We start from the raw sequence: 61,900 nt of genomic DNA on the forward strand, positions 1-61,900 counted from the left end.
TCACTTATATTAGATGGATCGCCATCCTCTTTAGTTCATCTCTCCGTATTTTACAATTATATGCGGAGATATCAGGACTTAAAATAACTTAGATAAAACAAATCTTTATTTGTTGTATTTTGTTCAATTCCGTAATTTCGTCCAATCAGAGTAAACATTTGTGACACCATGCATGCCGTTACCATAGTTAAGTGTCCTTAGGTCACAAACTGAGATTATTACTAACTGCGTAATTAAAAATGGTGAAAACAGTCGGTTACCCTATTTGGTAAAATAATTATTATAAAGTCTTTAATTATATCAAAATTGGATCATCTGTTCCTATCCATCCCAATCCAGATGACAATGTACAACGTCAACTCAATAGTAAAATATATGCATTCGTTTGGAATGGTAAACCTCACAAGGTATATCGGGAGCTTTTATGTCAAGAATACTGCAGAGGATTACTTTGAGATTTCATACAAGGGCTAAAATTGACATGGGTCAGAAGATTATTTAATTCAAATTAAAAATGGATGAAATTATTTACTTTTACTTAAAATATAAATTTTACAGAGTTGGCTTCTTTTGGAACAACTAAAACATTAGATAATCAATTTTGATTTTATTCGAATAATGCCAAAACCGGAAACACCAGTCTACCAGCAGCGCTATAGATCCAGGGGTAGTAAAAAGATGATATGAAATAAATCAATCGTGCTTATATAAAAACACTGGTTACTGAATGGATGATATCCTCGTGAGTAGATAGTCCATCAGCGTTAGAACCGACCTTACAGTTATATTAAACATTAGATATGATTTCTTTTGAATCATGTCAATACGATTGTACCTTATATGTGTTTTTTTACTTATACATATTGATTGCAATATAAAATAAGTTTTTTCCCCGTTTTTTTTTGTTCAGTGTTGGAGAGGAGTTTTATGGATTGAATGATTATAGAGCTTTAATTCTTAACGATGGTACTGTGAAATATGGTTTTCCTACAAGACTAGAAACATTTTGTCAGTTGGATGTGTCTCGATTTCCTTTCGATTCACAAACTTGCACGTTAACGTTTGGTTCATGGGTTCATAATGGATTCGAAATCGATGTCAATTCACTGGTTGGTAAGGTGGACCTGTCCCAAACTAAAGAAAACGCAGAGTGGAGTATCACCAAAGGTGAAATCGTGCGACATGAAGTTATTTATGGATGTTGCCCAGAACCGTATCCGGATGTGACTGTTTACGTTTATATGAAAAGGAAACCAACCGCTTATGTGATTAACATTATCATCCCGTCAATGCTGATTACTTCGATTGCCATTTTAGGATTTATACTACCTGTTGACTCGGGAGAGAAAATAGGATTATAACTGACTGTTATGTTGACGATTTCCGTTTTTCAGATGTTGGTTGCTGAAAAATTACCACCTTCTGCTGAAGTTGAACCTTTGATTTGTATGTAGTTATTTCTTTTCCTTTTTAATTAGATTAGTAAAACTTACTGATTTTAACGTCCTCGGTGGCACTGCGTTCTAAGTAGTTTGTTGACATGTATCACTGTTAACTCTGAGGTTCTGAATTCGCACCCCTCTCGTGCCGAGCTGTCTTCATGTTTGATAGTAAAGCCATATGAAACTTCAAATTTAAAAAAAAAGTTGAATATATTTATATACTCGAATGGATAAGTTTTATTCATGATAAAACAAGTGTAGGAGAACTAACTTTCTTGTAAAAGAAAATCCTTTATGTTATCAAAATCTTCATATTAAATGTACTGCTTTTGAATTATTGTTCCCCTTCTCTATATTTCGCCGATACGGGACGTTAAACTTCGGCAAAAAACTCGAAAGTTAATTAGCTTGAAATCAACAATCACTGAATTGAAATATTATATGTCGATACTACGTTATAGATTCGTAACAAATGTAAACAACGTGCTTACAGGGTCGTGCTCACATGTCTTTGTTTTGCTATAAATGCATGCATTCCTTTAAACAGACTTATTCAGAAGGGATATAGTTACGATACTGTTGTCAGGTCATTAAAGATGGCATTTTTGTCTCGCCTTGACTGAGCCAAAAAGCGAGACATAGGTATGCTGTTTCCGGCGGCGGCGGTGGCAACAATGTATTAGTTTGTGATTAGGTCTAGTTCATGGTGAACCACTAGTGGTAGGTCAATAATAATTGGTATGCAGTTGTATCAGCATTAGCACATCTCATTTCCATGGAGAATATTTGTTCCTTACACCTCAGTCATGGTCTATTGACTTTGAAACTTTTGCTTGGAGATTATATAACCCCACCCCCTAATTATGGTTCATTGACTTTGAAACTTTTACATAGTTTACAAGTTGATGTTTGTGTTTAGGTTTGTTTAAAGGGAACGACTTATGAAAAGTCAATGGTATCTGGTTTGCAGTTGTATTAGCATTGGCATTTCCATGGTGATTGTTTAACCCTGTACCTTCAGTCATGGTTCATTGACTTTGAATATTTGCATAACTTACATGTTAAAGTATTGCTATTTTAATTTCAACATTTGCATTATCAAAATAACAAATAGGCGAGACATATCTCTGTGTTAACAGTTTATTTGGAATTAATATTGATTCACTCATAGGGTCTTTGCGTCGGAAATAAACACATCCATTTTAAAACCAGTTGTTGGCATGGTACGGGTTATGTTCCTCTCACATATATTTCATGATGGTATGATACTAAACCCCTAACGGGAGGGATTATGTGCTTGATTTTCATATGATGAAGACATAATCTTTCAATCAGTTTAATTGAGGTCTGGAGCTGGCATGTCAGTAACTGCTAGTAGTCCTTTGTTAATTTATGTTGATCATTGTCATTTTGCCTAGTTTCTTCTGTTACTTATTCTAACTTTGGACTCGGACGTCTTTTAAACTGAGTTAAAATGTGCGTACTGCTGTGTGTTTGTTTATTCTACATTTGCTAGAGGTATTTTTGTGCCTGTCCCAAGTCAGGAACCTCTGGCCTTTGTTAGTCTTGTATGTTTTTTTTCAATTTTGGTTCATTATATGTTTCGGAGTTTAGTGTGACGTCCATTTTCTCTGAACCAGTATACATTTTTGTTTAGGGGTCAGCTAAAGCCCGCCTCCGGAAGAGGGATTTTCTCGCTGTGCTGAAGACCCATTGGTGGCCTTGAGCTGTTTTCTGCTCTTTGGTCGAGTTTTTGTCTCATTGACACGTTCTCCGTTTCCATTCTCAATTTTATTGGTTCAATAATTTCGATAGCATTATCATTACAAGGAACTCGTTACATATGACTTTATTTCACAAAAATTGTCACTTTTCCTGTCGAAGGTCGGTGGATCTTCCGGGTACTCCGGCTTCCTCTTTCATATAAAACCTGTCCGCCAAGTTCGCTGAAAGTCGCGACAAACATACAAACAAACAGATTTACTGACGTTCCTATCAACTATCTTAACTTTGTGTGTATAATTTAATTGTATGGGACACGACAATTAAATATACAATAACTGTTTAGTGTCTTTAAATATCAGCTGTATTTTTACGAGGCTACGAAATAGGTGTAATGCGAGCTTCAGCGAGCTATTACTCCTGTTTCGAGCCGAGTACAAATAAAGCTGATATTTAAAGACACTAAACAGTTATTGTCTTTATCCTGCAATTAAATTTGTACATTTTTTCCCATCCCAATCGTTGAATTTGTTTTTGAAAGAAATCGACATGACTTAAACGCGGACCGCAATGAGGACCCCAAATTGAACTGTGACGTAAACAGTAAATTGACATAACCGTTCGCTCGCAACAGAAGCAGGATACCAGGAGACTATATACGTCTAGTATACGTATATCGCTTCGTGTTATCTGTACACCTGTATTAGTATAGAAGAAAGGTCGATTGCAGGATAATAGCAGATAAAGAGATAATACTTTATTTAAATCTCATCTCCTGTTGAAAAAAAACCATACAAACAGTTTAGGTTAACATAGAAATAAAATATACTACAGCCGTTCTGAAAAAGTGACGATAGGCTGTATATATACTCTACAACATAAACAAAGATTGATCGATTTATGACCTTAAGTTTGCTCATTATGTTAAATCGTGATTAAAATGTGTAATACATGGTTTATGCATTAACTTTCGATTCAATGTTTTCTCTTTGTTTTTTCAGCAACGTTCCTGACGTTCACACTTGTATTAAGTGGTGGATCAACTCTAATGCAGGTCTTAGTTTTGAATGTTTATTATAAAGGACACAACAAAATGCCAACGATTATCAAGTATTATATCTTACAACCTCTGTCAGTTGTAACGCTGGTTACAATACCAGGAATGAAAAATTATATATGTAAATCTAAACCAGTAAGTTTTTATCTCTATCAATATTGTTAGTACAACTATACACATTCAATATAGAATTGAATGCTGTTCTTTTTTTTTGAGGATTTATCCGAAATGAAAGCATGACCTTCACATTTTGCATGAATCGCAACCTCCTTATATTTAAAAATTTTCGAAATAAAAAACCATTAAGTTATTTGCGGAAGCCCATATTATACCTCCGAAAAATTACATTTGAATTCGAGATCACTAATTTTTTAAAAAAACAAAACTGCGAGAAAAGTTGCCTAGTGAGATGAAAATCATTCCACGTGAAATCAATTACAAAGTATACGTCATATAGATGAAAATTGGTACAATGAAGAGTAGATAGCTTGATTAAATACAGTATTAACCAAATTTTAATTATTTCAATATGTATTATATATTTGTATCATAGGACAATATGTATTATATATTTGTATCATAGGACAATATGTATTATATATTTGTATCATAGGATAACTCCATTGCTGATTGACACAATTTGTAAATCATGGCAAGGGAGTTAACTCTTAGTTTGAATGATCTGTTTTGAAATTGTTCCAGAACATATTCAGTGAAGCACGCTAATATAACCACCGAAAAAATCACGTAGTTACGGTTTTGTAAATTATTCATACATTTCTTGTAGGATACACATTTGGTTAAACTGTTCCACGGAATGACTGGTTTAAAATCCACAGCAGACGACATATCGATGGAACCAAATGACCCTGACCTGTGGATGTACCTGTCTGTTATACTTGACAGATTAGGATTTGGCTTGTTTGTTCTTATTTTGATAAGTGGTACAACGCACATTTTCCTACGTATGAACACAGAATAAGCTCATTTGTAAGGTGAAAAAGACAAATTGCAAATTGTACATAATGTATGTCATGTATTGTGTATTGTATGTACATATCAAATAAATCGTTCTGAATTATCTCAAAATATTGTTTTCAAGATTTTTGTAGAAAATGTGTTATTCCATTTAATTACATCTCTTATGGTATAGAGAGCAAATATACAAGGTTTTTGGTTATATTTTTGTTTGTTATATCCCATATATTTAAAAAGATCAAGCTGTGTTATAACAGCATACATATTGCGTGATTGCGTAAAATGCTTTGACTAAGTGAAACTACAGCCAGTAGATAATTAAAAAAAAACTGCTTTTGTTAAAAAGATGAGTTTTACCGTTTTGAGTATTCAATCTTAGATAACATGGTATTATATGCGATATTGTCTTATTTTAAAAAACAAATCTTAAATATTATAAAATGTCAAGCAGGGTTATTAAAGCATATACTAGTATACATGTTTGCGTGTTTGCGTATAATGTTTAAACGAGGTCTGACAGTCAATAGAAATTTTAAAAAACCCCGATTTTTGTATCCAAAATACTGTCACTTTTGGTCTCGCTTGACGGAGTCAAAAAGCGAGACATAGGTATGCTGTTTCCGGCGTCTGCGACGACGACGGCGGTGGCGGCGGCGGCGTCAACAATGTATTAGTTTGTGATTAGGTCTAGTTTGTGGTAAACCACAAGTGGTAGGTCAATAATATTTGGTATACAGTTGTATTAGCATTGGCACATCGCATTTCCATGGGAATTATTTGGCCCTGCCCCCTCAGTCATGGTCTATTAACTTTGAAACTTTTGCTTATTTTACATGTATTAGTTTGTGATTAGGTCAGTTTATGGGGAACCATTAGTGGTAGGTCAATGATATTTGGTATGTAGTTGTATAAGCATTGGCATATCTCATTTCCATGGAGATTATTTGGCTCAGCCCCCTTAGTCATAGTCTATTGACTTTGCAAATTTTGCTTAGTTAACATGTATTAGTTTGTGATTAGGTCAGTTCAATGGGAACCATTAGCGGTAGACCAATGTTAATTAGTATTCAGTTGTATAAGCATTAGCACATCCCATTTCAATGGAGAATATTTGGCCCCATCCCCTCAATCATGGCCTATTGACTTTGAAACTTTTGCTTAGTTTACATGTATGAGTTTGTGATAAGATATGAACTGCTAATGTTAAGTCGTTAATATTTGGTATGCAAATTTATTGGCATTTGTAAGTATCGTTTCCATGGAGATTATATAGCTCCACCCCCTCTTCATGATTCATTGACTTTGAAACTTTTACATAATTTACAAGTTAATGTTTGTGTTAAGGTTTGTTTAAAGGGAACAACTTATAATAAGTCAATGATATTTGGTATGCAGTTGAATTAGCATTGGCGCATCTCATTTACATGGAGATGGTTTAGCCCTGTACCTCAGTCATGGTTCATTGACTTTAAATATTAGCCTAACTTGTTAAATATTGCCATTTTAATTTCAACATTTGCATAATCAAAATTACAAAAAAGCGAGACATATCTCTGTGATAACAGTTTATTTATAGAATAATGTAGTGTTAATCATTGACTATGCAAAACATAGTACGTAACACATGATCCATTCTATGAACAAAGGTGTAAATAAAAACCATGATATCGATTTCAGTATACAAGACCTCAGACGGGACCTTTTGGTTTTAATTCTCTAAAACGTTTATATTTTGGTCTTAATCGTTCATGTACCTAATGAAGGTTATTCCAAGACAGGAAGATCATACTAAACTTTTACGATCATCTTTCTTTAAACACAACTAGGGAAATAAGCAAAACATCATATGATACCAGACCAAATAAGTTTGAAAAATGATGGAAGAAACCAGGGAGGGCAACATAAAAGTCCACACATTCTTATATAATAAACACAACGGGTGTCTCATATATTCTATTAAATATGTTGATAAACTATAATTGAGTGGTAACGCATCACGCAATAGGTGATTAGTAATTGCCTCTAACCCCAATTCGTAAACAAATTGTCATTTAAAGTTTCTAACACTGAAACTTGACCGAATGAGAAATTTTGTAACTGAAACCTGTTTTTTTGGACAAAGGATGTAAACAAGACGTTTAACGTTAGAAACAACAGACATTTGAAATTTTAAAAGCACAAAGAATTTCACTGAAAACTAAAGCAAGCAAGAGCACCGCGAAATAGATATAGGAAGATGTGGTATGAGTGCCAATGAGACAACTCTCCATCCAAGTTACAATTTATAAAAGTAAACCATTATAGGTCAAGGTACGGCCTTCAAGACGGAGCATTGGCTCACACCGAACAGCAAGCTATAAAGGGCCCCAAAAAATTACTAGTGCAAAACCATTCAAATGGAAAAACCAACGGTCTAATCTATATAAAAACGAGAAACAAGAAACACGTATGAACTACATAAACAGACGACAACTACTGTAATCAGATTCCTGACTTAGGACAGGTGCAAATATTTGCAGCGGGATTAAACGTTTTAATGGTACCAAACCTTCTCCTTTTTCTGAAACAATAGTATAACATCACAACATAGAAAAACACACTATAAAATATCAATTGGAAGGCTTAACTCAATCAAAAAACGTAAATTAACACACAATGAACGAATAAATTTGACCTGTGACACCTGAATGCAAATACACAGTTAATAAAAAATTACAAGGGATAAATAATTAAAGTCAAAAGTAAATAAACAGGTTTAAACAAAGTTAAAGTATGATATCACTGTGAAATGTCAAACAATTTTTAGAAAACCATCACTTTTAACCAAATCTAGGAGTGATCGCAGGTGCCCTGAAAGGGAGCGCGGATCCTTATGCACATGTGGCTACCGTCAGATTGCTCATGGTAAGTACACATTATATGAAGAGTCTCATTCAAGGATGTAAATGTAACAATCAAGAAAAAGAGGATGTGTAGTTACGACAATTGGAACATATCCTTGGTCATCTATGACATAGATATTCCACAACGGCCAATCAACTCATAATGGCTTCCGTAAAACATTCGGAGGACTGCCTTCACTTTACCCTCTGGAAACCCTTTGTTCAATAGCGTCCTTGTAAGCAGAAATCATTTATCAAGAATACCCAAGCTCCGTAGATATAAACTGGATTCTTTGTCATTCGAAGGATACGTAGGTATAGGTGACCAATGCATTGCAATGTTTAACATAGTACAATTTTGCCATTTGATAAGGGACTTTCCGTTTTGAATTTTCCTTGGAGTTCGGTATTTTTGTTATTTTACTTTTTGCTAAAGGCTTTTATGCAGACTTTGGCAAATCCACGAAATCAAATATCAAAGATAATTAAGGAATCAAAAATACTCTATATGATGGAATGTTTCTACATAGAAATAGACAATTTACGCTGGGAAGATGAAATCATCCCTTTTGTCGTAAAGTTTTGTTCCCTACCAACCCTCATTGTCAATTTCTAGATGTAAGTCAAGATATGAAGCACACTTAGCTGTCTCTGTGGTATCCTTGATTTCAATTTCAGTTGGATAGATGCTGTTAACATAGTCACCAAACTCTGAATGATATAGTGATAAACATCCTCTATATATAGCGGAACGTTAAGTTGAAAGGATAATGCTAGCTTCTTTATATTTACCCTCAGGAACTCCTGTTCGATAGATGTAAGTCATTGTCACTAAATGTTTTCGTTGCAGTGTAATACTCTTGTCAGAAAAATTAATATGTATCCTATCCTTATTGTTATTCTTGAAAAGTTAGATATCTTACAATTCAACCTTCAAAATTATAAAGATACTTTTTAAGCATGTATAAACAATGCCAAAAATGCATTCAAAGGGACAATCAAAAACCAAAAAGCGATGAAAGAAAAACCATGTGCAACATGTAACTAGACTTTTACGCTGTATTCAAATTGCTAAGTGCAAAACAATGCCAAAGCCTCGAACTACAAAAGTTTGTAGTAGTTCGGAGTACGTTTTCTGTTTTCAAAGAATTTAGTTCGTTGTACTTGGTTATACAACAATGTTTAAGTTTTAATTATAATGTTTTGACCCGTCAGTCCGTCAGTCCCGTTCTTGTCATCTGAAACTTCACAACGGAATTTTATGAAACTTTGCAGATAATAAGGACATACTATGTAGATGTGCATATCCACAGGAAATTATGATTCATTTTTTTTCTAAGACTAATGCCCCTTTGAACTTAGAAGTTTTGGCTTAAATATACTACTGCAACACTTTGTTATTGCAACTCCTCTGAAACTCCACAACAGATATACAGATCTGTACAATTTTATGAAACTTTGTAGTTAACGAGGACATAATATGTAGATGTGCATATCCACAAGAAATCTTTATCAGTTGACTTTTTTGGGGAATTGTGAGTCTTTGAACTTAGGAATCTAGTGAGATTGTGTTTGCCTATTGACAATGTGGGAGCGTGGAGTATTCGAGCGTGCTCCCATAGGTTCTTTAATTGTTAATATTATGTTCAGTAACTTTGCTAGGTACCAATATTTTAATTGTAATTTTTAATTTTTAATTGCATATTATGTAATTATGTAATCATTGTGTTTTATATGGGTTTGTGACACTATAGTAAATGATTCTGATTCTGATATACTTACGGTCCTCTACGTTGAATGTATTCACAGCTTGTTTAATATGCTCTTAGCGATTTAAAGCTTGGTATATATAAGGCTCGGTACGTGCCCATTGTAACTTTGTTCAAGTCTTTCCTGAGTGAACTTGACATGTTAAATTGTTGTCTCGTTGATATTAATCAATATGTAAATGTATGAAGTGGGGAAACATAAAAATAAATGGATCATTCATATAAATAAAAGGTAATGTCTGGTAAATGTCAATGAAAAATGGTGTGTACGTCTATTAAATATGAGGAGACCTGGATTCGTGTTGCTCAGTCTTTAGTTTTCTATGTTGTGTTTTTCATAAAATGGTATTTTTCTTTTGATCGTTTTTCTTTTCTTGCCAGGTCATTGTCACTTAGTTTTCGACTTACCAGTTTGAATATCCCTTTGATATCTTTCACTTCTCTTTTTAATGACATGTGAGGTATTGATGTATTTGTCAGTGACAGCTTATATGATGTATCAATACAAATGAAATGGCATTCAAAAGCAAAAAATCTTTATTTTCGCCTTTGTGTTTTAATAGTTCGTTGCACTAACTTGAAGTATTTTATACATAGAAATTAATGTACTATACAAGCCGATAAAGACAATACAATTATATTTTTAGTACGTACATTGTACACTGTGTTAAACATTCCAAATAATCATTCAGATAAAGATATCCATCTATCTATATCTGGTCGTGCCACTAATTCTATAGACAGAATCTAGTTTAGTAAAGGCAACAGTAGTATACCGGTGTTCAAAAGTCATAAATCGATTGAGAGAAAACAATTCCGGGTTACAAACCAAAATCGAGGGAAAAACATCAACTATAAGAGGAAAACAAAGGAACAACAGGAACACCGAAGTGCAACAAAAACAAACGCCAACACACACAGAAACGAACTATTTGATAACAGCTCTCCTGACTTGGTACAGGACATTTTAAGAAAAAATGGTGGATTGAACCTGGTTTCATGGCATGCCAAACCTCCCGCTTTATGACAATATTAAAAAATATCGCTAAAACACTATATATAATTTAGGTTATGGCCTGCATGTATATACTAATTTCAATAAATCCTCATTCAGACGCAGCGTTTGTGATTTTTTCGAATATAACAATACAACCAATTATCAATGTCAAAGATAATGATGCTAGTCCAAGTCTATCTATAGCATTAGAAAAACATTTCCATATGGCAGCATTGTCAGAAGTTTCTGTTTCCAGTTTTTCTTTAGTAATTTCTTGGACATCATCCTGAAAAAATAACAAAACATGGTAAAGCTAGTATGAAGCATTTGCGGTCACTCTGCTTAGTATCAGTTTTCATTTGTTCGAATACCAGTCTGTCCATATCTTTACAATATACAGTTTTGATGAAATGCAGGATAAACATCTACTAAATTATGAGAAATAAAAAAAAAAAACACTTGCATAACCAACAAATACGCGCGAATAAAAAATTGTCTGAAGAAATGTCTGATATATTAAGCTAAAATTAAAGCTGCAGGTGCGGATTTTGATATTTTAAAAAGTGTTATATTCGGAATTCAACCTGAAAAAACGGAGGACGAAGTTTAATTGTGATAGTTTTTCTATGTAATAATATCATATCTTGAAAAGAAATAATAAAAAAAAAACAGTTAGTTTTACTGTGTGGATTGTAGCTTAATTTTAATACTTACACGGTTTGAAATAAGTAAGTCTCATTGGCACTCATACCACATCTTCTTATATCTATTTTGCTGAAATGTAAGGTCTCCATCAACAGCCAAGCAAAGCTCGAATGATAGGGTTTACATTTGTACATCTTTCTAATTAATAAAATTTCTCTCGCTTCATTGTGAAAATGGAACTAAAAAATTGTGAAAACATTATTCAGCCGGCGAAAGCCATGTAAAAGAGGGTCGTAATGGGAATACCTTCATTACGAATAACGGTAAAAAAATTGTTATCAAATGACATTAACTGTAGTTTTCGGTGCATGACCATTTTCTTAATGACGATAAAAAAAATTGACTGCTTTTGACAAATTTTTTTTCTCCAAAAATAACGGTAACAAATAATTATTTGAGATCTCTGAATCTCGAGAATACGGTGGCAATATGCGGCTATGAAATAACGAGATAACTATCTTGTGGGAACGACGTATTATCTTGAGAGAACGAGATAACTATCTTGTGGACACGGCACAGGCAGGGAACGAGATATAATCATGAGGAAACGAGATATCTATCTCATGGAACCGACAAAACATCTTTAGGGAACGAGATAACTATCTTATGGAAACGATATAATATCTTGAGAGAACGATAAAACTTTCTTGTAGGAACGGCATAACATCTTGAGGGAACGACATAACATCTTAAGGGAACGAGATAACTATCTTGTGGTAACGACATAATATCTTGAGAGAACGATATAACTTTCTTGTGGGAACCGCATAGCATATTGAGGGAACGACATAGCATCTTAAGGGAACGAGATAACTATCTTCTGGTAACGATATAATATCTTGAGAGAACGATAAAACTTTCTTGTGGGAACGGCATAGCATCTTGAGGGAACGACATAGCATCTTAAGGGAACGAGATAACTATCTTGTGGTAACGATATAATATCTTGAGAGAACGATAAAACTTTCTTGTGGGAACGGCATAGCATCTTGAGGGAACGACATAGCATCTTAAGGGAACGAGATAACTATCTTGTGGTAACGACATAATATCTTGAGAGAACGATAACACACTTTCTTGTGGGAACGGCATAGCATCTTGAGGGAACGACAAAGTATCTTGAGGGAACAGTATTTCTTTTCTTACATGGCAGCATTCTGCCACCGTACGATAAGGATATTTATCCTTAACTAGCCAAGGAATTTGTTTTTGTCCCGGCTGATAAAGCTGCTAATAATATCATTATAGTTTGACGTAAATTTTACATTGAGGTTCTGCAAAAGGAAATCACGAATTCACCAACATTCCAACTGACTTTATTTTCAGAAAACGATATCTGTAACAAACATAAACTATTAGCTACTTCTTTACAAGCAGAACCAAATACAATGAAAGTTCCAACTATGTACTGGCTTCCGAAGCTACACAAATCACCTTACAAATATAGATTTATTTCGTCTTCAAGTCATTGTTCCACTACTAAATTGTCTATTCTACTTACTAGTACACTTGGTACAATCAAAAACCTGATAATAAATTGTTCAAATATAGCCTTTGAAAATAGTGGAATTAACTACTTTTGGAGTGTCAAAAACTCAAAAAGTACTTGATAAATTGCATGCATATATTGGTGATTCTGAATCTGTTCAAAGTTTTGATTTTTCTACCCTATATACCACTTTGTCTCATATTCTTATTAAGAAAAAATTCACACACCTAATTAAATGAGCATTTAAAAAGTCGGAATGCGAATACATATGTTCAAACTCTTTTAGGTCATTTTTTAGTAGCAACAAACAAAAGAGCTATGTCAATTGGAAATGCTTTGATACTATATCTGCCCTTGAATTTTTACTTGATAACATTTTTGTTCGCTTTGGAGATTCCGTATATCGTCAAGTTATAGGAATTCCAATGGGGACTAACTGTGCACCACTTATTGCGGACCTGTTTTTGTATTGTTATGAGTTACAATTTATGACAAAAATCAGCAAAGACCCATCGAAACAACATCTGATACAAAAATTTAACAATACTTTTAGATATTTGGATGATATATTGGCTCTCAATAATGACAACTTCAGTATGTATTCTAAAGAAATTTATCCTGTTGAACTTACTTTAAATAAAGCTAATACTAGCAATGACCACTGTCCTTTCCTCGATCTTGATATCTATATCATTAACGGGAAGCTTAATACAAAAATTTATGATAATAGAGATGATTTTTCATTTCCTATCGTTAATTATCCATTTTTAAATGGTGACGTTCCCTTGTCACCATCTTATGGTGTTTATATATCTCAACTTGTACGATTCGCTCGTGTATGTAACAACGTATTAGATTTTAGCAAGAGAAATTTATATACTACTGAAAAATTATTACACCAGGGTTTTCGATATCATAAACTAGTAAAAACATTTACTAAATTTTATCATCGGTATAAGGACATCATTCGTAAATATAACTTAACATGCAGATATGGAACGCCTCAGCTGTCTTATGTGGAACTCTGATATTACTTTATGTTGTTTTATTATTACTTGATGATATTTTGTCTTTACTTAATATGGTTTTGACATTACGTAATGATGTTTTGATATAACTCAATATGGAATAGTCATTACTTAATGATATTTCGATATTACACGATATGGTTTCGTATTGACTTGATATAGTTTTGTCATTACTCAATATGGTTTTGTCATTACTCGATGTGGTTTCACCATTATTTAATGTGGTTGTGTCATTAGTCAATGTGGTTTTAACATTACTTGATGTGAATGTGACTTAACGTTATGTAGTTGTTTCATTACATGATGTGGTTTTGTTATTTTGTAATGATGATTTGCCTATTCTTTATATGGTTTTAACATTACGTAATGATATCTAAAAATTTGACGATTTTACACTACATGATGTGTTTGTTTCATTATTTGATGTGGTCCTGTCATTCTTTGATGTGGTTATCCCATTACTTGATGAGGTAAAACCACGTGACCAATTCGGAAAAAAATATGTTCTATTTTTAAACAGATTTCAATATATCATTTGTTTAATGTGCTTTGGATGGGTATCGCTATCCATTGAGTTAAAGTTCAAATTAAAGCTCGAGTGGTTGTTCAGAGTTATTTAGCATGAAAAAGGTAACCGGCAGACAATAATAAGAAAAAAAGTATTAAAAAGTTTACAGTATTTCTTACATAATTGGGATATCCCCAAACCACTTTGTCTTGTTGTTTTTATCCTTAGTTCTCAAACGGAAGCAGTATTTTTGTAATACATTTGTAAAATATTCCACGGAACCCTATGTCTCGCCTGATATTGCTGCTGTAAGTGTAAAAGCGTCATGTTGATCGGCTGTACATTTATCTATACATTTATCGGTAAAAACAAAATTAAAAAAAATGTTTTTCTGTAGATGCTTTTTCTTGAAATTGAAGAATAACTCCTATACTCCTATACAAGTTTTAAAACACTTCATGGAGGTTTACAAATATCATGTCAAAACAGTTTAATTCGGTTTTATTTAACTAAAACAAAACTGTATGGTTTTCAACAATAAGCAAAACCCATACCCTATAGTAAGCTATAAAAGGTCCCGAAATGAAAAATGTAAAAAACTAGAAACCTAACGATCTATAGATAGATAGATAGATAGATGGATAGATACTTTATTCTCTAAAAACTAATTACAAGTTTACAGAGAAACATACAATATAAATACAGATACAATAGTTGAGGTAAACAAATACAGTATGATATTCTAAAAGTACAAAATTATAATGGCATACGTGTTTAGTAACATGTATAATGAAAGGTTAAACTCAATAGAAATAAAAAAAGAATTGAGATGGAGACGCCGACGCCACTATCAACGACGAAATATAGGTTTGTTGGGTCTCACTGCCGCTTCATTGATGTCGCAGGCTCGACACAAATCAAACGACTTGAACTTTAATGTTAACAAATGAAGCGCTTCAAATCAACTCACACTAAAGTTACAGGGAAACAGGGGGAGGGGGCTCGGACTTAGCGACAAAGCATCAATACTATAAAATAAGAATTCTCCGAATTTTTTTTAGCGTAAATGATCATTTGAACTTATACAAGTATCAATCTTTTATTTGTAATCAATTGAATTCCCTGATCTACCTTGTTTTACCCCTGCCCGTCCGTCCGTCCGTCTGTCCGTCCCATTATGGGTATATAGTTATTCCGCATAACTCCTCCTACAGTTTGAATCCTAGGAAGTTTTCTCTTTACTGTCTGTTTGTACATATATTGAAGGTGTGCATGTGGTCAGGGTTTAATGTTTATTAATATTTGCTCTTTTGGGAGATAGTTAAACTTTGTAATTTTTTGGGAAATTTACTTGCATAAGAAGAGCGTTTCCAGATAACTCCTCCTACAGTTTGAATGCTAGGAAGTTTTCGCTCTGCTGGCTGTTTGTACATACATTGAAGGTGTTCATGTGGTCAGGGTTTTTATTTTTATTATCTTTTGCTCTTTTGGGAGATAATTGAACTTTTTTTTTGTCAGTTTTGGGGTATAAGCGGTTAAATAAGTTGAGTGCGGGGCATCACTTTGTCTAGTTTACATTTTTTTCTCGTGTTGTGCTGTTACACAAGTGTAACAGTCCGATGTAAGGTTAGGATTTAGCGCTCACATACATGTTAAACTCCGCCACGTGCACTTTCTTTATGTACCTGCCCCAAGTCAAGAGCACGAAGTTCAATTGTTGTCGTTGTATAAATGTGTGTCATTTTTTTTTTGTAGATTGTTTAAATATAAATAAGACCGTTTGTTTTTTCGTTTGAATTTTTTCACATGGTGCATGGTGGCCTTTTATAGCTGACTATATGGTGTGTTGAAGGCTGTACGGTTGCTTATATATGATTTCTTACATCCACTGCTTTTAAACTCTGGTGGAGAGTTGTCTCATTGTCAATCACACCACATCTAACTTTATTTCAACTTCTATGTTGCGTTTTGTATACTGTAACATTGTTTATCTTTTGTACGCATACCCCGGAGCCCTCTTTTCGGAATCCCGAGCAAAAGTCCTTGTTCCGCGATAGAAAATTTAATTACGAACTCATATAAGATAGCACGAATTTCAACTCAAAATCTTAATTAATCTAAATGAGACTTAAATTCGAATCTTACTCAAACTCAAAAAGTGACTCAAATTTAATGGTGTAACTATAGAACTCTACCTTTAAATGTGATTCAAACTTGAAGTCCAACTCGAAACTCAATGCTAACTAAAACTTTAATTCTAATAATGACTTAAATTCGGTATCGGAGACTAACTCAAAGTTCTACTCAAACAGTAACCCTAACTTTAATTTGAACTCTAATTCGATGGATGGCCGCACTCATCCAAGGCACATACAACATGGAAATCTATCTAAAAATAGAACAGGTTTTTTCCGAATTGGTCACGTGATTTCACCTCATCAAGTAATGGGATAACCACATCAAAGAATGACAGGACCACATCAAATAATGAAACAAACATATCATGTAGTGTTAAATCGTCAAATTTTGAAACATCATTACGTAATGTTAAAACCATATAAAGAATAGGCAAATCATCATTACAAACCACATCATGTAATGAAACAACTACACAACGTTAAGTCACATTCACATCAAGTAATGTTAAAACCACATTGACTAATGACACAACCACATTAAATAATGGTGAAACCACATCAAGTAATGACAAAACCATATTGAGTAATGACAAAACTATATCAAGTCAATACGAAACCATATCGTGTAATATCGAAATATCATTAAGTAATGACTATTCCATATTGAGTTATATCAAAACATCATTACGTAATGTCAAAACCATATTAAGTAAAGACAAAATATCATCAAGTAATAATAAAACAACATAAAGTAATATCAGAGTTCCACATAAGACAGCTGAGGCGTTCCATATGCAGACATCTTATACGTTCGGGTATTTCACATCCAATCTTTTATGGTTAATATTCTTTACAAAGCACAAAAATGTCAGTATTCACCTCAAAAGCTAACAAAACCTTTAAACAGACTTATTAAGAAGGGATATAGTTACGATACTGTTGTCAGGTCATTAAAGATAGCATATTTTGGCTTTAATATTGATTCACTTATAGGGTCTTTGCATCGGAATTAAACATATTTATTCTAAAACCAGTTGTTGGCATGACACGGGTTATGTTCTTCTCATATATTTTATGACGGTATAATACTAAACCCCTAACAGGAGGGATTGTGCCTGATATTCATTTGATGAAGACATAATCTTTCAATCAGTTTAATTGAGGTCTGGAGCTGGCATGTCAGTTACTGCTAGAAGTCTGTTGTTATTTATGTATTATTGTCATTTTCTTTATTTTCTTTTGTTTCCTATTCTGACATCGGACTCGGACTTCTCTTAAACTGAGCTTTACTGTGCGTACTGTTGTACGTTTGTTTTTTCTACATTGGCTAGAGGTATAGGGAGAGGGTTGAGATCTCAAAAAACATGTTTAATCCCGCCGCATTTTTGCGCCTGTCCCAAGTCAGGAGCCTCTGGCCTTTGTTAGTCTTGTATCATTTTTAATTTTAGTTTCTTGTGTATAACTTGGAGTTTAGTATGACGTCCATTATCACTGAACTAGTATACATATTTGTTTAGGGGCCAGCTGAAGGACGCCTCCGAGTGCGGGAGTTTCTCGCTGCATTGAAGACCCATTGGTGGCCTTCGGCTGTTGTCTGCTCTATGGTCGGGTTGTTGTTTCTTTGACACATTCCCCATTTCCATTCTCAATTTTATTTGACGAATCACGATAAAACTTTAACCATTTTGTCGCTAACGCGACGTAAGCCGAAAATGACCGTTTGGCGCCTGACGGTAAAGTGCATCGCTACCCTCATTAAAGCCATCGATGTGATTAAAAAGGTATTAAAAATTTTAAAAAAAAGCTATAAATTTTTATGTTCTCTATTTAATAAACACAATGTGGGAACGCAACTGTATGGTTTTTTTTTGATATTGTGGTCATTCGGGGGACTGTCAAGCGGGGCTCCGACATTCGAAATAATTTTCGGATACGTGTTTTTTTTTTCATTATTATCTCTGGGGCTTACTTGTAATGTATATGAGAAAACTTTTGTATCTGTCATTAATATTCAAACATTGAGGGGTGCCGAACCCATTCTTAAAGCAAGAAAACAGGGGGGAAATTGAAATAAAACTAAGAGCTCCGACCCAAATTATGGAAATAGTTGTGTTCGTTCAGCTGAAGTTTTGACTTTTAATAAAAGAATTGTTTTCAAAATTTAACTTCAATATGTTTACACTCACAAATAGTTCTAAATCTTTAAAAACACATGTCACTAAATATTTTTCACTGTACGGTCACTTGTCGGTAAACAACTTTCGACTGTATTATCACTTGGATATGTAATGTCGCTTAGGTGCAGAGTCACGAGTTTGGCTAGAGTATGCATGAAAAAAAGTTACAAAACAGTACAACATAAGAATGAATTATAAAGATATATTGAAAATGGTTCAACTCAACAAAGGCATAAAAAACCAACGATCAAAAGATAAAGTACCGATTGACAGTTACTGAAACTAGTCTTACACCAATTATAACTTATAAAACTGACGTGTCCCCAGACTTTAATATCACTCAGTAATTATCAAATTATTCTGAAAATTGATATGCCAAAAATAGTCTAGATCGAAAAGATATTTAGTACTTGTTTTTTTGCAGCTTTAACATTTCACATACAGTCTAAAATAGGGCCATGTTAGCCTATGTCATCACTTGACGTCCGTCGTCGTAAATTATTATAAAATTCTTCTCCTCTGAAATTACTGTTCCAAATACATCCAACTTTAACTGGATGTTCTTTATAGTTGTGTCTAGTTTATAAATTCTATCCGGGGATTTCATACATAAGAAAATTGCCACCATTGCCAAAAATTAAACATAAAAGGGGCGGGGGGCGGTTTTTTGCTTATATCTCGAAACCTAAGCACTGCCATGAAATAAATAAAATATTTACTCATATTTGAATCGCCGTGGATTCGATTCTCAGCAAGTTGAAACCAAAGAAGAAAGTTGGTATTTGCTGTTTCTCCTTTTAGTATGCAGCATGTGGGGTATTAGTAAAGATTGGTAGATCCATATATGTCGGCCTAGTAAATTTTGGGGTCAAGATTGATATCTCATAATTATAGGTTCTAACATGAACATGCACACCTCATATTTTATCAAACATGAATAAAACTGAATCCTATCAGTTCCTTTTGTGGTATTCAAAATTCTTTGCGTGTATTATATCTGGAACACACATTCTAGGAGTTGCGAGGTGGTAAATTGCATGTGGCTTAATTACAATCAATTATAGTTCGAGTTCAAGTTCGAGATGATCTTCAAGTTATATTTCGAGTTACTTTCCAAGTTAAACTTCGAGTTCGAGTCAAAATTCCAGTATCAGCAACATTCGAGTCACCTTAAATTATGTTTGAATTCTTTACAAATTGTTGTTGCAAATTAGCAAATACGTGATTGCAAGAATATATGGCCATATTAAATACATTTATGGCTCTACATAGTTCTATCATGCCCACGGGGTATAACCGCCGTACGATTGATTCCGGAAGTTAATCGCTGCATCGCGAGGTTGGCAGATAGACCATCCTAAAATTTTCACCGAAGACTAATTGACGTACTGTTCAGTTAAGTATTAATTTTTTATAAAAACATAGTTTACTGATCCTGACAGCATTCTATATTACTAGAAGATGCCCGCGAAATCGCAGTACAATTAGGCAGGAGTTGAAACAAAACAAAAATCAATTTTCGCGGGTAGTACGCCGACTGATCATACACGAAAGCCTATAAGACACGGATTGATAAAGGTCTTCGAATTTTGAGATTTACTAAATAAAATTGTCGTTTTCTGTAGAAAAAAGATTGTTTCAAAGAAAAATAAGTACTACAAAACACTACATGTATACGTCATATCACAAATATTTCCGACTTTGTATGGTTTCAGAGGAGTTGCTGCTCAATGAAATCAGTCTCTTCCTTGAGTAGTATAGATTTATATTACAGGAACACAATGTGACTTTTTTAAATATTACTTGTAATGATCGCGAAACAAATATAACAAATAATATTTCACTCGAGTTTTTTTTACATATATTTATTCATATTCTGTATAATTTTATTCTTTTAATGTGCATTTACATTTAATTTCGGTTTTTATAACTAATAATACAAATTAAAAAAATATTATTTGCCATTATCTTCACTGAATTCACAAAGTCAGGAAATATCCGATATTTTTCGTGTATCTTTCACGTTTCATTCCCGATCATATGACAGTTTATTATAAAATCGGTTGCGGGTACGCGTAGCCTACGAAGGCCAATTTGGCTACGCAAAAATAAATCGTGTGTCATGTGAAAATTTCCAACTAATCTAGGACTTGCATGAATTATTCTTTAATAAATAGGAAACAAATTTATTAAGTCTACCTCGTTGGAGGAAACATTTAAAATTGGGATTTCTTGTACTTGGAGTCTTTTTTTACTCTCAGTCGATTACTAGCATATTTTTCTCCAACAACAAAGAGTGCGATATCCGGGGATTCCCGTTCTAAAAATAAATAGCGATTGTCTAACGATCGAAAAATCTAACGATTCGTCTACATATGCTTTATGAAACGCACGTAAACGTAATCGTTATGTAGTCGTTAGTCGCACGCTAATATTAACGTTAGTCGTTATTAGCGATTGTTTTATGAAACGGCAGCCTGTTCTCTTTTAGAGTCAACGCCATTTATTTAATTTCTCACCAAAAACTATGTATGCAGTGGACGTTAGGAATCTTAGCTAAAAATCAATACACCATCCTGTTCCTGGTACAATTCGATCGAAAATTAAATGAATACCTTTTTTGTACAGCAGTTGTTTCTTTCAGCCCCGGGCAGAGTAACAAACGTTATCAGGCATGCCGTTGTAATCACACCCTTCATTAGCCAGTATGGTATTGCTTGCTCGCCACGGTAAAACACGTTGATTACAACTCCCTGAAGGATAGTTGACACGCCAGATAATCCAAGTATGAAGTTGAAGAAGATAACTGAATCCAAAGAAACAATGGATACATATTTAGAAGATGATGCTATTAAATTTACCCGCTTGAATACATTGTATGTTTGTTGACAGATGACCTATGCTTAAATATCGAGTAAGCACGTGAATACTCTTAATCCAGATAAATCTGTTGAATAGTTTTGAGATTCATTGTGTAAGTATTCAGGAGCCTGTAATTCAGTGGGTGTCGTTTGTTGCTGTATATCATATTTGTTTTTCGTTTATTATTTTGAACATACATTAGGCCGTTAGCATGGTTAGTTTTCTCGTTTGAATTGTTTTACATTTGTCTTTTCGGTGCCTTTTATAGCTGACTATGCGGTATTGGCATTGTTCAAGGCCGTACGGTGACCTATAGTTGTTAACTTTTATTTCATTTTGTCTCGGGTAGAGAGTTGTCTCGTTGGCTATCATACCACAACTTCTTATTTTTATATTAGACTGATATTTTTTTATTTCAATTGCATAACATTTCATAACTAGTGATTTTAAAAAGCAGGTAATGACACATAATTACGCATAAATTACAAAGAATTCTATAAGTGCAGTGTATTTGATGTGAATCGGCAACTATCTGTTGAAGATTTGAATTAGTATATACGGTAGTCGGTAATATTGTATCTGTCATCATCAGTGTAAAAGGAGTTAAATTCAGAATGTATATATTACATATACTTATTGTTACTCTTGTTCTCACCCGTCAAATTCATATTCCATCTCTACATATTTAAAATTAATTAATAAAGCAAAATAAAAGCCACACAGTCCTATCGAAATAACTATTCATTTTACTTTCTGAATGTATCAAGCTTATGGATATGGTATATAACCCGTAACCCATTATTTAAAATGACAAGGTAGTCATTTTGGCTTTAGTAAAAGGATACAACATAAATGCTATGCATTAAATTATTTGATACCTACCAATCCATGGTGTTGCTTCAGCTGACGGAGGAAGCTTGTCCGCTACAAGTAGCTGGAAAACAGACATTGCTAACATAACAGTTATCACTAGGGATACTTTTTCACCGGAACTAACAGGTAATATAAATCCAAGGGCCACTAATATTGTGATCATAATTGACGGTATTATTATATTCGTCACGTAGAACGCTGGTTTTCTTTTTAAATGAAAGTAGAACGTAACATCTGGATATGGTTCTGGGCAGCATCCATAATAAACAACATGTCGTTCTACGGTTAGATTTGGAACCTCCCATTCCACGTTTTGTTTCATTGACGATAAATCGACAGCACTTGATCTTGGAGAAAAGTCTAACGAAAATCCATGATAAGCCCATGAACCAAAAATCAACTCGCATTTTTGGGAATCGAAAGGAAAGTTTGCAACATCAATGGGACACAAAGCTTCAATAACTGTCGGAAAGTTGTAATACACTGATCCATCATAGTAAATAGTTGGTCTAAAATCTGCCAATCCAAAGAACTCTGATGAAATACTGAAACGGAAGTGAATAATGTTTTCCATTTAAAAAACTATTATGGTAAAAAACGTCGTTGTATTTATTTGCTGAAGCTGAAGCCCGCCTCCGGTGCGGGATTTTCTCGCTGTTTTGAAGACCCATTGGTGGTCTTGGGCTGTTTTCTGCTCTTTGGTCGGGTTGTTGTCTCTTTGACGCATTCCCCGTTTCCATTCTCAATTGTATGTATACATTGTTTAGGTACACGTATTCCGAATAGACATCCAAAAGATCAAAAGTATAGGGAAATGACCAATTAAGTAGTTAAAAGAATGGTGTTAACAGTTCAAATAAATTATTTTGCGTTTATATTTCAATATGTCGATCTGATCGTCCCATACTTTAAACTTATTATATAGTTTGGGGGTATTCTTTTCAAAGAAAGGATAAATTTATACTAATTTTTAATCCAGTCTATTTAATTTTGCTATACAACTGTATAATAGACAGTTGCTAACACAAGAATTATACTAAAACATGTAAAAGTGACTCAGAACTTGTATTCCCATAACATAAAACAACACCGGTCATGTCAGTTTGTTTAGTTATTGAATGGCAAGCTGCATGGTAAATTACGATAAGGTGTTTATTTCAATCATGAGGTTGTTTTAACGAATCTTTATTTATATGAGTTATATGTATCTTTAAAAAAGGGGGAAGTGGTTGATAGTGTATGTGATATCAGAGGAAAAGCACTAATTTGTATACTTGAGCCTTGATATTTACACTACATGACAATAATGCGGTACAAATGTATTATCAATAATATATTAGGTCATGAAGCAGGTATAGTTCAAAAAATACATGGTAGCAGAGTTCTAAGAAGGGAGCTGGCTCGCTCCCCTTACTGCACCCTTTCCCATTGTCCCATTTAAATTTTGTGATTAACATTTAATTACTCAGAAGCGGAATTGGATTTTCAACATATCCAAAAAGAGGGGGTACTGAGCATCCAAGGATTTAACTGGCAATTCTTTAAAAGGAGAGAGCGACTGTCAAAATACAATTTTCAGAAAGGTGCAAATTTAAAACCATCTGTGCAAATATTGCACAATTACTGTTCTCTTCTTGCATCGACTGCATGTGTAGAAACTATATAATTATATTGCATAGATTTGTAAAAATCATAAAGTGGAGAATAAATAATTTTTAAAAAGAAATAACCATATGTATAGAAAGTATATATTGGCTTGTTCCAAAGTTAAATAATATTAATAATATTTGCTCCTTTCATTGCGTTTCGTTCAGAAATCTATAAAACTGCAAAACGGGTTCAATTTAAGAGTTGAATGGTTATTTTTCAACCCACCTTTTTTTCTTAAAATGTCCTGTACCAAGTCAGGAAAATGGCCATTGTTATATTATAGTTCGTTTCTGTGTGTGTTGCATTTTAGTGTTGTGTTTCTGTTGTGTCGTTGTTCTCCTCTTATATTTGATGTGTTTCCCTCAGTTTTAGTTTGAAAGCCGGATTTGTTTTTTTTTCTCAATCGATTTATGAATTTCGAATAGCGGTATACTACTGTTGCCTTTATTTGCTTTTAAAATTAGAAAAAGCAACAGTAAATCGTGAAAAGTGTCAAGTTACATACATCCCTCCAGAACAGCATTACAATTTTATGGAATACAATCACATTTATAAAAATTGCATTGGATATTTTTGGGTGGTAAATACACCAAAGGTTTTTAGAATAGTAGTTGTAAAGTACTATAGCTATATGTTGGAATTTCTGGACTAGCAACGAAAGTAACATCGCAACTTGCGCTTGAACAAAAAGTGTGAACTTTTAACTGCATTAAAATATTCAGAGTATAAAGCCACTGTAAGACATTTATGAAATTTCAAATAAGGCTGTATATACCTGTCATAAAGGGTTAAGTCAGGCACCCATATCTTTTTGTAGGGTACGATAATGTTAGTGATTCCATCAAAATCATTTGGATCCCACTGAAGTAAGCAATCATTCCATTTCTGAAATAGTTAAATTAGGATAATTTAAAATTTTTGCTTTAAAGACTTAAATTTTCTGTACATTAATTTCTTTTACAATTGTATTTTATCTTCATGAAGTTCCAATCTCAACATATATTTCTACTAAGTTTTGCATTTGGTCAGAAAAAAGATAATATAACTAAGACGTGATATTTACTCGTTGAATATACATGATATATTTTTTTCTTATTTTCAGTTTTTTTATGCATTTATCATTCTTGTCTTCAAATTTGTATAGCTTACTTTCTGTGAGATTTTTATTTTCCAACATTTAAGATGTGCTTTTGGCGACAATTATTTCAAAGTAAAGTAGATAAAAATACTAAAGAAACTTAACTTAAAGTAAAACATAATGTATACTCATGGAAGTATAATACTTCCATGGTATACTTGACCTGTATCAAACGCATAATGCATTTGTAATGACCACCACAATAGCCAATTCTGCTGAAAGATGCATTAAAGCACCAACAGTCAATCAATCATTATAATGCATGTGTAATGGGCGATGGAACATTGTTCCAAATGGATTATTTCTCCTTTATCAGAATAAATCTAAATTAAAAAGTAAAAAAAAAACATCAACGATACCAGGCGTACAGTTTTGTATGCCAGACGCGCGGTTTGTCTACAAACAACTCATAAGTGTCGCTCAATTAAAACAAATTAAAAGACCAAATCAAGAACATAGTTGAAGAGCACTAATGACTCACAATTCCGAAAGGTTTACCAAATACAGCCCAGGAAATTTATTTCTGGGGAAAAATCCTTAGTGTTTCGAACAATTCAAAGTTTTGTAAACATTTAATTTATAAATATGACCATATACATCATGATAGAATATAGTGTGGACTAATAAATGATCAAATATTTATCTCATCTGCCTTCAAACAGTTGAATATGATACAAAAGATGACTTTAGGATGATAAATACCACTATTGGACCTCTTTGTCTTCTTTATAAGGTCTGTTTGGTCCATTTATACCTCTCATTTCCTCAAAATTTCAACTTTTTAGGCCAATAAATAAAAATTTTGGTGTAACTTTCACTCATTTATGATAGAAATGTTACAATAAATGAGTAATTAAAGTATACAAGCTGAATGAACTATCAATATAAAAGTTTACAGTCTCCAAGGAGGTTTCAATAAGTCCTTACGTAAAACTTAAATTTACGCCGCGTTCCAGAGAGGGACATAAAAAGCTTCTCTTCTAGTGAATAATTTGTTGTTACTGCTTTAAAAATAATTTCATTTACTTATAACTATATATTTATTGTAGTATTTCTGAGGAAACATTTTCTATTATAGCAGAATATAAGAAATAAGGAGAAAAAGGTCCCCAAAACACTAAGTATGGCTTGTTCTGTCAACTAATATTCATGGTAGAGTCCTATTTCAAGGAAATTTTCTCATAAAATGTGTTTTGGAGACTCAATCCACTCAGAATATCTCATTTTTTGTAATATTTCACTTAAATAGCAAGAAATTTTAACACACGAGAGTTCTCACAAGGTCAAAGGTGCATGTACAGCTTCCATATTAGGTATAATACCACCAATGATTTTCCCCTATTAGTCTTTGTAAAATTTGCAATTTTCAAAAAAATGTGCAGAATTTATCTTTGTTTCAAATAAAGAAATACTTGGCAAGAGTAAAGTTTTATTCTGTCCAGTACTATAGACAAAATTTTACATAACATTTCATTGCATATAAGAAAATAACCATCACTGGAAGTTAACCAATCAAATGTTTCCCTTTTATTAACCTGTGTACAAGCTTTAGTAACCATGTAACCTCAAGTTTCCAAAATATTCTATAGAAACCCCAAATAAAAAAAATAATGGTGCTTCTAAATACCCAAGATATATGTTTATGACCCAGAAATGTTTTATTGCAATGAAATGTAGGATTAATTACCTACAACTGTCAAATTCAAGGGAATATTTTTTTTCGACCTATTTTCGTTTGCAACCGGATGTGACGTACTATGATTTGGTGGTATTACACCTGTAAAACAATCCTCATCAATATGGTACCAATAAATTACCAGACGAGTACAAATGCATTATTTTTTTTTGCGATACGTTAGATAGTTAAGTTATATATACACTATGTTTGTTTTTTGTTTTTGTTTTTGTTTTTTTGTTTTTGTTTTTTTTTTTTCAATAAAGACAGAATACATCAAGCTTGATTACACATGTACAGTTTCAAGTATGGTCTTTAAGATATTTCCTTTAAATAGCAAACAATAAAAAAAGTATAACTATAATGTTTGTACCAGTTATGAAATATTTAATTCACCTAGGACAGATTGTAATGGCAACCATTTTTTATATACATGTATATATTCGTTTTGGGTAGGGGATAAGTAATTAACAGAAAGTTGTTCTATTCTTATACAATATTATAAATATTCAGTACTACTTTTCACAGAAGGTTTTTCACCTGAATTTTTACAGCTATAAATATAATATTTTAAAATCAACATTATATGTTGAACTGTATTATATGGATCTTGAAGGATTTTCTTTAATATTGGCCAGAAAAAAATCGATAAAAATATTAACATAGTTTTTTTTTTTTTTATTATTTTTTAGTTTTTCTACAATATCATTTTCAATAACATCTTATCTACCATGCTCTGCAATTGTTTTTTTTCCAGATACTTGAGATTGCACTAACAAGATCATAATATTCAACAAAATTGGTATAAACTGTATACTTAGATTAAACTGTTCAAATGTCAGTATGTTTTTTCCATCTGAGATTATATTATTTATAAAAATATACCCTCATTACAATAATTATCATAAACAAATGGCTTTCCCCATCTTTTAATGTTAATATTCAGCCAAATGGGTTGACTCTGGATGTTTATGGCATTGTTTTCATGTTTCATCTTTTCTGGCTTCAATTTTAATTTTGGACAGATTAAGAAGAATGTCTCTCCAAAAAGGATTTAACTTTTTTGCAACAGTTTCCAATCCGTCTTTTGTCAGATGCTAGATTTTATCTCCCCTATATTTTTCTATATAACTGTAACTTAGAAATAAAATCTTCCAAAGGAAAAGATTAAAGGATCTAGCAGTTTCTAAAGCCATGACATTTTAAGGGACATACAAAAACTTTCTATATGGGGGAATTTTAAACCTCCTTCAGCATAATTACTTATAATAACCTTCCTTTTTATTTTGTCTGGCTTTCCATCCCATAAATTTCAGATGAAAATTCCATGTATTTCTTGCATAACCTGAACTTGCGGATTTGGTAGTACTGCCAGGATCTGTACCAAAAGCGGGAAAGCCAAAGTTTTTATAATAATGGTTTTGCCAATATATGTCAAGTTCCTGTATGCCCCTAAATTGAGAAGGCTTTTCATGCTTTTAATTTTTTCTGTAAAGTTTTCTTAAGTTTTATCATCATTTAAGAGATTGAAACGAATTCCCAACAGTTTAAACTTTCCTGATGTATTCCATAATAATTTCTTATTTGGTAACAGTTTTTCATTACTTCCTAATCTTGAGCCAACCCATATGGCTTCAGTTTTATCTACATTTACTCTCAAACAAGCACAAGCAGAGAAACAATCAAATATATGCAAAGCTTGTTTAAGAGATTCCTCACTTTCATCCAGAATCAGAGAGGAGTCGTCTGCATATTGACCTAGTAAAAACTGTGAGTCGTTTACTGTGACACCAGATACACTTGGGTTATATTTTAAAGCTGCACCAAGTAGTTCCAACACAAGGAAACCCCACTACCTAATTTAAAAAATTCTGATAAATTGCCATTATTTGTAACTGCACTAGTAATGTCTGTATAAAACCCATAAAAATCCAAAGTTTTTTTTCAATAAAAGACCATTCGACCGTGTCGAAGGCTTTTTCAAAGTCAACCAGTAATAATAATCCTGGAATATCTTTTTCTAATTAATCTATCAAATCTGCAATAATTCTAACACATTCACCAATGTATCTTCCTCTTAAGTAACCTTTTTGTGTCTGACTTACAGGGATGGGGTCGATTAATTTAAAATGTAATCGATTAATAACAATTACATTGCTAATTTAATGTAATCGATTACATTACAATTACATCTAAATTCAAATGTAATCAATTACATTAGATTACTTTCTTTAAAGTAAACATGATTAATTTGGGTTACTTATGATTACATTGTATATTGTAATATTAAAGAATTTCTTATAAACTTTTATCCTCACAAAAAAGCTGATTTTTGTGAAAATTTTTGTTTTTTTTTTATATCTTTTATTTATTCATCTTATTAATAATTAAGACTAGGAACTGTGTAAAACATGTGTAAGTTTTGATTACATAGACATTTCACTAATGTATTTTACTAAATATTTAAAGCACATGCATTTGATAACTTCAATTTGTTTTTTTTTTAAATATAATTTGTACTATTATAACATAAAGACTTAAGCAAAAAGTGTTTGCAATTTTTATAAGGTATTATTCCACAAGAAAATAAATAAAACAGAATCCTTATTATATTATTAAAACATTTCACAAATGTATTTTACTAAATAATTTAAGCACATGTGTCACTTAATCACTACTTCAATATTTTTGACAAACAATTGTTATAGGTGAGCTTGGGTATTAAAAATTAATTGTCTTAATTGCAATATCAATAAAGTTGTAAGTAGTTTATTTTCATAATGTATATAGTTGTTTGAAATAACTATTGTTAAAAAGTACATATCAAATTATCTATGGAAAACAAAATTTATTCAAATTGTAAAAAAAATAAAATGTTCATAAATAATTAAGTGGGCTCATTTATGTTGATCATCAAAGTAAAAACTGGAACTAAATTCCCTTTTTGTTATATGCTATTGAATTTTCCTGTAGTAAGTTATAACAAAATAATGTATTATCTTAAATTGGAGTTACTATCAGAAGTATTCCATGAGTGAAATACTTTCAAAGCATATTCGTTTATCATAAGCACTCAATCTCACAATAAAACATTTGGAAAGGTAAATTCCTTTAGGGAACTGCTACAAAATAAATCACACATTTCCACTCTACATGCCCAACTTGGTTACACTAAACTTGTTATATGGAAGGTATGATCAATCATAGTGAATACCAGTTTGATAAATTTTTTTCATTCATACTTAACATTTTCTTATTTCTATATTGTATATCAAAAACTAATTTCATATACAAAATGTGTAATCCGAAAGTAATCATATGCATGTAATCTTAAAGTAATCTAAAAGTTATCATGATTACACCTGATTTTTACATTGTAATCGATTAAATTACGATTACTTGTAATCAGAAATAGCATAATTACTGATTATATGTGATTACATTGCAAAATGTAACTGATTACAGCTGATTACGATTACTGATGATTACCCCATGCCTGCTGACTTATAATATTTTGAAGTAAAGGTCTCAATCTGTTTGCTATGCAAGCAGATGCAAGTATAAAGTCCACACAAAGTAGAGTAATTGGACGCCAATTTTTCATGAAATGTTTTTCTTTTTCTTCCTTTGGTAGACATACTATTAGCCCTTGTCGCTGACTTACTGAAATTTTTCCTTTTTCAAGGCTCTCATTCAGACAATTGACAGGAGTACAATGTAAATTTTATGTCATTCCAAAAGAATTTATAGAATTCTGCAGTAAAGGATCTATGTCTGGTGACTTAAAAATTTTCATATTTTTCAGGGCAATAATGCATTCCTGAAAGGTAATTTGACCCTCACAGGAAGTGATCTCTTCTTTGTCAGGTTTAGTTATAAAGGGATTATTTTCATTCATGAATTTGGCATTCTCCTCATCTCTTTGGTTAGAACTTTTGTATAAAGTTTCATAAAATAGTTTTTGTTCTCTAAGAACGGCGTTCGGATATTGAATAGCTTGATTACTCTCCAAAACTAATTTTAATATATTTTTTTCTGTATAATTTTTTTTTCAAGATTACAAAAGAAACGTGTATTTTTCTCCCCTTCGACTTGCCATTTTGCATTTGCTCTTATTATAAAATTTCAATATTTTTTTCTTCCCTTAAAATTTTAAGTTCTGTTTCAGTCTTTCAATATCATGTCTAAATTCATCTGAATTATTTAAGACGAATAAGTTGTTTAATTTTTCTAATTTTTCAAAAAGCATATTCTCCATCTTGTCTTTCTCTTTTTTCTTAAATGAAGAGCAGGAAATGGCTGTGCCCCTTATTTTAATTTTAATAGTTTCCCAAAGTAGTTGACTATCTATTTTATGTCAATAAAATAATATCCACATATATTACAAATTTATATTTGTTGCTATCTGTCCCAAGTGATTTATATAACCTGCATGTTTTGCATACTGTACACCAATATTCATATCTTTTTAATAATTTTGGTTTTGTGTAGGGACCCCCCTGATGAAACTTTGTAATCTAAATGCATTTTGCCAATATGAATTATCTGCCTTTTATATTAAGATCTAAATTAAAGTACATGAAAAAAGTAAAAAGTCTCAAATGACGGTTTGTTTAAAAAAAATTTAGTCACAATTTTCCCCCTTTTTGTGGTATTGATTAAAAAAGACAAAACATTCACAGTGCCATTAGTTTGTAGCCAAAAGTATTGCTAGGATGTACATAAAATGCAGTTTTCGCATTTGTTTTATCAATGTATTGACTAATGATTAAAACAAATAAAGACCAGAAGGTGGTTTTTGGATATACGATTCAAATGAGACAGCCGACCAACTGTCTATTACACAAACAGAATTTTTTAACAATCTGATAGTATTGTTCTAACAGCTATAAATTTATACTAGTAAATACTTGGACTTAAAATGTACATGTATACACCTTTACCAGGATATAAATATTCTGGTCAACATAATCAAGATCGAGTTACTTTAACCATAACCAATGGTAATTAAATATAACAATAACCTACATATTCATTACATGGTAATAAATCCTTAAATATTTTAGCCAATTTACAATCAAACAAGAATCAAATCTAACTGCTATGTTTTGTCCAAAAATAAACCATATATATATATATATATATATATATATATATATAAACAAGTCTAAATTGAAAACAACGTTCAAACCTATGATTGCATTTGATAAAAACCGCAATTTTTATACGTGTGCATGCAAAACAAATTTCTTGGTAGAGGGGTCTAAATACAGCACAAACAACGTTTTCCAAAAGACCTACAAAGTGAAAAAGTATATTTTAACAAAACGCATTTGACTAGCAGGTCGAACAACGGATGTTCTTAAACACTGCTGACTGCCATTGGCGATTGCCAAATAAACGGATCACCGATGTAACAAAATGGATATTAACTATTAATTTAATAGCAAACAGAAAACAATAAACTTGCGGAAAAGATGGTATACCGCAAACAAAAGGTGCAAAAATTAGTACATTCTATCCGGATTTAAGGATAAACTCTTGAATTTTGAAGAGTCGAAATAGGATGAACAGATCATATAAACCCGAAGGCAAATATAATACAAGCCCAAACGAAAAAATATAAACAAGTCTAAAATGAAAACAATGTTAAAACCTATGATTGCGTTGGATAAAAACGGCAATTTTTATACGTGTGCATGCAGTCTAAATACAGCACAATTAACATTTTCCATAAGACCTAAAAAGTGAAAAAGTATATTTAAACAAAACACATTTGACTAGCAGGTCGAACAACGGATGTTCTTAAACCCTACTGACTGCCATTGGCGATTGCCAAATAAACGGATCACCAGATGTAACAAATTGTATCTTAACTATTAATTTAATACCAAACAGAAAACAAAAAACTTGCGGAAAAGATGGTATACCACAAATAAAAGGTGCAAAAATTAGTACACCATATCCGGATTTCGACAATTAATGTCTCTTCAGTGATGTTAGGAATCGAAACGGTATTTGGAAGGCCATTTAATTTAACTCAATTTAGGATAGACTCTTGAATTTTGAAGAGTCGAAATAGGATGAACGGATCATATAAACCCGAAGTCAAATATAATACATGCCTAAACGAAAAATAATATGAACAAGCCTTCATTGAAAACAACGTTGAAACCTATGATTGCGTTAGATAAAAACCGCAATTTTTATACCTGTGCATGCAAAACAAATTTCTTCGTAGAGGGGTCTAAACACAGCACAAACTACATTTTCCAAAAGATCTAAAAAGTGAAAAAGTATATTTTAACAAAACGCATTTGACTAGCAAGTCGAACAACGGATGTTCTTAAACCCTGCTGACTGCCATTGGCGATTGCCAAATAAACGGATCACCAGATGTAACAAAATGGATATTAACTATTAATTTAATACCAAACAGAAAACAATAAATTTGCGGAAAAGATGGTATACCGCAAACAAAAGGTGCAAAATATAGTACACCATATCCGGATTTCGACAATTAATGTCTCTTCAGTGATGTTAAGAATCGATACGGTATTTGGAAGGCCATATAATTTACCTCAATTTAGGATAGACTCTTGAATTTTGAAGAGTCGAAATAGGATGAACGGATCATATAAACCCGAAGGCGAATATAATACAAGCCTAAACGAAAAAATATAAACAAGTCTAAATTGAAAACAACGTTCAAACCTATGATTGCGTTGGATAAAAACGGCAATTTTTATACGTGTGCATGCAGTCTAAATACAGCACAAACAACGTTTTCCATAAGTCCTAAAAAGTGAAAAAGTATATTTTAACAAAACGCATTTGACAAGAAGGTCGAACAATGGATATTCTTAAACCCTTTTGACTGCCATTGGCGATTGCCAAATAAACAGATCACCAGATGTAACAAAATGGATATTAACTATTAATTTAATACCAAACAGAAAACAATAAACTTGCGGAAAAGATGGTATACCGCAAACAAAAGGTGCAAAAATTAGTACACCATATCCGGATTTCGACAATTAATGTCTCTACAGTGATGTTAGGAATCGAAATGGTATTTGGAAGGCCATATAATTTACCTCAATTTAGGATAGGCTCTTGAATTATGAAGACTCGAAATAGGATGAATGGATCATATGAACCCGAAGGCAAATACATGTATAATACAAGCCTAAACGGAACAAATATAAACAAGTCTAAATTGAAAACAACGTTTAAACCTATCATTGCGATGGATAAAAACCGCAATTTTTATACGTGTGCATGCAAAACAAATTACTTGGTAGAGGGGTTTAAACACAGCACAAACAACATTTGCCAAAAGACCTAAAAAGTGAAAAAGTATATTTTAACAAAACGCATTTGACAAGCAGGTCGAACAACGGATGTTCTTAAACCCTGCTGACTGTCATTGGCGATTGCCAAATAAACGGATCACCAGATGTAACAAAATGGATATTAACTATTAATTTAATAGCAAACAGAAAACAATAAACTTGCGGAAAAGATTGTATACCGCAAACAAAAGGTGCAAAAATTAGTACATCATATCCGGATTTCGACAATTTATGTCTCTTCAGTGATGTTAGGAATCGAAACGGTATTTGGAAGGCCATATAATTTACCTCAATTTAGGATAAACTCTTGAATTTTGAAGAGTCGAAATAGGATGAACGGATCATATAAACCCGAAGGCAAATATAATACAAGCCCAAACGAAAAAATATAAACAAGTCTAAATTGAAAACAACGTTCAAACCTATGATTGCGTTGGATAAAAACCGCAATTTTTATATGTGTGCATGCAAAACAAATTTCTTGGTAGAGGGGTCTAAACACAGCACAAACAACATTTTCCCAAAGACCAAAAAAGTGAAAAAGTATATTTTAACAAAACGCATTTGACTAGCAGGTCGAACAACGGATGTTCTTAAACCCTGCTGACTGCCATTGGCGATTATTTCCATTTTACAGTTAAGCAAATCATTCATACTCTTCAATAAAAGAAGATTTATCAAATTTAAACATTCAAAGGCTATAATTCTTGAAACCATAAAGCCATTTAAGTATCAAGCCACTTTGACAAATTGTTTTCTTAACAATTATATGATCATTATTGTTTTTTTTTTTTTTAAATAAATTTTGTTTACAACATTTTACAAAGTTGCTTTATATATAATACTTCAATAAAAATACAATTCATGTTTTCAAAAATAATTTTTTTTCATATTCAAAGAAAGATAATCTCAAATTTAAATTGTGCCTTTTTGTTATAAGACTTTTTGTCCGTGACTTTTTGTCTGTGACTTTTTGTCCTGTGACTTTCTGTCCTACATTCGATGAAAATTATGTAAATATGCTTAAATTTGTAGTATATCTAAAGGGTATTCATTAAACTTTCAACTCCTGTTAAATTTTAAGTGATTCTGAAATGTATAGGGTGAATGATTGTCTAAGTAAATGGTCTAAATTTTATTTTCGATTTTAACCAGGAAGTTAATAAAATGACCCTATATTAATACTCAAAGCAGTATTGCTCTCTTAAATGCTGGTCATGACCCTTCAAGAATTCTCCAAGAAACCATGAAGGGGGATACTAGTATGAGAAAGTAATTGAAATTTTGCAGTCTAATATAGGAAATAAAACAATTGCCCCTCAATTTTGATAAAATTGGATTGAAGTAATGGGGGAAATAATTTGGTCCCCGTTCCAAAAGTAAACACGGAAGTGTTGTGGTGTGATTAAAAATACATGTTCCGGATATGGCACCGAAATTTTTCCGTGAGATGGATTTAACTTTATATCATTGAAAACATACAAAAAATATTTGGTTCTGACAGAAAGTTTTAGATAATGAAGTAACAAAACACTATTTTGCTTGTGTGATTTTTCTCTATTAAACAATAAGTACAGGATGTAGCCATATATCAGTCAAATTCTAACTTGCGTTACTTAAGCATGTTAAGTTTAGCGGAAGATCGATTTAACAAAATGCTTCTCTTCATGCTGAAATATCTGATATGAAAATATCTTAATTGTGCTCATAGTTAGAAAATAACATACCAGACGTATCCACAGATTCAGCTTTATAACTTGGTTAGGCTCGTCCTGTAAAAACAAATATATAACTTAAAAGGAACCATACGATAAAACGGGTATAAGCCGAGGGCATCTTATGTTTTAAATAAAGGATTGCTAGCCTCGCATATAACTTTATAAATTTGGAATTTTGTTTTAGAGATTTAATAGGTAGGCCTGTTTGAAATTGTTTCAGCAAATGGTGTTGTATATTGTGGATTCGTGGTTTACCAATTTTCGTGTATTTCGTGGATGCATGACGAATTTAAATGTTTGAAGAAGTGCAAATTTTCTAAAGACTGGCATACAGGCTGGCAAAACTATGACCTGGATTATAGTTTTCTAATGGAAGACTATCAAGCCTGCTTCATATGTTAAGATCATCGCAAATCATGACAATGTTTTGGTATGTCACAAAAGATGTTCTTCTACAGAAATTTAAGGAAAGAAAAAAAAGGCACCAGTATAAAAATAAGAAGATGTGGTTTGGTTGCCAATGAGAAAATTAACTCTCCACAAAAGACCAAAAGACATAGAATTTAACAACTATAGGTCACCGTACGGCCTTCAGCAATGAGTAAAACCCATACCGCATAGTCAGCTATAAAAGACCCCGAAATGACAAATGTAAAACAATTCAAACGAGAAAACTAACAGCCTGATTTATGTACAAAGTAATGAACGAAAAACAAATATGATATACAGCAACAAACGACAACAACTGAATTACAGGCTCCTGACTTGGGACAGGCACATACAGAATGTAAAGGGGTTAAACTAGTTTGAAGGCGCGACAACCCTCCCCTAACCTGGAACAGTGGTGTAACAGTACAACATAAGAACAAACTATAAAAATCAGTTGAAAAGGGGTTAACTCATCAAATCGATCCAAAGCAGAAAGACATCTAACAAAACACAGAGTGGACGTGGCAGGGTACTCATACATCCCTACAACAAAAAGACACTAAGTACAGATCTGAGGTTTGATTTTGTTCTAAGCTACCATGTAGTGGTAACATATGAAATCAAAAAGAATGACAATGATTAACAAAAAAAATACGGAAACATGCACTAAAAATCATTACTTGAAAGCACTGATTTTCTAGCAAGAGTAGAGTAAAAAATCGTATCATAGAATGGTCTGAGTAGAAGAGAAGCTTAAGATACCAAAGATATATTCAAACTCCTAAGTCGAAAAAAACTGACAATGCCATGGCAAAAAATGAAAAAGGAGGAACTATAGGCAAGTTCAATATGTTTAACCTGTTGATATTAAGGCATGTCATCCTACATTCCAGTGGCTTTGCTGTACTTTAAAGTAGATTCCATACAACAACGTTAAAAACAATACAGGAAGACACGGTCTTGTGCAAAGACAAAAAAAATCCCTACAGATTTTCAAAGCAGAAAAAAATAAAAGATTTTAATCGTACAAGTACGTTTTCCTTTGACAACATATAGTCTAGCTAGGCAAAAGGGGAGTTTATGTCCACGTAAAACTGATCTATACAGGTATCGTGTTTTGTGACTATTCCAAGTCAAACTATCTGAGTGATATGCTCTCTGTTGTTGTTTCTGTTTTTTTGTGAGAAGTCGGGTGTCGATGGATTGTTTGGTCTGTTGTACTGTTTAATTATAATAATTTGGTATGTTTACATTTCTCTAGCTACAATAAGTTTATATGTATGCATCTGTTCCTTTTTTTTGAATTTGAAAAAAAAACTACGACAATGACGTCTCATCATGAGGGTTAAAGGTAGTATTGTATTTACGCCTTCTCCTCTTTTTGTTACAAATAACATTTATACAACAAACATTACCTCGTACAAGAATCATTCATACATCTATAAACAATCTAAAGTTTGATTTTTGTTTATTACAACTTCTTCAGGTTCATTTAATATGGTTTTGGTCCGTTTTGTTTGGGACCTGGAGTATGAACAAATCTTAACCCACCTTTTCCTCGTAAAGTTTAATATTGAAATATGCATCAAAAGGCGTAAGATTTTCTTTAAAAATTAGTTTACAACTTCATTTTGCAACTGTTTTACAACATTTCGATGGCCGTTAGGCTACATTTAACACTACAATACAAACTAACAGAAGTAGCTTGGTATAACATACCAGTTCTATAACTTGTCTCAGTGCAATGCCTAGAGTAGCATTAACTTGCGTAGTCCCATTACATACTGGTCTCAAGCTGCTATCATAATCTGCAAATATCACATCGCTGACAGTCTTAACAGGACTTGTAGTACAATGAACAGCTAGAAAAACAAAGATATAATGGGTGCTACAACCTGATCTAAATACTTCTAAAAAGCAAAACCTTCACAAAAAACTTATCAAGAGATGAAAGACATGTAGGTTGTAACAACATGATCAATTACATTGGAAATCCAAAATATATTTTTACACTTTTATCCATTGTGTGTTCATTGGAATGGGTTGGAAAACCATTCGCGTAGGACACGTCATAGGCAATTATTTATGAATTTAAATGACAATTGTTTCAGTGTCTGATGCATTTGTACAAAGATCTTGTAAAATATAATCTGTTTAGTTATCTTATTTGCTTTGTTCATAACCCAGAATAATAACTTACATGTGACTGAATGATGGTGCATAGATATTAATAGTTTTACAGACAAAATCATGTATGGGTATTTAGAAAATATACGAGGTTCACGGAAAAAAAATGAGGAAAAATGTTGTCGAGTAAAATACACGTTTATTTTCATGGGACCTATATATATATATATATAAAAATATATGTAAAAGAGAGTCGGAAGTTAACGTTGGGACATTGTCATTGCAAATAAGACGACGAGAAGACTAACAAGACCACAAAGCAATGCATAAAAAGCTAAAAACTGATCAACACGAAACTCGCCAAAATATTGGGGTGATCTCATGTGCTCCGAAAGGGTTAGCAGATCCGGCTCCACTAGTAGAACCCGTCATGCTGCTCATGTTAAGTACAAATTATGGTGATCTGTTGCATTCTGTGAAATGTTACATTCGGTGATATTACAATCGAGGAAAGAAGATTGAATTGTCGTTACAGCGATTTGAAAATATATGTGGTCGTTTGTGACACAGATATTCTTGAACGGTCAACCAACTCGTAATTACGTCACTGTATAACGATGTAATCCTGTCAATAAAGTTTGGTATTCATTTCTCTAATAATTGCAAATCTGCTTTGTTCTATTGTTCGGTTTCAAAAGACTGGTACTTAAAAAATTAACCAACCTTTAAAAGTTCTTTATAATTTGGTCATAAGCAAACAGACATTTTCATAATAAAGGGATACGGCCAAATTCCCCTAAATCTATTTTACACCAATACCAATTTTTAAACGTACTTTGATGTTTACCTAAACTACATCGGGATTCGAAAAATGTTACGACTTATATCTGAACAAGTGTAATTTTAACAGATGTACAAATTGTACAATAAGCACATGCTTAACCAAAACATATAAACATATGGGTCATTTTTTTTTTTGTCTTTTGGTTCATTTTCCCTTCTGTGATAATTCCAGTTCTACACAACATTAAGGTTGCAGTTATTAAGGTTTGCTCAGTTTATTTCTTTCTTCAAAACTAAAACAGAAAAAGATGTATTCATCTTTAGTGTTCAGACAGCAAACACTTTATAGGGACCAAAATGTAGGATTCCAAAACATATAGGCGAAATGACCAGAAAGTAAAATAATAAATTTGACACACTGGAATTAGAATCCAGAGGAACCTTAACTTTGAAGAAAAGTATTTAAATTCAAAGTAAAGAGTAACTAGAGAAGAATATACGGAAATTGGGCTGGAAATTTAAGGATACTTCGCAGACAAAGAAACTGTGAAAGGTGAATTTTAAATCAGGAATAAATTAAGTTAAACTCCAAAGAAACGCATCCATGGATGTTCACCTTGACGAATATATTCGGTATGCTCGAAAAGAAATCACTTCTAATCGGGAAGTAGAGTAAAACCGGACATTTTGAAACGGATCTATCTGCACTTTTTAATTGTCTAGAGACAGGCAATTCAATAGTCTTTGTGTCAGGATTGTGCAAATGTTATCATGTACTCAGATTATTATTAACGTTTTGTGGCGGAACAAATGAGCAATAAAACATTTTATTCATAATATAGAACAAAATATAATACAATTAAAAAAGCCGATTGCCTTGCTAACTATAAACAAATGTCATACAAGAGGGAGGTTTAGCTAGCTATAAACCTGGTTTAACTTACCATTTTCTTCGGAAAATGTCTGTACCAAGTCATGAATGTGGCAGTTGTTTTTCAATTGTTTCATTTATTGATAGCGTTTGATTTTGTCAGTTTTTATGGAATCCCCCCCCCCCCTTTTTGAATTTGCCTTGGAGTTCTGTATTTTCGTTATACATTTTGAGAACCTGAACAAGGAACTTTTACGAACTTTATAAGGTACACAAATCATAAATGGAAACAATATAATAACGACAATGTTCTTCTTCCGTTTGCTCATCCAAACACAAAACAAACTTTTCTGATTACATAAAAATAAAACAACTGAAGACTTGTTTGGATTGAGAGACGCACCAATATAGTTTTAATATACAATATTAGCTGGCATGGAATGTTATTCAACATAATGTTATAATGAAAGAAAACGTCAGCACAATCCTTGTATCACAATCTACAAATACAAATAATATGATTTAGAAAATGACATGATTTACCTGCAAAGGCTTTATAATAAGCTACATCTGAATATAACTGTAAAACTAGATTTGTTTTTTTTTTCTCGATTATTACGATGATTAGAAAAAAAGGAATCAAAAGAATTATATAAAGGTCTAAAACTGAACAACCTTCTTATTACTCAAGGAAAAGTAAAAGCAAAAACAAAAAATCGAGCAACATCAAAAGATTTGAAAAGACCATTCATAACCAGCCCGGTATGTTCACTGTTTAAGCAATTTAGATTGCATCATTTTTGGAACCGTTATGTTATTGTTTTAATATACATAGCTTTATTCGAGACAACATCAATTTTTAGTCTCACTTACCCGAAAGACAGAACGTTTTTCTTACTTGTTACATACAACGTTACTTGCCTCTTTACCAACAAACTGCGCTATTTAGAATTAACTTTAGTAAAATATTGGATTGATACTGTGTAACAGTTTGCGAGAGATTTTCTAGATTTTATTTTTTTCAACCGATAAAACAAGATAGAATGCATATGGTATAAATAAGGTAGTTTTTGTCTTGTTGATATTTTGTTGTATTTTTCTTTTTTATAGAACAATCTATTTGTTATGCATGTACTCTTTTCAAGGAACTGTATTGGATTTTCCATTCTAAAAATGGCTAGAAACAAACTTTTGAGAAATTTAAATTTAAGTTACAGAAAATGTTTTATTTCTTCCTTTAGGTGCATATACATTGTTATCATTATATCTATGCTACACAAAATATAAACCTTGAAATTGTTTTTGCTTTCGGAATAAAGTATTCATTATTATTATACTTTGAATTAAGGTATTTTTAATGCACAGTTATGAGATTTTTTTGTCGTAAGCTTTCAGTATTGGTTTTTCAAGTATGATATACAATAACTATTGTTCTTAATTTGATGAGGTTGATACAATAATTTATTAACCAGTGAGATATGATATTCACCGAGGCCAACGGCCGAGGGTGAACGTCATATCTCTGGATTGATAAATCATTGTTTAAACTGATATCAAAAGTCAACTATTACAATTGTTTTATTATATGACTTTTTTGTTATCCATCTCCAATTTTATAGTATTTGTTCAAGATATTTAATTGCTCCTTATTTTATACTAAATGTATGATCTACTTTGGCAGTTACTAAATTTTATAAGTTTAAATGCACAGAATGTATTTGATACAAATTCACTAAACATAAACCCGAAAAAAGAAGAAAAACGAGAATGTGCATGACATTATAAATCTACGTCATTGACGTTGCTTTGGAAAATAACTATTCAGGTTCACGTTAGCTGTTATAAACCTTATATTAAGGTGGTAGACCTGTGGTATGGGAGACAACTCTAACAAAGGTATTGGAAGTCATTTGTGCGTTTTAACCTAGCAGTAATTGAAACAGTGATCAAGCATTTATGTTGTTTACATTTGGTTATGAGAATGATGCAGGAGCATCTATGAAAATTGTACAATGTTCACTCCACCAAGCATTCAATTAAGGAATTACATTTTGTTTATTTTAAGTTTAAAAAAATCAAAAACGGAAAAGATAGAAAATTGACATTCATACATGAAATGCTTTTAAAAAATGTACCGAGGAGATTTTTTAATTACTCTTGACATCATTAAGATAAAAAGGATGGAAGGTTTGGTAAAAATTTAATTGGATAAAAAGTGTATTGAATAATAAAATTATAAGGTTTCAGTGATAAGCTACAAATGTATTGGTTGATAGGATGTACTTAACTGTATGTCTTTGGTTTTCAAATACAAACAGCAACATTCTAGAAGAGATGATCTGAACATCCATCCTAGTACAAGCTAATGCTAACAGATAATCTACATTAGCACAAAGATAGTACTAAGATAGTGACATACTCTCAACACATTGAATTACGCATCTGCTAATAGGAGCATTTTATAGTCATAGGGAGGGAATGTACATTACGTATCATAATGTTGATTTGTCAATTCGTCCCAAGGGTAATTGTCCCATACTGAATTTTGCTGCTTCTCCTTATAAACTTGACTACAGTTATCATTGGGATCATTCAAGTTTTACTTATGCACATGAAAATAATGCAAAGAAAAACTGTAGAAGATTTTATAAAGAAAAAACAATTTTTATAAGGTCTGTATGCCAAATTGTTTAAATATTTTGTAAATTTCAAAAGGTCAAATTCAATCAAAGTTTGTGTTTTTCAAGATTTACAAACAATAATTGTTTAGGCAATTTTTTGCCGGAATTAAACAATGATTTTTTTCTGAAAAAGGTTTAAAAATAAATGTGTAATCTAAGCTGCCCAAAATTTTTGACTTATTCGGTCAATTTAAACAATTTATTTACATTCAGGCTACAAATATTACCATGAAATTTCAGATTTACTATAAAGTATCATAATGTTTCTACTATGGATTTTTTAGTCATGGGTATTCCTAATGAAAACATGTGCAAAAACACACAATAATATATTCCTACTAGTTTTTTTACCTTTCTTTAAGGTACCCCAAAACTGGTCATATTCAATATACCCTAAACATAAAATGCAACGGTGAATTTTATTGATTTTATTAGTCATGGAAATTCCTAATGAAAACATGTGCAAAAACACACAATAATGTATGCATACTAGTGTTTTTGACCTTTCTTTAAAGTAACCCACAACTGGTCATATTCAATAAATCCTAAACATAAAATGCGTCCGTGAATGTTAACAAGACTTTGCCAGTTGATGCATGGACCCTTATAGTTGTAAATATAATAAAAATTGAACGAGAGGAAAATTTTGGGATTACAAATGCTTACCCCTTAACCTCTCGTGATTTTTCCTGCGGTGAATATAACGATTTATCAAGGAACATTTACTATGTTTTTGTTTAGCCAAGGAAAAAATAAAGTTTTCAAATTCATATAATATTGTTAATTATTCCCTGGAAGGTTTGTCGATTAATATTTTTGTTTTTGACTCTGAATTGTTCCCTTTTTTTTCAATTTACGTGTGCGATTTTTTTATCAAAAGAATAGTTTTTCAATTTCGCAGTTACTACTCCATCAGTGATACTGATGCATGCAGTACTTAATTTGCTACTTAATTGAATACCATTTTATTCAAGAAAAATAAAACATTTCAAAGACACTGTTACGGACCACTTATAAGGTGAATAACTAACTATCTTTCCGTAAATACAGGTTTCCATATTTGCTACGTATCGGGTACGGTTGGTTCGTAACTCAACGTTAGTGTTGTTCTGGAGGTATCATTTATGGAATGAGATTATTTTATTCATCATTATAAAATTAAAGAAATTAAAGTATTGTGAACATAATTGTATGAATTTCAAGATTATATATTCGTTACAAAAATACGTCACTGTTTGTGATGTCCTATGCTGTCTGTCGTTAATGGAAGATGTTCGTTGCTATTCTGCGGTTTACATGTATCGACTATTATTTTATTTATTTTTGCGTTTCTCTGTATTGAGTGTTCTTGTGTGTGTTTGTGCTGTATTTCTGTCACGTAGTGTTGTCATTTTAGCGATATTTTTTAACATTGCCATATAAGCTGGAGGTTTGGCTAGCCATAAAACCAGGTTCAACCCACTATTTTTTCTTAAAATGTCCTGTACCAAGTCAGGATATGGCAGTGGTTATCAAATAGTTCGTTTCTATGTATGTTGGCGTTTGTTTTTGTTGCACTTCAGTGTTTCTGTTGTTCCTTTGTTTTCCTCTTAGTAGATGTGTTTCCCTCGGTTTAAGTTTGTAACCCGGATTTGTTTTCTCTCAATCGATTTATGACTTTTGAACAGCGGTATACAACTGTTGCCTTTATTTAACTTTTTGATTGATAGCAATTTCACCGTTTGAAGATCTCTTTGTTTGTGATTCTATATGAAATCATTTAGTTAGTGCACAGGTGCATGAATCAAACATACCGTACACGAACTGAGTCGAGACGGCCTTTAAATTCTCAATATAGATTTGCGTTTCTGTTTGTTAATGTAGTTGGGTTTTTTGTTTTGTTTTTTTATATATATATATAAACAATTCTTATGTATAAACAGAGTTTTGAATCATTAAAATACTATCTATGAACGACTTTCTTAAACACATGTTACTGATGTTGGTTATATATGTTAACATATCAAAATTGTGTTGATTTCTCAATGTAGTTCCAGCATGATTTTGAAATTATTTACTTAGTAGTTAAGTAAAATATTCCATGATTACAGAAGATTTTTTCTTGAAAAGATGAGTGAGCTGGGCACCCTTCTAACGTTTTTTTTTTAACCAACAACTGAAGATTGTTTTCTAGGTATGCATTCTTTGAAAGTAAACTGAAAAATATTAAAAAATAATTATTTACGATTTTATTACCGAAGAAAAAACCACCAATGTCTCGAATTGTTAAATAAAAAAGAAAGAACAATTGTTTTATAATTATAGTAAATTGCACTGACACTCTTCTTGAAAAAGTTTACGAGCGTATTTTATAATGTGACCCTTTCTTCCTACTTTTATTATTGGTAAAATGAGGTTGACTTTGTATGTTAAAATGGTTCTTATTTTTTCATGTTTTCTAAAAGCATGCTAGAAAATTTTAACCAATTCATTCAATATAGTATTAATAATGTAGCATGCGAAAATCAGATAGATTAGACATTTGCTTTAATTAAATTTTTGCTTCTTTTTACCTTTGCGATTTCAGAGGAAATACATCTAAATTACAACCGTTCGTGCAACGGTTACTTGCAACGGTTGTTTTAAAGCATAATCGAGTACACACAATACTGTTTGCTATAAATACGAAAAATATCAACGTGAAATTAATATCAAGTTGTAGCTAAAAATCCTCCTAATACTTTTGATAATGATTCATAACACATACGTTGACATTAAGTGTATACATCAATTATTTTCAAAAGTTCAATGACGGCTCGCAGTTCGTTCTACGGTTGGTACGTTAGCAAATCGGGAACGTTAGGCTAAGGTTGCGTAGCCAACTATGAATCTTTTTAATCTATAGACCATTAATAATTAAACTAACAAGTGAAAATCGTCAAAACGTTTACCTCTGACCAGTCACACATTTCTTAAACAGTCATATATGTTAATCGTTCACGAAAGTGTATGCAATATTTATCTTTTCTCTAACTTTTGGTAATTTAACCCTTTCTTATCCATTGTTTAAAAAAAAATTTTAATCAACGTGTGGTTGCTGATAATCTCAGTACATGATTGATTAAGTTAATAGGTTATAAAATTTATCAGCTCTCAGGATGAATCCAAATGTTCTTACAGGTCTTAGAGAAACTGACCACTTTATAAAAACTTTTAGTACGCGGAAATTATAGTTAGACCTTCATATATTGTTGTTCAAGTTGTTTGCTATTACATATGAATATATATTTCATTAAATGCAATGTGCTTGATTAAAATTTGTCTTTTATTTGTGTTTGCTTCAATTCGATCCAGAGATGCATAAATGAAGTTTTGTGAATCAATGAGTTTCGTAAGTGTATGACGTAGAAATCAGAAGTGTGACGGAGATTTTGATTTTGTTTTTTTTCTTCAAAAATGAAAATTTATTTGATAACCATCCAAGAAACAGATCCTTACAGAGTTACTCGTGGATTATCGGATTTCTCCAATCTCGATAGTTAAATTATCGAATTTCAAAGTCCTCGCCGCGAGGCTCTGACTTCGATAATTTAACTATCTCGATTAGGTAAATCCGATAATCCACTGGTATCAATGTAAGAATCTATTTTTATCACAACTAGAATTTTATCATGAAACATGAACATAACATGTGTTTTATTTGAATTTATATGTCTATATGAATTCCTTCGCATTTTTATCACATAAATAGACCTGTTGTTGTCGTGAATTGTCATGACGTTATTTGACCAAATACACAACCGCATCCTACAGTTACAGTGAATACAAATAAAATAATGCCAAGTCTGTCTAGTGCAACAGAAAAACACTTCCATAAAGCCGTATTAGTCGGTTCTTTGTCTTTCTCGACTATATCTTCAACATGGTTCTGAAAAATGATTTAAGAAAAGAACTTAAGGTGCATATCAATTATATGATAAATTTAAAGTTTAAAGTAGAAATAAACAGTCTTTCTTTTATACCTAATTATTATCCTTTAAGAGTTGCCATGCTATGCATCATATGCCATGCTTATCCACTTCAAAACATTGTGGCATGAACGGAATTATAAAACTTTTAACCAGACGGTATTTCAACATTTACTTGGACATCTCCATTAACTTTTGCTACACATCAGGTTGCATACGATATACACGCCATCACTAAATTATAAGTAAACAAGTTTACTTAGTTCTGGTAGGTTTCCTTATGATGTTGATTAGATTCTACTGGCCCAAGTGGGAGAAAGAATCCAGAATGCCTTACGAGGAGGAGAAGAACTTGTAAACGGAGTTTAACACTATGGGTAATCGAGACCCGTTCGATGACTTATATTGCTAAAAGATCACGATGATACACTTTGTTGGATAAGCGCGAGGGCTGGAGGCTGTGTTACTGACTCTTCCTGTATTGGTATACGCAGACGTGTCGCTGGTATAGGTCACTTTTTTAAATGTCAAATATATCTATATATGGGGTTTCATTTCAAAGAGATAATATAACAATGGGTTGAAATATATATATATCAATGGGTCATAAATATTCATCTTCCGTTAACTTGTCTGTAAAACTATGTACTTATCTTTATTATCTTATTTATTATGAAAGATTCATGTCATTAAAATCTAATTAAGATGCCAAGAGTAAAACAACAAAAATACCGAACTCCAAGGAAAATTCAAAACGGAAAGTCCTTTATCAAATGACAAAATCAAAAGCTCAAACACATGAAACGAATGGAAAACAATTGTCATATTCCTGACTTGGTACATGCATTTCCTTATGTAGAAAATGGTGAATTAAACCTGGTCCATTATATTGACAACAACGTGTGAGCAAAACAAACTGACATAATGGGTAAAATGTCAAAAATTGTGTTACATATGTCTGAAAACTGGGATACACATTAATGAGTGATAATTTCCTATGAAATACACGTATAAGAAGGGATTTTCGAATAAATCAATACTTGAATTTCGGGTGGTTTTTAAACTCCAGCCGGATGTATGTACTTAATCCTCCCTTAATAAAAATCACACCAAAAACTAAACAAAAAACTGACGAAATCTTAATACTGCGAGGCACTCCGTACCTTTTTAGACATATTAAAGTTGTAATAAACAAGGGTTACCTTTTTGCAACATTTTGATGAAATGTATCCCGGAATCTGAACCATTGTTATTGAACACAATGGTACGATAATATACTTTGTCATCCACAATGGCACAGACTTCTCTCCGCGGTGATAAATATTGATAACAGCTACCTGTATCATTGTGGAAACGGCAGACATCCCAAGAATAAAATTGAAGAAAAACACTGAAAAATTGACGAAAAATTTGTTATGTCATTGATTTTGTTTTAATTTCCTGTTATGTTTTGGAAGAATACACAGTAATATAGTCAACTAACAGTTTATAGTTTATTAACAACACTAGTTGAATCATAATATAAGCAACATATGAGATATTTGAGAAGTGACATATACTCTTTTGAGACCCTATTGTGTGCGTCAAAATGGCTTTCTTGATTAAGCTTTATCTGGGACGCTCAAAGCCAAAAATTAAAAAGCCAACAATGTATAAGCACCTTAACACATGAAGAGCTATATGTCTAAAGCGGACATAAAACAAACTACTGAACCTAGAAAAAATACAACAAAAATAACCTATTGTTAGCTGAAGCGACACCACCTTCAAAATATTGTAACTACTGTTCACAACTATTTAGGTCAAAGGTCGAATATGGTTACTTATCAAGTCAGAAATTCAATACAATAATGAAGTTGAACTTCAATTAAAATGGTTATAACAATACTACAACATACACTTTGCATTTGCATTAGTAAGCTGAAATTTTAGATATACTTTTATAAGATTGACTTCAGTATTCAATCACTATTATGATAAAAATGTGGTGATCAAATTTGAATTACTTACTTAACCAAGGCGTTGCATCAGCTGATGGTGGTAACTTGTCTGCTACAAGTAACTGGAAAACTGACAATGACAGCATAATTGTGATAACTAATGACGCCTTTTCGCCGGACTCCACTGGTAGGTAATAGCCTAGGATAGCCAACACTGTAATAATCACTGACGGTATAATTATATTCGTTACATAATATGCCGGTTTACGTTGTAAGTGAATGTAAAATGTAATATCTGGATACGGTTCCGGACAGCATCCGTATGTTGCAACATGTCTTTCAACTTCAACATTTGAAATTATCCATTCAACATTCTTCTTCATAGATGATAAATCACCAGGATTATTCCTTGGTTGAATGTCAAGCTGCAACCCATGGTATACCCATGAACCAAAGACTAGAGGACACATCTGAGAATCAAAGGGAAAGCTTGTAACGTCTATAGGACAAATGGATTCGATGAGCGTTGGGAAGTTGTAATAGACTGTTCCATCTTGATAGACAATAGCTTTATAACTTTTCATACCGGAAAGTTCTATGGTGATACTTTAAAAAGAGAAAAAAGAAATCGGTAAAAATGTAGCTATATAATGCATTTTACTTATTTCTGTCTTTCTTAACATGTTCAATTCTTTTTCAATACGCTTGTAATTTTTCACGCTATAGTACATGCGTGACTTGTGTTTGAAAGATGTAATCAACTATGCAACATTGTTTCGAGGCCAGATTTTTTGCCGTTATCAAACACATCAGTCTAAGTCTCGTCCTTTATCTAAGTCAGCCCACTTTATAGAACGTGTCTTTTTGGTTTAAATTTAGCTTATTTGTTCTAGTCTTGATTATTTATCAAATATAGCCAGTTGAAGTTAGCAAACAAAAATCAGTCAATCAAAAGTTGAAATATTAATGTCAAATCAGCAACACCACCTTAAACTAACCTGTATTTGATAGTCCATGGCCTTTTTTATCTTTTTATTATTTGAGCGTCACTGATGAGTCTTTTGTAGACTGCCGTACAAAATGTGTATGAGTTTATTTTCATTGGATTTCGGTGTACCATTAAGATTTATCATTATATACGTCATTGCGTGATGCGTATTCACTTGAAAACTTATTATCGTATTTTATAGGAGTAACGTGACGGGTGTCATATTTGGAACATGATCTGCTCCTTCCGGAGCACCTGATATCAAACGTCGGTTTTTGGTGGTGTTCTTGATGCTCTTTAGTTTTTTATGAAATGTTTTGTAGACTAGTTTTTCTTTTATCGTGTTTCTGTTTATTTTTGACATGGCGTTGTCAGTTTCCATTCGCATTATGAGCTAAGAATGTCTCCTTGGTATCTCTTTTCCTTTTTAGAAACGCGAATTGTATACAACATTCAGTATAACATGATTATATCTCTACATATTTCCGATTTGGAAAGGATGGACAATTGAACATCTAGTGGGATTTTTCTTTCAACCATATTGAGAGCAACACCATTTTAATATGCTAAATTCAGTGAGTAACAGAATTCTCAAAGGGACACATTATTCCGAGCTGACATCTTTAATATGATTTTTATATTGGGATGACACCCCTCAGATATGAGAAGCTTATATCTAAGTGTTGTGACCGTTGATGACCACAAATAAAGCGGTTTCTCAAAGAAATAAAACCATTTACCTCTTCTGTCATCCTTCCTTACTACTCATGCATATCTTATGAGATCTTAATTAGATATATAAAAAAATTATACCTGTCAAAAAGTGTAACATCTGGCACCCAGATCCTTTTAATCGGCACAATAATATATTGCGTATTATTGAAGTCGCTAGGATTCCATTGTAATAAACAGTCATTCCATTTCTGAAAATAAAATATCTGATTTCAAAAATGTGTATAATGTTTACAGAAAGTAATGCCTGGTTGTATAATGGTATAATGTTTACAGAAAGTGATGCCTGATTGTATTATGTTTACAGAAAGTGATGTCTGGTGTGTATAATGTTTACATAAAGTGATGCCTGGTTGTATAATGTTTACAGAAAGTGATGCCTGGTTGTATAATGTTTACAAAAAGTGATGCCTGGTTGTACAATGTTTACAGAAAGTGATGCCTGGTGTGTATAATGTTTACAGAAAGTGATGCCTGGTTGTATTATGTTTACAGAAAGTGATGCCTGGTGTGTATAATGTTTACAGAAAGTGATGCCTGGTTGTATAATGTTTTACAGAAAGTGATACCTGGTTGTATAAATAAATGTTTAACGTGCAACAATAGGCGTGAAATCACTAAATTGATTAATATTGATGCATTATGATTTACACTTGATGTGACAGATAAACTTTTTCTCGCAGACATCAAAGAAAAATAACAAGGAGGATGACGAGTGGCTATTCAACGTCTGGTGGCAAAACAAATGCATATTCAGGACGAGAACATGATAATGTGATATGCATATAAACCCTTTTTTATACTAGACCGACACGCTGCGCTGGATTCCTAACGTGCTAATTCACAAGGTTACAGTACTCAAAATTCCCCTAGAAGTGGAGTGCAGTGCTCTTTATAATATAACTCAGATTTGAATTTTAAACTCATATGGTCTTACAGTATTTAATTTTTTTCTTGATTTTCAACCCGAAAATATGATGGGTTAGTTTTTTTTTCTCATTTATAATGCAGAGTTTAGCATTCAGTGTTTTTGTCATGTGTTTGCACGTCTATCTTAATCATGTTATGATGTTCTTCGTTACAGTATTGTTCTATTGAAAATTAATTTCAAATGGTTTTTGTGAAGTAAATCTCTTTGGTATTTATTTTTACTAAATATTATCAAATTTCCAAAACACAAGAAAACAAATTATTAAGCCAATGAATTTTGCGTTTAAACAAACGATTCAGTTCATGATATGTCTTGTTTTAATTATCAAACCACTTTGAAGTGTAATATTTGACAAACAAATTTTAATTAAGGACTTTCCATTGAATTAGTGACATGAAATTATGGAATTTGTCTTGGGATTTACGCTTATGTGCATAAACCTAACGAAAATAAGGTTCAATAAACTTTGTGATTAATGTCAATTAAAAACAATATATTTAATTATACAATATACCGCATGACACTGTACAGAAGTAGTATTTAAAATATCTATTTAACAACTTAAAGAATTTTTGTTTACTTTTATTAAACTAAACTAATCATTTTTAGGTAGTTACTACAATTGAATAAAAGAACCGCGAACTTAAATGTAATTGATTGACAGGCTGGGCAAAAAATTGATCGCATAAAACTATACCAGTATAACAATAAATAATAATTGTGCTTTTGTGTAATTTTATCTTTGTGTCGAGTTTTTAATGAAAGTTGAATTTCCCACAAACATTATGAGTGAAAAGGCAAATATAATGAGTAAATAATCCATAATTTTAAGAATTTTAAGCCATATGATATATAACAACGAGCTGTTTGTTTAAAGTTTAGTATTCTAACAATATTCAAGACCAAAAGGCGAATCAACTGGTATTCTAATGATCTAACTAAGTATAACTATAAAAAGATTAGGCGAATATGCCAATGAGATAGCAACCCCAAAACAAACTAGATCCAGTGAATTGAATGGAGATTCATAATTAGAAAACAAGATAAAATTATATAAAATGTTACAATTGCTAATTTTACATCTTATTGATGGGACACGTGCTTAACGTGGACTTTGGTGAATAGTTGTCTCATTGGCAGTAAAACCATATCTCCTTACTTTTATATTAGAAATAGCGATCGCTTTGGCATAAGTTTTTAGCAAAAACTGAAAACAATAAATAACTGATAAAAACTGTGGACCTGTTGTGAATACTGTTTTGTATACTAGTAATATAAATAATTATAAATATATTTTCTTTTTATATGTTTGACTTATAACCTGACGAACCAACTGGAATTGTTTGGGTTTTTTTTTTAATTTTTTGTTCTATTATTAAATTATTTTATTCTATTTTTGTTGGGAGGGTGTGACTCTATTTTTCTTTCTTTTGTTTCTCTACTAACAATGTAAACGGACATGTATGACAGTAATCTCAATGTGCATGAGAACAAATTGATTTAAACATCTTCCGTTAGTTTTTTTCTTTGTTATTTTACATTTGTTATGTTTGGGTTTTTTGTACCTTGCTATGCGGTATGGGTTTTGCTCATTGTTGAAGGCCGTACGGTGACCCAATAGTTGCGAACTTCTATGTCATTCGGTCTTTAGTCAAACGTTGTCTAATTGGCAATCATATCAAATCTTCTTACTTTTATATTTCTCACGTATCGCGGAGAAGCCAAATACATAATAGAGTTATCAATGTGACCATCAAAAATGTAAAGCGCATAAACAGGACCACCTGAACGGTCAAAGGTCAACTTAGCCTGTCTGAGGTGAGGGAGTAACATCCTTAGTTCTAAGGCAATAAAATTATTCACAAACTTACATATTACAGCAATAATATATAAGGTAAATCATACCACTTTCAAAGAAGTAGCAAAATGTTTGATAATCTTCACTTCTCTTTTTGATGTTTTTCTTCATAGTCCTTGCTTCAATTTGTTGCACTACATTTTAGATTGTTTCGTTTTCAATGTTCTTCTACTTTTGTATTGATTTGGCCTTCCAACTATTTTGATTCGAGCGCCACTGATGACACTAATTAATGTAGACGAAACATGTATATTTTAAAAAACATAAGCCATCTTTGGTGAGTTTTTATTAGGGTATTAGCTGTATGTTATTGCTAGGAACAGATTGACCGAAATGATTAGAATGACTTATATAACTACATTTGAAAAAGGAGAAGATTGCGTACTTATATGCATAACTAGATTGACCAAGTACTAGATAATGTTAAGGTGTCTGCAACACATATAATACTTTTTAATTGTCTTAATCTCCTTTTTCTTTGGTCGGTTATTAAAGCATTTCAGTGTTTATGGTAGAACTTTGTTAATCTCTCTTCAAATTAACACATTGTCAGACTTGGGACAATTTAGGGCTTGATATACATGTAAGGTGTAGAAACTTGTCAATTATAGGTCATCGTATGTTAACTTCTTGAAATGCCATTTTTGAATTAAGCAGTGTTGTTGAGTAACTTTTACATTTTAAACTTTGACTTGTCAGCAACTCAAAGAACAAAATTGTACTTTATAATACTAGAACTCTTGATTCACATCATCGACATTATCAGAATAAATCATAAGTGTACTTTATTTTGATTTTTTTTACGTTATTGACGTTATTCCATTGACTTATGTGGTCTCATAATTAGAACTGACAAGGTCATTGTTGCTGCTTGAAATTTAAAAAGCATATCTGTATCCGTATGTACATTATTTAACCCTACCTACAGACATATTTTAATATTTAGATAAGTGTGAACTTCAAGGTTTGGCGCCAGCAAACTAGTTTAACCCCGCCACATTCTGAATGTGCGTGTCCCAAGTCAGGAGCCTGTAATTCAGTGGTTGTCGTTTGTTTTCCGTTCATTGTTTTGTACATAAATCAGGCCGTTAGTTTTTTCGTTTGAATTGTTTTACATTTCGGGGTCTTTTATAGCTGACTGTATTGGTTTTGCTCATTGTGGAAAGCCGTACAGTGATCTATAGTTGTTAACTTCTACTTCATTTGGTCTCTGGTGGAGATTTGTCTCATTTGGCAATCAAACCTCTTCTTCTTATTTTTATAATTTTATCATTTATCACATTGTTTTTAGAATCGCGATATGGAGATTATTCAAATTAAGATATTCATCCATTTGTTTAATGTACTGACGTAGATTATCCAACAAACGTACTGTTGGCGTAAAATATAGTCATCTAAACCCAAATATTTTGACAGAACGATAACAATTATAATCAAGTGTGATGTTATTTCCTAATCTTTGAAATAGTCGATCTTATACACTATACCAATCAATAAAACTGGCTTTCAACAACTTCGATATTGAATTTGCATAGTATCAAAAAGTAAAGATTGCAATGATTAAGATTCAAAGCGGTTTCCTTTATGTGCATTTGAAAACAAAGTTTTATTCGTGTATCAAGTGAAGAAACCAAGACCAAATTATCTCCCTTTATTAGAATGGCTGTTTCGATTTCATGAACTTAAATATCTGAAAACACCAATGGTGACTCTTAACAATACATTTTCATGTGTAGCCAGTAGAAATTGCTAGACTTTCCTTCAATGCATCACTAACTGTTAAGTTTACATACTGATGTGAAAAGCGCAATGATTAGATATGCGTATTTTATTGTTTTACCCCTCCATTAATGTGTGTTTAATGAAGTTATTAATTTCACCTAATTATACTTGGCCTAATCGTACAGGCAGTGGAATTAATCGAATCTTTTCACTATTACTACTACTAAATATAAATTATCTAATATAAACTGTTTGTAACTTACCAATCGCACCCATAAGTTTAACTTCACTACTTGGTTTGGTTCATCCTATAAATGAGGAATATAATTCAAGCTTAATGGCGTATAAAATAATTCTGAAAAAAACTTTTCTATTCCAAATATTATGAGATATTATTTTCTTATGTTTTGTGGTCTGACCTCTCACATCATTGTGTTAGAGATGTAGCTCTCATAAAATTTCTCAAAACCTAAAATGTTTAACCCCGCCGCATTTTTGCGCCTGTCCCAAGTCAGGAGCCTCTGGCCTTTGTTAGTCTTGTATGTTTTTTTAATTTAAGTTCATTTATATGTTTTGGAGTTTAGTATGACGTCCATTTTCACTGAACTAGACGTACACATTTTTATTTAGGGGCCAGTTGAGGACCACCTCCGGGTGCGGGATTTTCTCGCTGCGTTGAAGACCCATTGGTGGCCTTCGGCTGTTATCTGCTCTTTGGCCGGGTTGTTGTCTCTTTGACATATTCCCCATTTCCATTTTCAATTTTAATTATTCTGTAAGAGCAGTGAAATATAATTCATCATTTTCGATCCAACATTCGTCTGTTATATGTATATCTGAGACATAATATGATTGTCCAAGATTATATATGATAGTATTGGTGAGCAAATGCATGGAAGTTGTTTAATTTATTGACTTTGAAAAAAACATAATACTTTCAGTTTCATGGACTAACTATCTTAAAAATATTTGTCAATAAAAATGATTTCGCAAGTACCTGTAGTACCTGTATTACTAAGTCATGAATAATTATGGCAGTTGTTTCCATTCGTTCCGTTGGTTGATATAGTCTAAGTAAACGTTTGATTTTGTCAGGTTTTATGGACTTTTCCAACTTTTGAATTAATACATTTTAGTTCGATATTTTTATTTTCGCAAGTGGTTTTAATTACATAAATTCTCGTGCTTTTAAAAATAAGACCAGAATATCACATTTAAGATTATTCAACGAAACGACAAACAATCTAACAATTGTCCTATTAATCTTGATCGCTACAATCTAAATGATGAGAAAACATACCAAACCTATCAGTTGTCTAACAGCCACGCCCATTGTTAGATTTACTTGTGTAATCCCTTCACATACTGGACGAATTCCTGTGTCGTAATCAGTAAATATAGAGTCAGATATTTGCTTTGAAAAACTGCTACAATTCACATCTAAAAATTGTAAAAAAAAGTCACATACAGAATAAATTTATTCAGATGCTTTATCAAATTTAAATTCAGCCCATCATTTTAGTTTCCTCGAAAATATTTAGACTTTTCGATCAGGAGACTTGACATTTCAATTTCCATACAAACTTCAGGTTTAGCGATAAAATAAAGAGAGAAGAAGGATTGGTTGATGAGTAAGTTTTGACGAGTGAAAAACATAATATAATTTTATATATATACCCAAGATTTTGTTTGACTTTTTTAAAAATTATGATGGTGGAATATTAATGAGAAAAAACTTATGTTTGTCTCCTCCGCAGTTTTGCCGAATTTCCGTGGTTGGCGGTCACGTCATTCCATTATGCATGCTGATAGACTTAGGGTCAAACCCTGACCTGCTTTCAAACTGTGTTAAATCTTCGATGTATGCAGTAATGATAAGATACTTGCATAAATTAAACATGGACATACGTGTCTCTCCGGCACAATCGGTGAGGAAATATTTGTCCCTCCGGCAGCAAGAGGGTTGATATCAAAAGAACTCAATCTTCAAAGCGATTCAAAACTTCTAAGGTACTTTATTTTAGATTAAGTCGGTCCATCACTTTAATTGTAGTGTCTCTTTCTCTATGAGTATAATGTAAATATTACTACGACTCATTTATCATATGAAATTTTTATTTGGTTGACAAGTTTTGAGACAAGAAAATAGAAATTAATAGCAGTAATTATATACACTATTCCATATTAATTTCAATTTGTTGGGATAAAGTAAACAATCTAAAATATCATAATTCTCCAGGGTCATTAAAATATTAAATTTATACTAAGATACGATCGGTTTGAGTTCTAGTTATAGACTTCACATATAACCAATTTGTCCAGGTATCTTTTTTTACTCAAACATTGCATGAAATCAAATAATTATTGTTTTAATTTTTTCTAATAGTTCGTTTAGTGTATCTATTCCAATTACTTTATATTAATGTGTTAGATGAAAATAAAAAAAAGGCTTTGTCTTTGCAAAATTTATGATAATATTAAAAGGCAACGCTAAAGATGGAACGTGAATGTGACTTGCAATGACAACTTCTTTAATACTACCATTACAAATCTTAATACAGTAAATTCAAATATTATTGCGTGCATTTATCATTTCGATTTTTTAAGAATTGACAAAAATACGAGATTAAGTATTGCGATTTATGGAAAATTTGCATACAGATAAATATATCAGATATCAGAATGCAAGTTCTTGTTATTGGGATACTCACCCTGCGCAAAAACATGATTAATGCTTGAGTTTCTTGTTTTGCAATTCTTTGTTCGTTGGAGCAATATTCATATTGTCAATTTCCAAATTCCTGTGATACTAACTTCGCACCTCTATTTGCGCATTGTTTTCTTTATTTTGAAACTTTTTGACAAATTAATTGACATGTTTAACACTAATAGTAGATACCTGTACTTCCTGTTGATAGGTTTATTAAACATACTGATTGTAACCAGACTCAAGCTAGCGAACAATAAGCCAGCGAACAATAAGGTGTATCAAGCTAGCGAACAATAAGCCAGCGAACAATAAGAAATACGCGCCAAACTGATCTTGCCTAAAAACCGAAGACTTGCAATAACATGAAACGTTCTTTGAAATCTGATGACAATCATTTCCAGTAGGAAGACGAAATGCAATACATTTTCAAAAAGACTATTAATTGAAAACTGTTTATTTATTTATTTATTTATTTATATATTCAAGACAACATAATTGTTCTTGACCACAGGACATCTCTTGTAGGATTTTCAAAATTCCTTTTAGGTTCTCCTCTCCCTTTTTTGATTACCTTTGAGTAGAAACGGTTTGTCTTTATAATCATGATAATAGTGAATAATTAAAAAAATTAGACCATACTTAACTAGTGTAAAGATAAAATTAAATCCACATGCTTATATTCTTTTTAAAAGAAAACAAAATACCGATTTTGGAACGTAAAGTACAGAATTTTGCAGTCAGAATTATAAGTTGAAATAAAAGCTAATAAATATCCACAGTTTTCGTTAGGAATGATTGAAAACTGGCAATTTATTTATTACATTTCAATAGGAAATGTGTTTTATGTGACAATGACACACGTGATACGATATCTGAATGGATATAAAGATTTTAGCTACTTTAACAGACAAAATTTTCATATCAAAGCTTTTCAAGGAGGCATATTTAAAAAAAAAATCGGGAAACAGACGGAAAAACCGAAATCAGAAGAACAATTTCTTTACACTGATTTAAATTAACAAGAACAGGATGCAATCACAACAATACAAACTATTTCATTTTAACATTGGAATTATAATCGGGGAAAGGGTCCAAAGTTGGGGTAGGGTGACCCAACCCCCTCCCTTCTTTAATTCATAAAAAAGTCCCTACGGCAAAGCTTTTGTCCACACTAGGTACAAATGATAGGCAATTGCCTAAGGTTGCCTGGACCCAAAGACCCAGGTGGGTAAAGTTACGGAACTTTTTTAATTGAGGTCCAAAGTTGGGGTAGGGTGACCCAACCCCCTCCCTTCTTTAATTCATAACAAAGTCCCTACGGCAAAGCTTTTGTCCACACTAGGTACAAATGATAGGCAATTGCCTAAGGTTGCCTGGACCCAAAGACCCAGGTGGGTAAAGTTACGGAACTTTTTTAATTGAGGTCCAAAGTTGGGGTAGGGTGACCCAACCCCCTCCCTTCTTTAATTCATAAAAAAGTCCCTACGGCAAAGCTTTTGTCCACACTAGGTACAAATGATAGGCAATTGCCTAAGGTTGCCTGGACCTAAAGACCCAGGTGGGTAAAGTTACGGAACTTTTTAAATTGAGGTCCAAAGTTGGGGTAGGGTGACCCAACCCCCTCCCTTCTTTAATTCATAAAAAAGTCCCTACGGCAAAGCTTTTGTCCACACTAGGTACAAATGATAGGCAATTGCCTAAGGTTGCCTGGACCCAACGACCCAGGTGGGTAAAGTTACGGAACTTTTTTAATTGAGGTCCAAAGTTGAGGTAGGGTGACCCATCCCCCTCCCTTCTTTAATTCATAAAAAAGTCCCTACGGCAAAGCTTTTGTCCACACTAGGTACAAATGATAGGCAATTGCCTAAGGTTGCCTGGACCCAACGACCCAGGTGGGTAAAGTTACGGAACTTTTTTAATTGAGGTCCAAAGTTGAGGTAGGGTGACCCAACCCCCTCCCTTCTTTAATTCATAAAAAAGTCCCTACGGCAAAGCTTTTGTCCACACTAGGTACAAATGATAGGCAATTGCCTAAGGTTGCCTGGACCCAAAGACCCAGGTGGGTAAAGTTACGGAACTTTTTTAATTGAGGTCCAAAGTTGGGGTAGGGTGACCCAACCCCCTCCCTTCTTTAATTCATAAAAAAGTCCCTACGGCAAAGCTTTTGTCCACACTAGGTACAAATGATAGGCAATTGCCTAAGGTTGCCTGGACCCAAAGACCCAGGTGGGTAAAGTTACGGAACTTTTTTAATTGAGGTCCAAAGTTGGGGTAGGGTGACCCATCCCCCTCCCTTCTTTAATTCATAAAAAAGTCCCTACGGCAAAGCTTTTGTCCACACTAGGTACAAATGATAGGCAATTGCCTAAGGTTGCCTGGACCCAAAGACCCAGGTGGGTAAAGTTACGGAACTTTTTAAATTGAGGTCCAAAGTTGGGGTAGGGTGACCCAACCCCCTCCCTTCTTTAATTCATAAAAAAGTCCCTACGGCAAAGCTTTTGTCCACACTAGGTACAAATGATAGGCAATTGCCTAAGGTTGCCTGGACCCAACGACCCAGGTGGGTAAAGTTACGGAACTTTTTTAATTGAGGTCCAAAGTTGAGGTAGGGTGACCCAACCCCCTCCCTTCTTTAATTCATTAAAAAGTCCCTACGGCAAAGCTTTTGTCCACACTAGGTACAAATGATAGGCAATTGCCTAAGGTTGCCTGGACCCAAAGACCCAGGTGGGTAAAGTTACGGAACTTTTTTAATTGAGGTCCAAAGTTGGGGTAGGGTGACCCAACCCCCTCCCTTCTTTAATTCATAAAAAAGTCCCTACGGCAAAGCTTTTGTCCACACTAGGTACAAATGATAGGCAATTGCCTAAGGTTGCCTGGACCCAAAGACCCAGGTGGGTAAAGTTACGGAACTTTTTTAATTGAGGTCCAAAGTTGGGGTAGGGTGACCCATCCCCCTCCCTTCTTTAATTCATAAAAAAAGTCCCTACGGCAAAGCTTTTGTCCACACTAGGTACAAATGATAGGCAATTGCCTAAGGTTGCCTGGACCCAAAGACCCAGGTGAGTAAAGTTACGGAACTTTTTTAATTGAGGTCCAAAGTTGGGGTAGGGTGACCCATCCCCCTCCCTTCTTTAATTCATAAAAAAGTCCCTACGGCAAAGCTTTTGTCCACACTAGGTACAAATGATAGGCAATTACCTAAGGTTGCCTGGACCCAAAGACCCAGGTGGGTAAAGTTACGGAACTTTTTTAATTGAGGTCCAAAGTTGGGGTAGGGTGACCCATCCCCCTCCCTTCTTTAATTCATAAAAAAAGTCCCTACGGCAAAGCTTTTGTCCACACTAGGTACAAATGATAGGCAATTGCCTAAGGTTGCCTGGACCCAAAGACCCAGGTGGGTAAAGTTACGGAACTTTTTTAATTGAGGTCCAAAGTTGGGGTAGGGTGACCCATCCCCCTCCCTTCTTTAATTCATAAAAAAGTCCCTACGGCAAAGCTTTTGTCCACACTAGGTACAAATGATAGGCAATTGCCTAAGGTTGCCTGGACCCAAAGACCCAGGTGGGTAAAGTTACGGAACTTTTTTAATTGAGGTCCAAAGTTGGGGTAGGGTGACCCATCCCCCTCCCTTCTTTAATTCATAAAAAAGTCCCTACGGCAAAGCTTTTGTCCACACTAGGTACAAATGATAGGCAATTGCCTAAGGTTGCCTGGACCCAAAGACCCAGGTGGGTAAAGTTACGGAACTTTTTTAATTGAGGTCCAAAGTTGGGGTAGGGTGACCCATCCCCCTCCCTTCTTTAATTCATAAAAAAGTCCCTACGGCAAAGCTTTTGTCCACACTAGGTACAAATGATAGGCAATTGCCTAAGGTTGCCTGGACCCAAAGACCCAGGTGGGTAAAGTTACGGAACTTTTTTAATTGAGGTCCAAAGTTGGGGTAGGGTGACCCATCCCCCTCCCTTCTTTAATTCATAAAAAAGTCCCTACGGCAAAGCTTTTGTCCACACTAGGT

The 61,900-nt window shown here is 32.7% G+C and overlaps 2 protein-coding genes across 2 annotated transcripts; both read right to left on the reverse strand.

The window, feature by feature from the left end:
* Window positions 1-21,495: 21,495 nt before the first annotated feature.
* Window positions 21,496-40,601, reverse strand: LOC127733450 (neuronal acetylcholine receptor subunit alpha-10-like). The gene is made up of 5 exons (XM_052242809.1): window positions 40,574-40,601; window positions 38,312-38,454; window positions 25,053-25,162; window positions 22,637-23,172; window positions 21,496-21,698 (listed from the first exon to the last, which is right to left on the reverse strand). Exons 1-5 carry the CDS (start codon window positions 40,599-40,601, stop codon window positions 21,496-21,498), a joined length of 1,020 nt encoding a protein of 339 aa, XP_052098769.1.
* A 6,191-nt stretch (window positions 40,602-46,792) lies between these two features.
* On the reverse strand, window positions 46,793-56,220 carry LOC127733451 (neuronal acetylcholine receptor subunit alpha-10-like). Its single transcript, XM_052242810.1, has 6 exons — window positions 56,179-56,220; window positions 55,436-55,480; window positions 50,743-50,852; window positions 49,012-49,547; window positions 48,204-48,391; window positions 46,793-46,961 (listed from the first exon to the last, which is right to left on the reverse strand). The coding sequence occupies exons 1-6, from the start codon at window positions 56,218-56,220 to the stop codon at window positions 46,806-46,808; spliced, it is 1,077 nt and encodes a 358-aa protein (XP_052098770.1). The 3' UTR covers window positions 46,793-46,805.
* Between the last annotated feature and the right edge of the window lie 5,680 nt (window positions 56,221-61,900).

This window comes from Mytilus californianus, unplaced genomic scaffold (genome assembly GCF_021869535.1).
Source record: "Mytilus californianus isolate M0D057914Y unplaced genomic scaffold, xbMytCali1.0.p SCAF_3, whole genome shotgun sequence".
NCBI lineage: Eukaryota > Metazoa > Mollusca > Bivalvia > Mytilida > Mytilidae > Mytilus > Mytilus californianus.

Bases quoted from the DNA above. Each gene is read 5' to 3' on its own strand.
- LOC127733450 (XM_052242809.1), bottom strand. From the start codon at position 40,601: ATGTATAACGAAAATACAGAACTCCAAG. The intron at 23,173-25,052 runs GTATATACAGCC...CTTCCGTTTCAG, and splicing joins GACTTAACCCTTTATGACAG to TATTTCATCAGAGTTCTTTG. The intron at 21,699-22,636 runs GTAGGTATCAAA...CTTTGGATTCAG, and splicing joins TGAAGCAACACCATGGATTG to TTATCTTCTTCAACTTCATA.
- LOC127733451 (XM_052242810.1), bottom strand. From the start codon at position 56,220: ATGGAAACAACTGCCATAATTATTCATGACTTAGTAATACAG. The intron at 49,548-50,742 runs GTATAATTTTTT...CTCTTTTTAAAG, and splicing joins GATGTTACACTTTTTGACAG to TATCACCATAGAACTTTCCG. The intron at 46,962-48,203 runs GTAACCCTTGTT...ATCATTTTTCAG, and splicing joins CATCAAAATGTTGCAAAAAG to AACCATGTTGAAGATATAGT.